The following is a 72089-nucleotide window of genomic DNA, read 5'->3' as shown; positions in this document are numbered from 1 at the left end:
CGTGCGATTGGGGTTGCAAAGGGCAGTTTAGATGGGGTTTAGTGGACTACGGGTGGACTATGATTCCTTTGTTGTTATTTCTTGGATTAATGGGTCTGTTAAAAATGTCATGTTAAATGCTATTATTAATGATGTTTCTCTTTTAGTGGCTGCGGCTGGTGGTGGTTCGTATTGTGCCATTCCACGTTCTACGAATGGTGTAGTTCATGCACTAGCTAAATTTATTACATATTCGTTAGGAGTGTCAGTTTAGACAGATATCTGTCCTCGTTTTATTAGTGTTCTGTAACAATTGATTTATTGATTTAATAAAATCTTTACTTTCAAACAAAATAAATAAATAAATAATATATGAACACGAAATTTACATTTTTTTAATCAAATTAAAGTAATATTTATTTAATTACTAAAATTATTATAATTATAAAACTATTAGAATTATAGGTTGGGTGTGAGATTTAGATGACTTGTGAGTTTAGACTCCTCCTAAGCCCGTGGTACAAAGAAAAAAAAAATTAATTAAAATTAAAATTGAAAAGCGGTTTTGAAAAGGATTAAAGGACTTCCTAAAAACCAGGAGCTAAAAGCCCGAAACCTCAGGTGACGTTTTTCCACGTCGTATTGTTGGGGGTTTCGACGTGACCCCACTCCAACTCTTCTGACCGTGTATGCCACGCGCTTTCCCACAAATTTACTATTTTGCCCCTCAACGACCTTCACTTCACCATTTCAATTCCATGTGTTTTCAGAATCTTTTCGTGGGCACTCTCTTGTCCTAACCCTTATATGGCAATGTCCCTACTAATTTTATAATTAATTTGTTTGTTTTTTAGGTAAAAATTAGACTAAAATTAATTTCTGATTAAGTAATCACACACCAAACCAAATAAACCAGAAGCTGATTAATTATAAAGTCCACATCTAACCGAAAAAGAAACCCTTTAAACCATTGGCGCTAAATTTTACAATTATATCCAATTTGAGTATGTTTAATTAGGAATTTTGGACCACATATTATAATAAGTCCAAATAGGCAACTTAAAGAATTAAGGCTAATTAAAGGAATAAAATAATCTTTGCTAGTTTCAGTGGAGAAGAACCTGCAGAGAATAAACAACGTCAAAGGATAACTAAAAATAATAATACAGACACGATTGCATGCAAAGTTGGAAAAAAATTATATTAATTATTTGATTATATATGATAAACTTAAACTATATAAGATGCAGAGAACTTGAGAAGAAACATTGACACTCCAAAATGAATTATTTTATATCTAAAAAATAATAAAACATTCATAAGGTAGGTCCATCAAATACCGGTTGTTTAGTTAAGTTAATTTTCTAATTTGGGCAGCTTTTTTCCCAGGGAATATGATCAATATTTTAGGGAATTTAGCTCTATATATATTGTAGCATCTATATGGCCTATATGATTATTAATTTATTATAATTTTATATATATATATATTGTATTTTGCATTTCTTATAGATAAGGATGCAAATTGAGAAGATATATTAAACTATATGTAATGTAATCCATGATAGTTGGGTTAAGAGACTTAATTAGAGAAGACTAGCTACCTAAGATTGAGGTAGCCCCACAGATTACCCAGAAACAACAGGTTCCAAGACCAAGACGTACACTACTAAACTATATATCAAATATTTTTGTTACAAAAAAAAACTATATAATATCAAATATTTAATTAAATATGACTTTACTTGAGGAATCAATCACATTATCCGAGCTAATTTCTTCCCAATTAATATTCCATGTATTTAATTATGTAAGTTTTTGCATGCATGACCTACAGATTATATATGGGCTCATTTCAATCCCAAAGGAATATTAGTTAATTAACACATTTTATATCATCTAATTAGTGTATAAAATATTATTATTATTTTTTTTATAAGAACCTGAAAAATATAATGAAAGAAAAAGAAATAATACAAAGTTCTCAGGTCAAAATAGAAAGTAAAGAATCATTCCTGTAAGTGTCATTATTTTGTGTAGCAAATTATGTAGATACTTTGTGCTTAGTTTATCTGACTTAGTATTTGTCATTTGTCATCTATGCTGTGATAATTTGCATTTGATCTCGTTAAATCTGTTGTGTTGCCATGTCAGCTTTTTGCTTTTTAGTTAGCTTGTGCCAGTTGTCCTGTGCTGGTCTGTTAGTTAGTCGTTTTACTTCTTTATCTTGAGAATATATATTTTGTTGTGTTTGTTGGCTAACTAACTCTCTTCTGTTAGAATCAGCTTCTTGATTCTTGCTCTGCTAGGGCAAAATAATCTTTTGTTCTGTGTTGTTATATGCAGATGGAAATTCTTGAAGTTTTCGAGAGGTTGAAGATGGAGATTGAATCTGCTTGATGATCTGAGGGGAGTTCAGAGTTTACTGCTAAAGGTTCTTCAGCTGTGTGAATGCAAGGTGTTCTTGTGTAATTAGATCTAAATATGTTTAGATCTCAAAACTTGAATGTGTTCAAGTGTTAGGTAACATTGTGTAAAAATTAATTCAGATTACAATGTTTGATTTGGATAATCATAACTGGTATTTGTAATTGAATTGATTTTATAGTGGATGTTACTTTACCCGGTTCAAGGGAACCCAAGCACTACTCGGTTGGAATGCGTTTCCAATGCAGAGGAAGCTTGTAAATCTTGTGTTATTTGATCTTAATTTCTAGTTTTATTCTTAGTACTAATCTGTTAAGTTCAACCAATTAGATGTTGTAGAAATTAGGACTTTCAAATACACTTATTGCTTAATCCTAATTCTTGCTTAATCCTAATTCTGTTTTAGTACAACTATGTGCGACCTTATTAAACTCTCTTCGAATATAAACAATAAGCAGATCAGGACTGAACAATAATGAGTTCTTAGTACAACTATTACTACAAAAATTTTTACTTTTAATTAGTCACAAAAAAATTTGTAGCTAAAAGTAAAAGGGATATTGGCGGCTAAATCACCTGAACTTTACGGTTTCTAACACTTAACTACAAAAACTGAATTTTTGGCAGCTAAACTACCTAAACTCTGGTTTCGTTTTGCTCTGCACACCTCCGTCCAAAAATCACAGTTAAGTGCCACGGTGGACTGTCCACGTGTACACACTTGTACACGTGGCAAATTTTTAGTGGTCCACGTAATATTAGTTTTAAAAAATAATTATAAATATTTAAAAAAAAAATTATAAAAACAGATTAAAAAAATTATTATTTTTTTTTCTCTTCGTCTCCTACCTCCAACATGCCATGGAACTTGCACCTCCAAGCCACCTAAACCCAACCCATATTTGGCTCGAGACCCAAACGACCCCTCCCATACCCCTAAATCTCTCCTAAACACAACCCCACACAACAACCGGAGAGATGACTGTGATGACGTCCCCGGTGCCAGAAAAATGTCTCCGTTCTTTCCCTTCTACAGCCCTAGCCCCGCCCACTATCTGAAGAAATCTTCTTCGGCGCCTGCCGGGAGCAAGAGTGCTAGTTCTACGTACCCCCAAGAGGTTCTTCCGACGACCGTTTCCTCCACCGTCTTCGGCGAAACACATACGGGTTGTTCTGGCTCGGAGACACGGGAAGAAGGCGTCGGCCACAGCAATTCCTGAGGAGGAAGGGGACGAGGATGAAAATGGGGTTGAACTGGATAAGAGGTTTGGGTTCTTGAAGGAGTTCACGAACAGGTTGGAGGTAGGAGACGAAGAGAAAAAGGAAAAAAAAGTAAAAAAAAAATTAATTTTTTTTAATTTGATTTTTAATTTTTTTAAAATATTTATAATTATTTTTTAAAACTAATATTACGTGGACCACTAAAAATTTGCCACGTGTACAAGTGTGTACACCGTACACGTGGATAGTCCACCGTGGCACTTAACTATGATTTTTAGACGGAGGTGTGCAGAGCAAAACGGAACCAGGATTTAGGTAGTTTAGCCACCAAAAATTCAGTTTTTGTAGTTAAGTATTACAAACCGTAAAGTTTAAGTGGTTTAGCCGCCAATATCCTACTCATGATTTCTATTTAAACGACTTTTTCTCTTTTGAAAGATAAGTATTTCAAGTTTAAGTCCATTATAGTAAATATGGATTAGTTTACTATCGTTATTTCACATTATCTTTTTCATTATATTGTGTGGTAATAGAGTTTTATTTTTTGCTGTTTTGTAGGTTATTTTGTGGAGGGCGCCTACAAGTACAGAGAATTTCTGATAATTCTAATTTTAAACTTAATTTGTTTGATATTGTTTTTCAACATTTTTATATTAGGGTGTTAGTTTGTTTCTACTAGCCAAAGGGTAATACCTTTGGCTAGTTAATCTTAGAAATTTTGTTGATTTTTTAGTTTTTTAGAATTTGTTGATAGCTAGAGTTATAAAGTGTGTGTTAATTTCTAAATTTATATATTATTTTATTTTGAAGATTGTCATTCTAATACTTTTTGTTTTGGTGTTGCAATTTTTCAGTTTCGCTTTGCTCTAAAGACTACTAGTTAATAATGGGAAGGTATTTTTTCAATGTGATGTGGTGTTGTTTGAAGACGCTATAGCTTTATTGTCTAAATTTTCGGGGGCAGTTTTGTCCCATGTGGCTCGGGATGAGAATTCTGTAGCACATGGTTTGACAAAGCATGCCCTTCGGTTAGACAATGAGCTATCCTGGTTCGAGGAGGTGCTGTCGCCGATTGTGGATTGCTGCTTTGATAATCTTGTGTGATTTTGATCACCGCGTCAAAAGAAAAAAAAAAAACGTAAGATCTTGAAAGATAAATATTTTGTAGGTTCATTTCTGAGAGCTTTATTTTCATTAAGGAATACTTAGAATTGATTTTACATCTATGAAACTATGGTAGAAGCTCATAAAATAAGATTGACTTTGACTCTCGCTCAAAATAAGACAATGTTGAATTCTTATTTTGATCGAATAAAAGGTTGCGAAAACAATGTCTATTTTAGATGAGCTGACTACTCTATTTAACTGGTGATATCTTTGTATCCTTCCCAATATAGGACATTGTATATTATTTAGTTAAAAAATTTGGAAAATATTTGAGATATGTTTATTTTGTATTTTTTTCCATATCTTCATTACTTGCTAAATGCTTACAAATTTTTGAAAATGTATGTGTGAATTTATATTGAAAAAGCATTGGTTTCTGTTATAAATTATGTAGTATCAATTTCGAATTCCAATATTGATCTAACTTAGTTGATTATTGTTTTTAATGAGACCATCTCCAAAGGATGGTTATCCGTTAAACAATCTAAAAGAGTTAGGGTGTGATTGGTTTAGGATTTGAAAATTGTTTTATGTTTTTGAAGATTAAAATCGTGGGGGTCCACCTAAGAATTCTTGATTGGTTGAGTGTTTTCAAAACAAAATTTGAATACTATTTTGAATACCATTTTTATGTTTTTTATGTTTTCAAATCATGGAATCCAAAAACTCTCCAATTATTCTCTTACTTTTTATTTTGAGATTCTCAACCAATCACATATTCAATTTTTTAAAACTCAAAAACATTAAATCATACTACAACCAATCACATATTTAGAAACAATTTTTCACTTACAAAATTAAAACTTTTATTTTCAAAATACATTTTTAAAAAACACAATTTTTGAATCACAAACCAATCAAACCCTTAGATCTCAAAAAATAGGTATTTTGTGAATATGAAATCTAGTTGACTCATCCCTAATAGATGACAACTTAGACTAGTATTTACAATACTAAAACAATGGAAAACTCATAAAATAAGAATAATTTTGGCTCTCACCTAAATGTGATATCGTTGGATTCTTATTTTAATAGAATTATGATTGAATCTCCTTCTTTACAAATGCTTATCAAGGTAACTTGAACTTAGAGTTAAATTAGTATTTTAATGACGGTCAAAGCTAGAATAATTACTCATTAAATATTTGGTATAAATTTATATCTTTGCTTTTAAATTTTAAATTAATTGCTAATAGAAATTTAAATCAATTTTTGAAATACATTAAACACAATGGTATAACTTTCAAAAGTTGTAAATTGTGTATTTCTTTCAAATATCTAAACTGCATGTTAAATGTATGTGTTGACCTCGCTTTTATTAGCCAACAATACTGATTCTTTAAAGCGATGATATTTGTAAAGGAATTAATGATGAAATAAAAATAGTAAACGACACACAATATTTATAGAGGTTCGACCCCTTATAACGGTAATGACCTACTCTTTTTTTTGTTGTTGTGTTACTTATGAGGAACTATCAAGATTACAAGGTCCGACCAGGTGAGTTTTACGATAATTCTCAAAAAGTGTACAAATATTTCTTCAAAGTAACTGTTATTTCTGAATGCAAAAAAAGGTCCATTGAATAGTGAGATGACTTCACTATTTATATAAAAATACAAATACATTATTTATGTTGACACAAAAATTTAGACACAGATATTTGGCCACAGATGCTCGTCAAATTGGCGAGAATGTATTAAGAGTTAAGTATAAATAAGAGAGAAACACTAATTTATAGTACTAGTTCACTCCCCGTATCGCGATAGTAATAGAACTACGTCTACTTCATGTTTTATTTCTCACGAGATGAATTAGAAAAAAATAGCTAAGTTTGGACGCTCTAATTTCTAGAGAGAGAAACTAGAGAGAAATGCACTGATCTTATGAGTACTTTTTTGAACTTAAAAAAATAAGCTTGTGGAGCTCTCCTTTTATAGGGAATAAGGTCCTATTAATATAATAATAAAGTATTTCATCAAAATATATAAAAAATATATATATATATATTTAGGCTATTTTTGATCGTTGATGATTATCTAATGGTGAAATTGACTCCAGAGGTCAGTCGTCAATTTTTGAAGCTTGAATCGCGTTCGTGGGACCCACTTTGGGTAACCTGTAATTTAAATTTATAACTCTCTTGAGAACAAAATTTAGAGTTGATAACTTCAGAATTTTGATTGGAGTGTTAGACATGACTTTATAGAACATTGAAATAGCTTCAATACTCAAGTTGAACCGTATCAATATGATCAATATTGAGTGAATTATGACTGTTTTACTAAAGGCTGGTCTGCTCCCACCGCCCAGGTTGACATCTAGCTCCTAGATTGACATCTAGCGCTAACCTGGCCAAGGAAAATAGTGTCTAGGATGTATAATTTGTTAGCCTAAGTGATATTTTGACAACACTTAGCTAGTTTTTGCATTTTGGTGAAGCTGGTCAGCAGTTCTCAGAGATGTTGCTGTTTCGTAGAAACAAAAGACTCGAAACTACCTGATTTTCGAATAAGTCACTTTGCCAGAAAAGTCAAAATATGAAGTTATCAATTTGACTCTTCTAACTTCATAGCTCCCAGTCACTATAAAAAAAACTAGCTGAACAGTAGAGACAGAACCAAAATGAGATAAGTAAAATTCAGCACACTAGTCCATATGAAAATTTGGGCGTTGGGTACTCTTTTCAGAGCTTCCAAGTTGTCATTTTGGTATTTCCAAAATTCTTGAAATTAAGGACAAGGTCTCAAACCCTTTTTTGACCATTTCAAAGAGAATGCTCGAAACAGAATTTACATTTGAGTGATCGAAATTAGTGCATCAAGTTAATTGTCAACTTAGGCGTTGGGCCTAATAGGAGGTCAACCTGGGCGATGGGCTCAATTTTGATGCCCGTAGAATTGTCGTTTTCTCCTTCAGTTTACTTGTATCTTCATTAATTCTGACGATGGAAAACATTCCAAGAACAAATTTTTGGAAAAGTGATTGGAAACAGCCTAGGCTGACAATATGTTAACCTGGACGCTGGGTCCAATTTCGGGCCTTTAGAAAGTTCCGTGGGCACCCCAAAAATACTTGAGTCTTAATGTTTGACGAAAAATGAAGAATATGCTTAGAAAATTTTCGGAAAACTCCTCGAAATTGGCCTAGGTTGACATAGGCGTTGGGCCAGCACCAGGCATTAACCTGGGTGCTAGTTCCTCATTTAGGCCTCTAGGTTGGTATGTTTCTTCCTTGAAAGCACTTGTTTCCCTTTTTTGTGAGAGCCAGAAAGCTGAGGAGGATCTGAAAAGAACTAAGGGGAGTTCTGGTGAATTGCTGCTCCAAATACCGAGAAGAATGAAGATATTTACCCTAATTTTTTCGTCCAGCAGTAGGACCACTTCTCGACGATCGATGATCTAAACCCTCTAACCCTAATGAATCCTTGAAGCTGTTTCTCACTTTCTTTTTTTTTTAATTATTTTTTTTTTCTGTACGACCCTAAGGGCCTTTTTGTTGGTACAATTTAGTCGACCAAGAGGCTTTGAAACTTGGTTTTATGGCCAGGTAGCTTGTAATCCCAGACTTTAACCTTTATGCATATGATAAAACCTTTTATTTTTTACACATACTTCATTCTTAGTTTTTTTGCTTAAGTATCTTCACGTGCCTTCTTGCCTATGTTGTACGGGTGTAGGTGCCCCAAGTGATCAAGTAGATTTTTGAGCCTTGGTCAGTTGTAAATTAACCAGAGTACGCCACTATAGCCCGTTCGGACCTCATTCCTAACCAGATCTATTTGTACACATGTTAGGCAATTCTATGACTTTAAAATAAATCACAAAGTTTTTACAAGCAGTCATATATAATATTAACACAATTTGAATGATAATGAATCGTTGTATTCATTTATTGGTCAGAATGTGTCATTACTTCAAATACATACATTTATTTGAGAATGAAAAACTCTTACATGGTGAAACAGACCATAAGTAAATAAACTTTAAAACTTTTGAACGGGACATTACTTAAAAGTAATGTTTTATTACGTAGAAAAATGCTTTAAATGTACAATCAGCGAACCTTAGCACTAAAAATTTATGAACTATTGAACGAAAACTCCATCCCAAATCCATCATTTAAGAATGATGTTTTTATCAAGAAGAAATTACGTGGTCTCTAGACCTTTTCATTCACTAGTAGTAGTTTTTCAAGTTATCTCCATTCTAGTATATTGAGGCACAAAAGTTTCATTTTATCATTGTACACCAACCCAAATTGTAGGCTCCTAACCTTGTGACTTCAGTGACTTGATATGACCCTTCTCAATTTGGTCCGAGCACACCTATCGCACATCCTTTTGTGTTCAAGAAAACCATTCTCAGTACCAATTTCTCACAAAGATATTTCTTTCCTTTACTTATTTATTGAATTGTGTAGCCACTTTCTGCTAATAAGCTTGAAGCTCAAGTTGGCTAGATTCATTCTTTTTTCAAGTTCATCTTAGGGCTCTGCTAGGAGGGTGTACTTAACATCTTGGTCGTATGATATTCTTCTATGGGACAGAGGTTCTACTTTAATTAACAGTTAACATAATCTCATAGACAATATGGCCAGAATGAAATAATAATAATTTTTTATCCTTATTTTAATATTGTTGAGAAAGATTCTCTTAAGAGATTGATTACTATTGCATGGGCAATAAGGTTGGAATGACATAAGATAACACACAGAATACAACAAAGATATCCTAATCAAATAATTAGCTAGATTTCGAGTTTTCGTAACTCTGTTGATTTAACAAATGAATTAGTAAAGAAGACTTTGACTACGAAGTAAGGAGAGTGAGGTTATTTCTAGCTTTTCTTCTATTCAAATGGAACGATTCACGAACATCGATTCTACATTGATGGTACATGCAACTATTTTAAATGAATCTAGGGTAATTAGATTGGGGGCCATTATTATGTCAGCAAATCAAGCATTGTTGACAACGTTAAGTAAACTTTTACGAGGTAAGTGGTGTAAATAAGCTTTTTCAAGGTTTGAGTTTATGTAATTGTGTGATAAAATTGTAATTCCTACAAGTTTTTCTAGTTTTTTAAGGAGAATAACATAAAATTGTAGTTACTAACCAAAGGGTTTTCCTTTGGTTAGTATTGTTTATTTTTGTGAAAATTGCATTGTATAACCACTTTATTTTATTTATTTTAATTTTTACTTTCATTTCTATATTCTTTAAGATATACACACTTTTATAGATGATATCTCTATTATACCAATTAGATCAATATAAATCATGTGCTACACTGCAGAAGTATATTAGGCAACCCACTCATAAAAGTAGGTAGATTTTGATGAAATATAATATCAGGGTAAACTTATCCCTTTATTTTTAGTCTCTTTTGTTTATTTTCTTTTCTAATGTTGACGGGATATGTTATTGTCTTAACTTCTAAGGGTTTTTCTTTTGGGTGGAGGGTTAGATAAGGTTAATCAAGGTTTAAGTGTTATTGTTTTTTTGAATAAGTATTTTTTTGAAGGGTCCGTTTGGTACGCAGGACTGGATTTGATTAGACAGGCTAATTTGTCCAATCCAGTGTTTGGGCATGTTAGAAGTCTGGATAACTAATCCAGTTAACCTCATCTGTCTGGGATTATTTATCCCATCCAGCAGGGTGGGATAAATAATCCCATGCAGGTGAGATTTTTTTTTTTTATCATTTTTTTTTAATTTTAATTTTATGAATATATTTTAAGTTTAACTATTATTTAAAGGAAATAATTACCACACATTTATTTATACATTTTTTTTTATCAAAAATTTATTCATTAAAATTAGTGAAAATGTATAATTTTGAATTATTATACATAAGTTTTTAAAATTTAGAATATTATTAATTAAATAATAGTTACTTAAATTGATTCTAAGAAAAAAATATGACAATAAAATTATATATTATTTTTAAATTACTAAAAAATTTATATAAATATTTTAAAAAATTAATATTTATATTAAATTAGTGATTAAATTAGTGTTTAAGATAAACAACTTTATATTATTCAAGTATTTTTATTTTTCTAAAAGAAAATAAATAAAATAGTCCAGTCCATTCTTAAACTAAACACAAGATTACTTTCAACATAATCCAATCTTGTCCCGTCCAGTTCAATCTAGTCCAATCCTGCGTATCTAACGGGCCCGAAAGATTTTTGTTTTATAGGAGTTTAATATTAATTTGGTAGTCACTAACTAATGGCGTTACCTTTGGTTAGTATGGTCTATTTTGTCAGTTCCTTTTTTTAATAGTATAATAGGAAATTTTCTTTATTTTAATTTAAGGGTTACTCAAGTGGGTGGAAGATTTTTTTTTTTTCTTCTAGTTTTCTAATTTAGTGCTTAGTAAATCCTTTAACATGTTTTAATGTTGTTCTGATTTTATGGTGTTTGATCTTGTTAGATGGTAATTCTGTTTTTCAAGCTAAAGTATTTGCTCTATGGGTAGGATTAAATTGGGCTCATTTGTTCATACTTTCTATAAAAGTTGTTAATTCTGACTCTCTTTTTAGTATTGTCTATCAACAAGATGAAGGTGTTTGTATGTGAGCTGAGTGTCTAAATGTGCTGTTAAACTATAAACAATGAAGTTATTGAAAAAAAGTTTAAGAGAGTATCATTTTAATTTTCTTTTCGCTCAAAATCTACCAAACGCAAGTTTAGTGTGGTTGATTTCCCGTTTTGTAAGCTGTATTTAATAATAGAAAAAGCAGTATTTTTGCAAAGGAATGGAGTTCCCAAAAACCAGGAGCGAAAACAAAAAAAAAAAAAACGGTAGCGTTTCGTGCGGGCTATGTGGCAGTTGCACAAAATGCTGACACATCTGAGAGTGTGCCACGTGTACTGCTCACAATTTGCATGACTTTTGGAGCCTTCTGCATGTCATTTCAACTACTTTTTCTAATTCTCTGCCACTTGTCCTCGTTTTCTCAGAACCATCACAACTTTCTCACATTAAATAAAAGGAAGTTAACTTATCAAAAAATAAAAAAATAAAAGGAAGTTAATTAAGAAAAAAAATTTATATAAGTTAGGAACTGGAAGGAAACAACAGTACTGTCTCTCTATATATTTTTGACTGATTACTCAATTTGATTAGGTATAATTTATCTTGGCAAGAAATCATAATTACTATTTTTTTTTTTGAGAAAATAAATTATAATTATTATTGACTTGCGAGATTTCGTATTTATTTATTATTGGGGACATTATATTTAGTGTTATTATTAAAAAAATAATATGTATAGTGTATTGTATTATTTTAAAACAACTCAACAGCGTTAACAAAAGAGTGAAATTTAATATTTTATTTCAATATAAGTATGTATCTATCATTTTTTTTTTAAAGATGGACATATTTTCATTTATTATAATTATGTAAATCTAAATAAATTAAGTACGTAAATGTAAATACAAAAAAAAAAGTGTTGAATGTATAAATTTGTTATTATGATAAAAAAATTTATAACAAGTCCTATTAAAAGAAATACATTGATATATCTTTATATAATTTAGTATTTAAAATAATTATTTATTTAATTTTTTTTATAATAATTATGTAAATTATAATTATTTAAAATATTTTATAATATTTTTAAAAAATTTAAAAATATTTAACATGCTAAAAATTGTGTTCAAATGGTATTACACGTAATTAACTAATTTATTAATAAACTGGTTAAATATTATATTTTATAATACAAATTATTACGAATTTCTCACCAAAATTTAAAAAATTTGTAAATGTTCCAAAATAACTAAAACTTATAAGTTGAAAAGACTAAGATAAAAAGCTCTACTAAATTAAAGTAGTGGTTAAAAGTTCCTATACAGTAAGTTCAAGAATCAAAGTTCAGTTCAGTTCAGTTATTAAGTTACACACGTGTGAGGGTATCGGACCATTTTAGTTTCTACCCCTGAGTAGGAAATAGGAATAGCTCTATAACAATAATTAACAATATAATAATAAAAATATAACATAAAAATATATAAAAAATTATATTTTATGAAAATAAAATTTAAAAACCGTAAAAATATTAAAAAATTTCTATACATTGTATTTTTATAATTTTTATATTTTCTTAAAATTATAAAATTGAACAATCATAGTTGCCAATCAAAATTTTAAAGATCTTCTTATTTTAGTGGTAATAAATTTAAATATGGTGAAGCTAAACAAAATGTATTTGGTTCAAATTCAAATTTACATCAAATTTATTCTTATAAATATAGTATTATTACAATTTTTTTTTTTTTTACAGATGAAAAAGAAGTTAAAAGTGATGTAAATGGGAGTGTTCGAGAGTAGAAGAATTAAACCAAGGTGATAATCCTATTTTACTGGATAAGCATGAGCGACACAGAAAAAGCATGCTTGCGCGTGCGTGCGCGTGACAGAGTCAGAGATAAGAGAAAAACAAAAAAAAAAAAAAAAATTAAAATTCAGAAAAAAAATAATTCTCTTAAAACCGTTGGCTAATAGGTCTTGTAGTGCGCCCACAGTTCCGTACTAAATCCGGAAACCAGTCATTGTTTTAAGACTAGGTGGTTTTTCTTTAAACTAGTACGACTTCCCGAAAACCAGGAGCTCTTATGAAACCATAATTTTTTTTATTTTTTATTTTTCTTCTTCCACTTAATATTAATTTGGATTTATTTATGATTAAAATTTTTATGCACCGCCAGCAACCCCAGTGGGACCCACATCCACGATATGTGGCGATTCGACCGCACTCTGACACCTCACCGTGGCTGCCACGCGCCGCTCACTTCCCGTCTCAATTTTTGTACCCTCTTGCATGTCCTCTCCCAACCCCATCCCACCCATCACGCCCAGTTGTCAACTGGACCCCACTTAGCCCCCAACTTGCATTTCCTCCGCCATTCGCAATTTCCAGTTTTACCCTTATGTTCTTAGTATGAATTCACTGGGCAAAATTAAGGGCAGTTTCGTAACTTGACTAAAAATACGAGAGAAGGTACCAGGGCGAATCTAATGTATCCGTTTCTTTGAAAACGGGTCTTCTCCTGTTTTAAATAGCTTTCGGATTTTGCTTAAATCCGTAAATTATATGATACGCCCCAATAAGATTGAGTAGGGAGTCCCAAACGATTGGGTGTGGGTACCACGCGCATTAGTTGGAGAGTGTTTTATAAAGAGTACGACTTTTATATTTTATAAATCAAATAATAAGAAAACTCAAAGCTAAATAAAATAGGAAATGAGAAAAAAAGAGGGTACAAATACCCTTAGCCTCCTTGAATGTGGAAACCGGTGTCTTGGAGACAAAATAATTTAAAAAAAGGAAAAAAATGAAAAAAACAGCAGCGGCTTCCTAACCCAGCGGCTCCATGCCTCTATAGGTTGTTCTTCCCTCTAAATATATATATAAATGTTTTACCAATCAACCTGAAAAATACTCCTAAATCTTTTCCTATCTCTATTCTCTCCTTCGAAAAAAAGAATACAAATAAAACTTCCCTCTTTTCAAAAATCCTTTTGTTTTCCAAAAATGCGGATGAGTTGTAATGGTTGTCGAATATTAAGAAAAGGGTGTAGCGAAAATTGTAGTATTAGGCCTTGTCTTCAGTGGATCAAGAGTCCTGAGTCTCAAGCCAACGCCACTGTTTTCCTAGCCAAGTTTTATGGCCGCGCTGGACTTATGAACCTCATCAACGCCGGTCCCGAACACCATCGTCCTGGTAAGTTTCATTATTAATAAAGAAAGGTATAAACTTAGGGAATGTTTGAATGTCACTCATGGCTAATAATGGTGGCTTCGCTTTTTAATTTTCTTTTTCAGCGATTTTTCGGTCATTATTGTACGAAGCATGTGGCCGGATTGTAAACCCGATATATGGTTCGGTTGGGTTGCTATGGTCCGGGAGTTGGCATCTCTGTCAAGCCGCCGTGGAAGCCGTTCTTAAGGGCTCTCCGATTACGCCGATCACTTCTGAAGCCGCCGTCAGTAGCCACGGACCTCCTCTGAAGGCATACGATATTCGCCACGTGTCGAAAGATGAGAACTCCGCTGCCTCGAACGATCCCACCAACCAACAACGATCGACGAAGACGCGTTGCCGGTTTAAGAGAAACGTTGTTAAGCCAAAGGCAAGGAAGGCGACCGAGTTCGAAGTCGAGGGAACTCGCTGCGACACGACTCAATCCAAGTGGGCGACTTACTGCGCAGATGATCAGGTAAATCGTTCCACGAGTCATGACTCGTCGGTGAGTCACCAGTCTGACCCCGCACCCAACGTCGACGGTGACAGTAAAGAGACCGAGACAAGCATGGTTTCAGTCGAGACAGCCGAGGTTTCTCTGTTGTTCAGAGCTGACACTGAGTCAGCTACCAAGCCCGGTAATGACGCAACGCGGGATAATGAGCCGGCGCTTGAGCTGACACTGGGCTTTGAGCCGGCTTCGCATGCACGGCGCCATGTGGTTCCTGTGAAGAAGAGAAGAATCGAGACCACCGGTAGTGACGGATGTACCACCTCTGATGACGGCGCGTGTAAGATAGAGTTAGGGTTGGAATATCCGGCTTGAGTGGAGCCCAAGTAAAATATATTTGAAGAAAAGAAAACTCACAGTCCAATTTTGACGGCTCCGATCGGCTTTCTTTTGTTTAGAAGAGATCTTGACCCTTTCTTTTTATTTAGTTTTTTTTCTCCTACTGTACTTTTTTTTTTCCTTCTTTTTTTACCCTTTTGTCGATAAGTGAACTCTGTACAAATGTGCTTGAAAAATTTGCATATAAAGGAGTGGTAAATTTAACTGAGGGGCAAAAAAATATTTCCGTAATGTTTGCGAATTATGGCGTAGGTACATTCAAAGTAAAAAATGTATTTAGTACTAGGAGGAGTCTAGGATTGAGTGGGGTCTCTTTTATTGCCGACCTACCTACCTACTTGAATAAATAATATATATTTTTAACAAATTCTTAAGTTTCTATGAGAAAAATGGATAACGATCATCAAATTTGTTGTATTCTTTGTTCTTTTTTCACAGTCGATATTCAATTTAATTTTGATTTTCTTACTGTTATTTTGCCATGACTGCTTTGTGTGTCTTTTTAATTGTAATTAGATTTACAATTAAGTTGTTTTTGGTATAATTGCAAAAATAAATGTGGTATTAAATTTAGTTTAGGTTAAAAGTACATTAAGCTGAAGTAAGACCAGGCATGCATCTTTGGTATGCTAGTTCTACTAATATTAACTAGGAGCGTCTCCAAATTTGCGTGACAATTACAATTAAGCTGTAAAAAAAAAATTTAAAGCTGTAACACTATTTACTCTTGCTCTCGATATGCTACTGCATTTAAAGCAGTGTTCATCATCCCTTTCCAAAACCTGATGATCACCACAAATCAATAGCAACTTTTATCCAGCACCACCCCAAATTTGAATAACTTGTCTTTGATCGAGTTTGGAGGCTTCTCCAAACAGCCAGCCACGGTATGAATCTATGCCGAGGCACACGCAACCTGTTCCAAATATGATTATGCCATCTGTCACTATTACCCGGGAGGCATAAGCTTGGAGCTCACAGTTTTAATGCTAAACTTTCATCGTAGTCAATCCAGAGTATATATAGCTGTATATTACTCTTTTAATCTATCTTTCACTACCACAACTTTCTTCCAATGCTAACTTGTATTACTTGAGCGTTAGTTCCATCAATCTTCATTCTTTAATTATCTACTTAACCTGAATGTAATCTTTTTTAGAAGCCATTGCCTTTATCAATAGCCTCGTGAGATTCCACTCTTTTATGCTCTTGAAACCCAGCCCCGGCCCATTTTTATAGTCTTGCAGATGTGATTCCAATAGCTAAATAGTCTGTGTTAGATTTTTATTTGGGTTTATATTAATTTTTATTGGTTTTATTAAAATTTGGATTGATTAGATAGTTCTTTGTTGTGTTAGGCCATATTGTTAGTGATCAATAGTTAATGGGCTTAGCATTTTTATGTGTAAAGTTTAGTTGAAGTAGAAGTGTGAGCTTTTCTAGTTAACTGAAACCTTTGATGATCAGGTCCAGTCGAATTAGGGTTTTGTAGCTAAGTCTCATTTCTAACTCTATTAATACATATTGTCTTATCATAATTGTATACTTTTGATAATCAGATAAATAAAATTGCTTCTTATTTAGAGATCTAAGGAGGAAGACTTAATTGATAGTATTACACTATCAAACTATTGTAATTGTTATAAATCAATCAAGTATATATAGATACTTAATTATTATCTAATTATTATTGTGTTCTATATTATATACAAATTAGTATAAGAAAGGGTTGATCGTTCAATTAAACATGAAAGTCTTCATCCTCTTAATGCTTCTAGTTGGGATACTTGTGCTGATTATGCTTGTGGAAAATTGACTAAAACAAGAAAGAAGGTTGTCAATCGTAGTCAATTTTTATTAAAAAATATCCACACTAAAATTAGTAGACCTTATTCCACTACGTTGTGCAGAAATAAATATTTTATAACTTTCATCGATAATTTTTTCGTTATGGCTTCACCTCCTTGATAAAAGAAAAATATGATGCTCTTAATAATCTCAAAATCTTTTAAATTAATGAGGTTGAGAAATCATCAAAGTTGTTCATTCGGATCGTGGACGAGAATATTATGGTCATTATATAAAATTTGGACAACACATGAGGCCTTTTGCTGAATATTTACAAGAAAATGGTATAGTTGCTTAATACACTATGCATGGTTCACATGAGCAAAATGGCGTTGCTGAAAGAGAGATCACACTCTAATGGGCACGATTAACAACATGATAAGCAGATTAAATCTGCCAGAGCTCTTATGGGGAGAAGCACTCATGACTGCTACGTATATCTTAAATTGTGTTCCAAGTAAATTTGTTCCCAAAGCCCCTTTTGAGTTATGGGCTGGGAGAAAGCCTAGTTTAAATCACCTTCGTGTATGGGTTGTTCTGCTGAAGTAAGTGTATCGGGTTGTTCTGTTGAACTAAGAATTTATGATTCTAGTTTGAAAAAGTTAGATTCAAGAACAATTCGTTGTTATATCATTGGTTATCCAATGCACTTAATAAAAAACTATCGCTTTTATTGTCCTACTTGTGATACGCAAATTGTTGAATCTCAGATTACTAAACTTCTAAAAGTTAATGTTGCTGAAAATATTCCTTTAACATCTTTTGAAACAAAGGAGTCATCTAAGGGAATTTTTATTCCTATATCTTTTTCAAGAGATAATAATAATAACAGACTTATTTCTACTCTAGTTGATAATGCTCCCATTGCTGATGAATATATTGCTTCAGATATCAAAAATGATAATGTTCCTATTACCGATGAAGGACCTATATTATTGACGAGGGGCTTATTATTGAACAAGCATCTGTTGTTGATGAGGGTCCTGTTATCAGAGAAATTTTAGTAGTGGAAGATGTCATTCAAAATAGGCTAATTAACTTTAACATGTACCAAATCATGTCACCTGAAATTTTCTGGCAGTTATAATACCTCCTGAACTATTGAGATTATTAGATTTAAGTACTTTTGTCTAATTTCATTCAATTTTACTATTTTAGTGATTGTTTATGTACTAAATCATACTCCTCAGACTTTGATATCTACCAAATCATGCATCTCAAACTTTTACATGTACTAAATCATGCTCCTTGAATTTTCATCTATGTTAGACGTTTTTTTACTAAAATTGGACAAAAGTCCTTAAATCCAACAATCTCAATAGTTCAGGGGACATTTTTAACGACCTTAAAAGTTCAGGGGGCATGATTTGGTACATGTCAAAGTTCGAGAGGTAAAAATCCTAATTAGCCTTCAAAATAATGATAAAAAATAGAAGATATTCTAGAAGCACCTTCTATAAGAAGATCTCAAGGACAAAAGAAGTCAACAAGGTATGATGATAATTTTGTTAACCTTGGAGAAGAAGAATATGATATTGGTCATTTTCTAGATCCTCTCACTAATTGTGAAGTACTTAATAGTCTACATTCTTCAAAATTGATAGAAGCTACGGATAATGAGATTGAGTCCATGGAGAAAAATGATATATGAGAGTTAGTTTGATTACTTGATGGTTTTAAACCAATAGGTTGGAAGTAGATTTTAAGAGCTAAAAAGGATAATAATGGACAAACTGAAAGGTATAAATCAAGTTTAATGGCAAAATTCTTCACTCAAAGAGAATGTATTGATTATACGAACACTTTCTTGACTGTTTCTGCTAAAGAATCATTTAGAATTATTATGGCTTTAGTTGTGCACATTGATTTAGAGTTGCATCAAATGGATGTTAAAACTACTTTTAAGAATGAAAAATTGTATGAGCAAGTCTCTATGTCTCAGCCTGAAAGCTTTAAGGAAAATAGAAATGACAAATTGGTTTGTAAATTGAAACGATCCATTTATAGTCTCAAACAAGCATCTTTCCAATGGTACTTGAAGTTTGATAAAGTTGTGACATTATTTGGTATCATCAAACGATCCTTTATGTGGACGATAATTTACTTGGCAGCAATAATTTTTCCATACTAAATGAGACCAATTTTTTTACCAACTTTGTAGATGATTTAAAATCAACTTATTCTGGCTATATTTTCATTTTGGTTGATATTGCTTTACCTTGAAAAAGTGTTAAATAGACTTTAGTCACATCATCTACTATGTATGTTGAGTTTGTCGCATGTTATGGGGTATCCTTGCAAGCTTTAAGGTTACAGAATTTGATTTTAGAGATACAACTACTTGATTTTATTTCATTTCCTATACTAATCTATTGTGATAATAATACTACTGATGATATTAACAGTGCTTCCAAACATACAAAAATAAAGTATTTCACTGTTAGAGACTTGGTAAAAAAAAGAGACATTCTGATAGAATATTGCAAGACCAAATCGATGTTAGCAGATCCTCTAACTAAAAGATTAAATGTCGTGTTGTTTAATAAACAAGTTATTGATATGGATATTTTATAATCTTTTGTTTTTTTGGGCTGGTGGGAGTTTCTTATTCTATTATTTGAGATTACATTTATATGTAATTTTCTTATTGATGTTATGAACTACTTGATTTGTTTTGTGGGCCAATAATTTTTGATTATTGGATATTCATACTTTCAATTATGCATATTTTGTTATATTCGCAAGAACGATTGAATTAAAAGCATGTAATTCATATTTTATTGTGATTATTGTCTTTTAAGTTTAATGGCTTAGCAACAATAATATTTTGTTGGCGACGGTGACTTTTTCAGCCACAGTAATTTTTTCGATGACACTAACTTTTCTGGTGACTTTTCTGGCACCAGCGATCGACTTTTTCGACGAAACTTATTATTACAAGTTTTATTAAATTCACTATTATTTTTTTTCTCATATTTTAAACTTAAATTACTTTTTAAGCCCATATTTTTTTGCATTATTTATTTATGTCATAAAAAAATAAACTACATCTTCAATTCTCATATTTATGAAAATTTTCCTATGTAAGTCTAGTTGAAGTAGAAGTATGAGTTTTTCTAGTCAACTAAAATCTTTGATGAGTCCAATTTAACTAGGATTATGTAGCTAAGTTCTCTTTCTAACTATATATAAATATTGTCTCATTACAATTGTACACCCGCTTCTGATTTAGAGATTTGGGAAGAAGACTTAATTGATAGGGTTACACTATTAAATTATTGTAATTACTATAAATTAATCAGACAAATCTAATTATTATTTAATTATTATTATATTTTATATTATATGCAAATTCATTGAGTTTTTTATTTTTTAATAGCTTGGACTTTGATAGTCATTAATCAAACGAAACTTCCATAGGTAAGTCTTACACTTTTTTTTTGGGTAATTATTATTTTGGAACCTGCTGTATTTTACAAAAGTTACTAATTAGACCATCTGTTTTGTCAAATGACAAAATGGATCCTGTATTTTCTAAAATTGTACAAATAAGACTCTGAACTGATTTTTTGTCAAAATAAAACTTAATAATAATATGATCTATAGATGTTTTGACAAAACTGATTTTTCCGTATTTATTTGTGTTAGAAATTGTCTTAAAGTTGGTTATATTAAAAAATAAACTTGTTAAAAATTGAGCTTAGAGTCATATTCTTACCATTTTGAAAAATATAAGGTCTATTTTGTTATTTAATAAAATAAAAGATCTAATTAATAATTTTTGTAAAACACAGAATCTAAAATAATATTTACTTTTTTTTTATCACCAAGATATTGTTTGTTTGGGAGAACCATATTAGCCAAATAGGCATGGATGGTTAAAAGCACCGAATCGATCAAGCGTATGAGAGATTCTGAGTGCTCCAAATTCTGATTCTCTTAGTCATTTGATCGACTAAGTAATCACACTCCACAACTATAATAACATATAGAAACACCAAGATATATAAAGAAAAGGAAGTTCATCACTTTTTACAAATCTTGATGCATTTCTTCCTCTGGCATCCCACATTGGCTTGAAGGCCCAAGAACCTTGTGAACCCACCAAAGCATTAAGTATACTGATTTGTAATCCCCATTACAAAACAATATGACGTTAATTTTAGAAAAGCATAAGAGGTGTCATTTTGAATAACCTTACCTATGAAAGGAAAAATTGCATGCAAGGAATCATTTTGACCATTAAAAGAAGTCTGAGAGTTTTGATACAAGTCATGACTAGATGAATAAACCTTTTGAGGTACTTTAAGAACATCACTTGATCAATGAAATTCCTGTCTCATAAGCTTTCGTCAAGGCCATTTTCACTATACATACTGGCTTTGCATTCTTCCATTTGTAATGCCCAACATCTTTGACAATTGTACGATCTTTGACAATTGCGTATTAGAGCATTGTACTAAAATTAATGCAAATATAATATAAAGTAAATTTTTGTGTCAAATATATTACTTATTATATAAAATCGTGATATATAGCATTGATTATCAAAATTATAAAATCAATAGTAAGGTAATCATTCTCTTACATTTGTTTACTTGTATTATTAAATTTAGGAAATGGAGAAGTTGATTAAATAAGGGAGAAAAAAAAGGGAGAACTTCCCCCACCAATTTTATAAGGAATGCCATTAAGGGTAATGAATTTTTATTATTTTTATTTTATTTTTTAATATTAAATATATAATGACAATTTTGTCCTTTAAAATATGTCTTGCAAAATAACTACCATATAATATAGTTTAACTCAAAAGGGCAATTTAGTCAATTTAAGCATTCCGATTACGTTTCCTAATAAAGTAAACAAGATAAATCACAACTATTCAATTTCTAAAAAATTTTAGTAAACAACATATTACAAATATTGATTCCGATTATTTTTCATTTATTCCGTTACATTTCTCCATTAATTTATTCCGATTCTGATTACTGTATAGTAAACGTGCCATAAGATGGTTGAAAAAAAAATAATAATTAACATTTTTGATCACAAAACTTTGACATGTACCGCGTTTAAACTTTTTAGGCTATTAATTTTTTTTTTTTTCGAACTATTGTTATTGTAATTGTTAGATTTAATGATTTCTGTTTAATTTCATTCAATTTACTAAATTGTCTATATACTAACTTGTACCTTCGAACTTTGATATGTATTAAATTAATCGTGTCACCTGAATTTTAACATCTACCAAATCGTATTCCAAACTTTGGCACATACTAAATTGTGCTCCTAAACTTTCATCCACATCACGCGTCCATTAGTAAAATTAAACGAAAGTCCTTAAATATATGAATGTCAATAATTTAAATAAAAATTTTAACAATTTTAAATATTCTGGATCAACATCTAATAAATTTCAAAAGTTAAAAATTTTAATTAGTCTAAAAAAAACATCTAGCCAGACTGACTGCTTAGAATTTTGGGCATTTTACATAAATGTATATATTTTTTTAAATAATAACAAAAAATGTGCAAAAAAACACAATTTTAAAAATGCACATATTTGAAAACATATTTACAAAATTTCATACAAATTCTTAATTAAATTATAATAGATATATTAATGATTCAACTTTCTATATTTAGATTTGTATAACTATTTGTATAACTATTTTCTTATTATATTTTGTTGTGTAAAGTATTGTAATATTTTTTAATATTGCTTATATGTTTTTAGTGTTTTTTTTTTTTGTAAAAAATTTATATATGTTTTTGTTAAACTTGATGGGTTGTTTTTGTTTATTTTTTTAATGTATTTTTTTGGTGGAAGAATTATTCATGCTCCATCTATAAAGGTCCTTTTTTTTTGGTATTTTTATCTTTGTTAGTTGTTTTTTTTTTTTTGGTGTTTCTTATTATGTTTTGTTGTGTATCGCATTGTAATATTTTTTTAATATTGTTTATTTATTTTTAGTATTTTTTTAAAAAAAATTATATATGTTTTTGTTAATTTTGATGGGTTGTTTTTGTTTATTTTTTTAATGTATTTTTTTGGTGGAAGAATTATTCATGCTCTATCTATAAATGTCCTTTCTTTGGTATTTTTATCTTTGTTAGTTGTTTTTTTTTTCTTTTGTTATTTTGTGGTTTTTTTATTATGTTTTGTTGTGTATCGTGTTGTAATATTTTTTTAATATTGTTTATTTATTTTTAGTATTTTTTTTTTTAATTTATATATGTTTTTGTTAAACTTGATGGGTTGTTTTTGTTTATTTTTTTAATGTATTTTTTTTCACTTTTTATTATTAATTTAAAACTGTTTATTATTTTTAATCGTTAATTATTTTTTTATCTTATATTTAAAATATTACATCTGTATATTTTAAATATTATTGTTTATAATTAGAATCTTATTATGTTTTTTAATTATTAATATATAAATTTTGTTAATTAGTAGGCTTACTCATTAATACCATATCAATTAGTCATAAAAAATAGTCATACAAATCTAAATATAGAAAGTTGAATCATTAATATATCTATTATAATTTAATTAAAAATATGTATGAATTTTTGTAAATATATTTTCAAATGTGTACATTTATAAAATTGTGTTTTTTTGCACATTTTTTGTAATATAATTGTTTTTGTTGTACACTAATGAAAAAACCCCTAGAATTTTTGCCATGCCTAAGTAAAATTATAATTTCTAATTACATCTAATCAATTCCATTGATGGCACCTTGAGATGTAATGGAGTACTATATAAAAGCTGAGCCAAACTCTGACCAAGTTTCTATATTTTCATTGTAATTGGGACTGGACCAGTTTCTTGAAGTTCAACCAAACTAAGTGTATGATGATGTTAGGATTTTGGTGGGGTTTCTGTTTATGGGGTCGTAATAAAATTAGTTGGATATGAGAAAATGGGTTTGTCTTCCTTATTAAGTGATTGGGTGGGTGAGCGATTTTAAGGGTACATCATAACTCTAACCAAACTATATGGTACTTTTCTTTCTGCTGAACCAAAACTATTGGTACTTAAGTACTATTAGCCAGATTTTGAAAGGGAAATATTTTGACATAATAATTTGTTTTTTTTTTATCATGTTAGGAACCGTACGTGCATTAATTCTCTAGGGATGAATATTGTATTTCTTTTTTTTTTTTTTTTAGAGAAAATAGATCATTTCATTAAAATAAATCAATTGTCATAGAGAATTTAAAATTTTTAGATAAATATCCGTCTAAATACAATCCCTCGTATTAGTAATAGAAGTAACTAGTGTATGAACAACATCATTCGCAGACTACAAAATGACATTATAAGAACCACCTTTAACAACAACTATTAAAGAATTAATATCCAAAATAATAAAATTTAAACTAACATTTAAATGAGAATTATTCAGACAGGCCATAACCACATTTGAATTACAATTAATACTAACAAGATTAAATTTAAAATTAATGGTATGCCAACATTAGCCCCATCCTGATAACAAGAAGCCCCACCACATTAACACTAAAGTCTCCCAAGAGTCTCACTGCCCACGCCAACCAAACAACACCATCATCACCCCAGATCACCCCTAACCTGATAAACCCCTTACCAGGAATCACCGATGCATCTGTGGCCAACGAGAAACATCCAGCAGGCAGAGATGACCACAGCACAGTTTGACCAAACGTCGACGCTAAAGAGGAACAATCCATCAAGAATCCACGCCGAAGGTGCTCATGAAATTCCAACAATTGGTTTTCGACAAGCTCCGAGACAACATCAATTCTTGATTGAGCGCCACAAAATAATATTGAGTTTCTATCATACCACAGCCACCACATCACCATCAATATCAACTCAAAGCTCTCCCGGGAAAACTCTTCAAAGAGGAAAATAAACACCTCCTATAGCTAGACCATGGCCACATCGGTGTAGAAATGGCCAAATCCCCAAGCAAAAATCTATGTAGGATGCAGAATAGAGCAAAATAGCATCGCATGTTCCAGAGTTTCAGAAACTTCTTCACATCTCAAGCACAAAGTCAGAACTTAAACCTTTTAAAAGATTAGTGTATTGCTATTGGTATGGCTGAGTAAAACATTCACCATAGATAGACCTTAACTATGATACTCAGAGCCCCGTGACCCGAAGGGGAAAGACTAGGATTTGTAGAATCTCATATCGCTTGGGGATGGTCAAGTGTGATGATTCTGAGACTGTCTAGGTATGAGACTACCTAGTTGAAGATGATTTAAATAGATTGAATGGTACTGCCTATATAAACAAGGTGCATCTTATTTTCTGGTAGTCCATTACGAAAGAACTTCACAGTTAATCATGCTTCACCTAGTGTGATTTTGGGATGGGTGACCTCCTAGAAAATTTTCCCAAGAAGTGTGCGAGTAAGGACAAAGCATGCTAGAAACACTTGTGTTGGTTTATAGGGTCAGTCGTCATTCCAAAAAGTAGCCAGAGTAATGTACTCGTGTATAAGAGCCATCATTCTGTGGGTGCAAGGGCCCAATGGCGGCTTGAAACGAGGACGTTATCAAAGGTATCAGAGCCTTGACCTAATCGAAAGTGTGGTCGACAAGGACGTCAGACTGCCAAAGGGGGTGATTGTCATAATTAGAGCCCCATGATCCGAAGAGGAAAGACCCATATTTGTGCAATCCCACATTACATGTGGATGATCAAGTGTGATGATTCTGAGATTGTGTAGAGACGGCTTAAATAGATTGATTAGTACTACCTAATATCTCTAAGTTTACCCAGATTAAACACATTAAGTCCCCACTTTTCTATGCAAACGAGTTATACCCCAAATTCCAAAATAGGATTATTCGAAAACATGCAAGTAAAATGCAAAAAATAAAGGAAACTTACTTGTAATAGGAAGTGGGGATAGATGAACGTCATGACATCTAACACAATAAGGGAATGACTAGTTAAGGATCCTGTTGATGTTCGCTTGAAGCAGATCCTGGTCGATATGATGTCCGCTTGCCCAAAACTCACTAGGGTTCATCTACAAAAGGTAGGACACAAGATGAGCATTTGGTCGGGATAATGAACGAAAGCAGGTTGGGTATACCGACCAGGTCCGATCAAGGGATCAAAAACAAAAATTTTGCATGATAATGAGATTAGCAATCCAGAATTTCAAAATTTCGAATTAAGGGTTGATTTTTTCTAAGCCCCGAATGGGTAAGTGAAAGTGAGTATCGTGGAATCAAAATTAAAATGCAGATATGATCAAGCAATGTGATTAAGCATAGTCAAGAGTTTACATTCTTAAACCTAAATTTTCTATGGTTCTCCTATAACAAGTTCAAGAACTATCAAGTTTTACAGCAAGAACCCAGAAAATTAAACATTCAAACATATAAGAGAAAAGAAATGAAGAATTTACTCACTATTCGAAGCTTTAGATTTGCTCGGATGATGCTTGTCGGTGTTTCCTGAGGATTCTTCAAAGGATTTGAAGGAAAATAGATTTCTTGCTCTGATTCTTCAAAAGCAAAAATGGCTAAAAGTGGTTGATTAAGGTTTTCAGCCCTATTTATCAGCAGATTAGTGAGGCAAAGTAATCATTTCAAATTTTAAATACCTTGAGTTCCCCCTAAAAGTGTACGTTGTGCACTCAATTATCTGAAGGCTAACTGTCAAAACGTGCTAATCCTAAGGCGTGGTTTGAGGTACATGTCAGTCGGCATTAATGAGCCGAAAATTGAAGAGGTCCTTGGTCAGAGTCACATCGAGTCATCAACTGACACTTCGAACACGTGCCACCCATTCAGATAAGGATCCAGACCGAGTGAAGTCCACGTGCGACCACGAAGGTCTCGCACAGACTTGGCGGGAAAATATTATCTCATTTTTTGCATAATGACGTGGCAGAATACACAAGTGACACATGTCTTGTATTCCTCGAACCTGTGCGGAGATAAATGTCCCGAATAGACTTCATATTATACATCTGCATGCATAACTTCTTATTACCCGAGCAGGGAGAGGTCAGACTATTCGAGCAGGAGCAAGTTTGGCTTTCTGAGCTACTTATTAGGATTTAACTACTTCAGAATACTCTCGTGAGGTCCAAGCACGAAAGACAATCCCTACAATCGTGGGATTGGGTAAGAGGAATATGGCAACATGTTCCAATTTCCTATTTTGTGTATCAATTATGTAATTAATATTCTTTCCTAGTTTACACATTGTAAGTAAAAGGGAAACCCTCCCTCATGCATTAAAGTCCTATAAATAGTGACTTAGTCTCATTGTAAAAGGGATCGAAAGAATTGCTTTAGAGAGAGATCTAAGAGGATTGCTAAGAGATTTCATTGTAAGAGCTTTGAGAGAGAAAAACACTTTGTTCTTTGTCTCAAGCTAATACAATCTAAGGGGAGTAGGCTATCACCACACTTACAGGGCCGAACCTCTTTAAATCTGGTGTTCTTTATTACTTATTGGTTTTTGCTCTATTTTTATTATATTATTAATCGCTTATTAATTGACTCACTGTCGTTGGCTAAAAGTGAGGTCAACAATTTCTTTAGAAATATGACCCAATCTTTTGTGCCATAATGATAAGGATGTTACCTTAATATAAAATCTCTTACCCGCATCATTCACAACATTGAAAGATGAAGCTAAGGAACTCTATGACAATTTGAAAAGACCATCAGAGCGAAAATTGTTTGCAATAATCTTTGTTTTTGCCCCAGATATGCAAAATGATGTGAAATTTTTCTTCATCCCTGACTTCTTGAAGCTTCGTTTCGACCCATTTTTTTACTTGATTCCACAAATCCAACCCGCCTGGAAAATGCAGCTCCAATGGTCGTTTCTTACGTGGATTTTAGGGTTTTCACTCCATTTTTCATGCTCTATTGATTTCCAAAACCCATTTTGGCCAAGAAACTCCCCAAACCCAAAGCAGGCTTACCCATTTTCGATCATTCATGAGTTTATCAAAACCGAAAAAAATCACGTCTTTGAATAACATACCCAAACACTTGTACTAAAACCATTTCAATAGCCCAAGAACGTCCAAATTTTAAATTTCATATAAAAATAGAAAGTTCAAATTTTTTTTAATATAGTTTTGCATAAAACCAACCGCCAATATTGAACAATATATAGGTGAAAAATATAAAAGTTAAACAAATAATTTGAGCGTTAAAATCAAATAACCAAGTCCTGATATCAATTGTTAAAATTAATAAGGATTAACAACACTAATCAAAAATTATAAATGACAATTATACTCAATAATCATCAAAAATGCCATCTTATATAAGGCATCAAAACATTAGTCAATAAAATATATTGCCTTAGTAAATAATAGTTGTCGTCAGACATTATCTTTTTTAATCCTTTAATCATGAAATCTACACTCAAAAGAGAAAGAGATGCAAGGGCTTTTATAAATACAACTTTTTTCTATCTTAGCCACACACATTTCACATTAATTACCAATAAAAGGGCACATTCTTTTTATGAGAAATTATGGGTCAATGGACCCACATGCCCTGTGAGAGTATTAACTGTTATGGCCCATTGTGCTGACCAAATATATTTTAAAGCGTGTTCATAAGCTCCAAACGTGTTAGTATATTATGTCCATTTTATTATAGCCCGATGATAATACTATACATTATCGATTATATAATTATTATTATATACTAATAAAGACTCAGCGAGCAACATTTATTTATGTTATTCTACATACAACTCATCTATATATATATTAATATAAATATATGTTCAAATATTCAAAAACATGTCATTATATATAGGGCTTTTTTTATAAATGTACAACAAAAACAAATAATTATAAAAAATGTGCAAAAAAAAATTATTTGAAAAATTTATACATTTTGAAAACTTATTACATAAAATCATACATTTTAATCATTAAATAATATAAATCATTAATAATTAAACTAATTACCATAAATAGATTAATAAATGTTTGTAATATTATTTTATAATATCTTATACTTATGTTTATTATATTAATATTTTAAAAATTATTAATAATAAAATATGTTTATTAAAGTTTAAAATAAATAATTCCGAAAAATTAATTGAATAAATAATAAATAGTTTTATAAAAATAAACAAATTAAATATTTATTTTATTAAAGAATAAATATTTTTATCTATTTTAGTATGAATTATTATAATTTAATAAGTTTTTTTTCTCAATAAAATACAATATAAAAATTATAAACATTAATGTATATAAATATAAATCAATGTTTAAAATTACTAAAATAAACATGACACACATAGAGTAATATAATAAACATATGTGAATATTATTATTTTGTTTATTAAATTAGTATATTTAATAAATAGAAAACAAAATAAACATATATATATACAAAATATTTTATATTATTAGTATGTTTCTTTTTTTTGAGAGAAATATTATTAGTATGTTTATTATAATTATAAATATAAAAATAGACATAACCAATTTATACTATACTAAAATATAAATATATTTTTTTTCTATTGTTTCTATATATTCATTATTATCTAATGAGTTAGTGAACGAATTTTCTATTGAAATACAATTCTTACATCAAAAAATAAATAAACAAACATAACTTTATAAACTCCAAATATTATTTAATTAGAAAAAATAAACAGGACACAAAAAACAAAATAATTTTTTTTTTATGTATATTATTTATTTTCTAAAAAATTACTAAAAAATAAACATGACACACATAGAGTGATATAATAAACCTATGTGAATATTATTATTTTGTTTATTAAATTAATATGTTTAATTAATATAAAATAAAATAAACACATATATACATACAAAATATTTTATATTATTGGTATGTTTATTATAATTGTAAATATAAAAATAGACATAGCTAATATCTATACTATACTAAAATAAATATATATATTTTTTATTGTTTCTATATGTTGATTATTTTCTAATGAGTTAGTGAACGAATTTATCTATTAAAAAACAATTCTCACATCAAAAAACAAATAAACAAACATAACTTTATAAACTTCAAACATTATTTAATTAGAAAAAATAAAATATAAATTGTAGATAAGTATATATGCATATAATTTACCTAATGAACACAAAATTATTTATGGAAAAAATCAATATTGAGAATCATATATTTTACAATAAATAAAAATGTGATAATATATCAACAAAATATAAACAAAAAAATTTGCATACATTTATAACACAAATAATAAAAAAAAAATACAAATCAAAAGAAAACACTTGTAAATAAATAAATAAAAAAAAACTAATCTTCTTTTTATAATCTTTATAAACATAAATGTTTAAAGTTTAAGTATATTGTATTTGGATATAGTATGTATTTGAATAATTGTTTTGTAGGGAAGAATTAAATAGTGATTTAATACAAACTTTCAATATTTGTAATAATGGTTGATTTTTAAAATTATATAAAAATATAAAATAATTATTAATATATCATCATTCAATAACTATAATAATGAGTGATAATAAATCAAATAATCAAATACTTACCATTTATATATTGTATAATAAATTGAAAATAATTTTCTTCATAATAGATAAAATGTATGATTATATGAAAATAAATTATTTTGTACATATATTGTAATAAAATTATATAATGTATACATTAGTGTAAATTGCCCTTATATATATGTATGTACACAATTATGAGATACAATGAATGAATGTTATAAACTCAAAACATAAACTAGCTTATCAGTATTAAATATCCCTCAAAAGAAAAGATAATGGGAGAAAAAAATGCTGCATCCATGTTTGTAATTCAGAGGTCAATGGCAGCTCCTCTCTTTCTTGAGAGCCATGAATCTGGCGGCTATATCATCATAGTCTGGCAGCATTGGATGAACATGCTTGGGAGTTTGAATAGGGAAAGTCTTACACCTTTGAAAGTCTTCATTGGGAATATCCTTAGGCTTTTCTTGTGGCATTGTCACAGTTCTGATATATGGTGGAACTAAATCTTTTCCTTGACTGCCTCTTGGACCAAACCTCTTTACCACGTTGTTCTGGCTTTGAATTTGGTGATCTGAGTATGTGAAAACATCGTAATCCATAGAAGCACTGTTGTCATAACTTCTTCTCCTTGGTTTCTGAGGTACAGTGATACTTTCCACTTCTTCATTCAGTTCTTCTTCTCCATTCCAGTACATATGTTCTCTGCTATAATGACTCCTGGACAAATTGTTTGGCTTCCTGAATGATGGAGCTTCATAAATATCGTTGTCAATATCTTCTTCTGCAACAAAATAGCATGGACTTTCCAAGCCGCTGCAGCTATGTCTGGTTTTGTGGTTGCAACAGCAGCAGCAGCAGCAGCATTCAGGTCTTTTGGGATAACATCTACGGTTTCTTGACAAAGATGTAAATCCCATATCTGAGTTGTAAAATTGGTTTGGTCTATTATCAGATTCATAATCAACTGAAGTTTTTCTATGTTGCTTTATTTGCTGGTGAACATGATTAGATCTTTGCTTATTTGATGAGTCTTGACCATAGTAACTAAGGCATTGATTATCTTCTATGGTTTGATTTTCATGAAACACCAGTCTCCTCCTTGTTCTTCTCTTACTAGAGACACTGCTACTTCTCTCAAAATCTCTTAAGCTTGAATTAACGTTTTTGTTCCCCAATTGATCAGAGTCTTTAAGAGAACTCTCCTTGAATTTGAACAGCCTTTGGTCCTGAGAATCTTCATCTTTTGGAGTTGAGGACTGAAACTCTTCAATGTCATCCATATAAACTAACATTTCATCATCAACTTTTGGCAAGCTTTCTGAAGAAGATGCTGTAACACTTCTTCTCTCCTTTTTCGTCTCCGAAAGATTTCCTTTCCCTTGTTGAGAATCTCCTTCACCAGAAGTATCTTCTTTCTCTGCCTGAGACTCTGAAATGGCTGGAACCACCTTCTGTTCTGAAGTAACAGCAGAAGCATATTTACTGAGATCTTGCCAAGGCTTTGAATGAATTGGTAAATCAACAAATTCCACTTTTTCAAGCATTGAACTATTCAATTCTGATCTTTCCTCAGATATGCCATGATAAGAAGTTGGAACATCTGCCATCAATGCTTGGTCTTCACTACTTTTTATCTTCATCTATTGATTTAAGGAGCAAAAGACATGAAATTTTAGTTTAGTAGAGAGAGAGAGAGAGAGAGAATTTCACATTGTATTTTATATGAAGCAGAAAAATTTAAGGTACCTGCTGTTCTTCCCAATCAGAATAGTAATCAAGTGCTAAAATATCTGGTTTGAGGCAATACTCCTTAACAATTTCATTTACCAATTTTTGCTTCATGTCCTCAGAAATTGACAGTGTGGAAAGTTTTTCCTTAACCTGTGATATTAACAACTATGTTAATTACTATTACATTTTCTTAACTAGTCCTTTTCTTTTTAAATAAATAAATAAACATTGTTATGTGAAATAAGACAAATGACAACCTGAAGGTTAACATGATTCCCAGGAAACAATTCAAGAGCAACTGTTGCAAAATTCTGACCATATCGGTCTGTAAAGAACCTTCGAATCTGCAGAAGCTCAGGTAGATCACCACACCTTGGAGAGGCAAATATGAGACTAGAAATTGCTTCATTAATTTCATTTGGACAATCTCTGAATGAACCAAAGAAAACAAGAACCTTTAATATTTAGAAGAATATATATAAATATATATATATATATATATATATATATATATATATACCCCAGCAAAATTGAAAGACAGTATCCACCATATTTGATGGTACTTACTTTGTTTTCCGAATGTATGAGAAATGGACGAGAATGAATTCACAAAAACTTTCCAGCAATTCATAGGCTGCATTTACTGCTTCATCTTTGATCAACTGCTCAGCCTAATTAAGAGAAAGTTGTTCAAATCATTAATGTGTGCAGTGGAAACTTAATCTCAAATCTGAAAAGATATTTAGCAAATGTTTCACTGAGATCACATAAATGAATTCTTATTCCTAATAACAGAGTTCTTAGCTAGATAAAGATTTGTTTCAAAAAATTTACATGTTTGGATTTATTACTTTTCGTTAATAATTGAATACATCTAATTCGAAATGAATGAAATTGTGTAGCCAAATTTGTATTGAAACAGAGGATATTACTTTCAGTTTAACTAATCCAATTAGATCAAATATTATTAAGTGGTATGAAATTTGTATTCGAAAAGTAAGTACAGAGTAAACTAATCTTAATGAAATAACTGCTTAATTTCAGTTTAATAGAACATTAACAAAATGAACCATGAGAAATCTCAATCAAATTAAGAGTGGTTTTACGCTTTTATATATAGGAAAAACAGAAGAAGAAGAAGAAGAATATATGCATATATACACATGCATGCATACCCGAATAAAGGCAGTATTTTGATGGCCAATCTTAATAAGTTGAGCCAAGTCATTACGTAATTGTCTAACAATGGCATATCTCTTGTTCTTAACCAACTTAAGCCGGCACTGTAACCGTTTGATCAGTCTCTTACTGTCAAAAAAAAGAACAAGTCTAGTCAAGAACAATCTCGAATTGAATCTCCACGAGTAAAATAAATTTTAACAGTTTTTATGTTCTTACCACTTTGAAGCTTTACGCCACCCCATAAAGAAGTAAAACATGGCTGATATGGGGTTTGTTCAGCTGACAAAAGCTTATTCCTGGGATACTACATGAAAAAATAAAGAGAAGCAATCAAACACAAAACGCCTACAAACTGTAGATAGTTTAGTTGGGTTTATTTATTTATTTATGTATTGTATTATTTATTAACGATGTCATTACTTTTAGAAAGTGGGTTTGAAAAAATAGGTCGTGGGGGAGTGAGGCACGTGAGGCAGTTGGTCCTTTGTTTGGAATGAAACTACCACTACGCACTGTAGGTTGCTCTCTCTTAAAAACTCTAGCTAGAAATTTCTTACTCAGGAATAATGAGAAGGAAATTGTAAATCTTTTATTGAATGATATATTTATAGGTTATGAAAATGATGACTCTTAATTATATTCTAATTAGGAAATCAACAAATTAAAAATTTAAACTAATATATATTTTTGAAATATAATGGGAAATATTGGGCGCAAAGAAAGAACAAAGATAATGAGAAATCTAGTTCTAGCCTAATGCAGAAAGATGTTTAAATTTATTTATCTAATATATTTATGATAATATCTAAAAGATTTTACGAAATAAAATTATTTCTAACAGATTTTATCTAATTTGTTTATAATAATTTCCATTACATGAAATTATAAATAAGATATTACAAAATATTTTAAAAGATTTTATGTTTTTTTTATTAACAATTAAAAGGTTGGGATATTTGTGCCATTTGCTCGTGTGTTTTGTCCCACATTAGTAATTTGTGATAGCTGTGGAGTCGGAGCGTTTGGTATGAGGTGTTCAAAATAATTTGATTATAGGGAATATTATTAAAGAGAATATGATTATAGAGAAATGTGTAAACTGTGTTTGCCTGTGTAGGATAATATGTAATCATATTCCTGTTAATTGAATTATACTGTTTGGTTGAGTACATGAATCTTATATATTATTTTAAGAAATTAAAATTAAAATATTTTTTTAATACTAATGTTAATTATACATAAAAATAAAATAATTATTCATTAAAGAAATATATTTATTAATTAGAAAATATTAAATTTTATTGTATTTTTTATTAATTAAAATGAATATTTTTATTTATCACTATGTTATTTATTTTTGTTCGCTATGTCATTTATGTACATCATTCTCATAAAATTTATATATAATACATATATATGTTATTGCTAATATCATAATAAAAATAAATCATTTATAAAAAAACCAATCTTACAGACTAAATATATATATATTATAATATTTTGTTTATAATAAATTATAATATTAATGGTATTTAAATTTATTTATTAATTTAAAAATATTATTCAAATTAATATAATGGAAGAGAATAATAAATCCCACCATTTTTTAATGTATCAACACTACCCTTTTCAAAGGTATTTATATTACCAAGGGAATGACATTTCAAGATTAAACCCTCCAAACAAACAAGGTAATGTTTAACATTACCATTCCCTTGCTAACATTAACCCATTCCAAACATCCCCTTAATTCCGTAATAAGATTTTAGTAATTGAAACAATACTATATGAATTTAATTAAAATCTATCCAAAAAAATTAGTATTTGCACCATAAATATCTTATATTTTTAGTTTTATAATATATTTTTTTTAATAGATTAAATATTATATATTACGTTTTTGTTGCAACTCTTACTGCAAATTTCGTCAAGTGTTAACTTAGATTAGTAAAATGTCATGAGTCAATATATTAGTGGTCTAACTCATTTTATTTTTAGAAAATTACTAAATAATTTTAAAATAAATAACAATAAAAATTGAAATATGAAGGAAAAAAATTAATAGAAATATGTTTTGATTTATTTATTTAATTTACAATTAATAAGTTTTTTTTCTCAATTTTAAAATTTTTTAATAAAATTTTTATTGAAAGTGAACAATAATCAACATATGCCTGTTGGTTTAGTCATATATATTGAATAAGCCTTAATGAAACTGAAATTAAAAACTACAATAAAAAGGTAACATATAATTTTTAATTCGTCGAAAAAAATACATGTGATATATAAATGTATGACATTGAAAAAATAAAATATTTAAGGAGCAAATATATATCCCAAAAAATTTGATTTTAATTTAATATCTCTATCGAAATTTTAGGTTATAGAGAAAATTATAGACCATTGTTTTTATTTTTCCTTGAAAGTATCTTTACATATAAAATGTAGATATTTAACTGTTTTTGTTAGTTTAACGGAATATATTAAGAATATAAGAGTATTTTGTTAAATTTAACAATGTTAGTAGGGTTAGTTTTATAAATATATATAAATATTAATATTTTTTAGATTAATTAATTGAATTTACTATTTTAAATTAATTTAAATATACATAAATATTAATATATTATTTGTAACATTATTATTTTTAATATTAGAAAGTATGTTCAATTTTAATATTTTTAAATTTAAAATATTTTTTTATATAAAAAACAAAATTAAAAAATTAATTTATTTCTTTTAATTTGTAAAATTTTAAAAATATACATAAAAATAAAAACAAAAAATATTACTAGTAGGCCACATAAGTGTATATACACGTTTATAATGTAAAAAAAAAAAAAAGAAGAAGAATTTGATAACTTCTGCTTAAAAAAATAAATTAATAAACAAATATGGTAGCTTATATATGTGGGTTTAATTAAACAATTTAATGATCATCATATAAGAACATTGGTAATATAGTGTTTAAATATAGCTCAAATTGGAAGAAACTTGATCCAATAGTGTGCTGCCAAAAACTTCAAATTTGATACATTTCCCAACATATGATCTAAAAGTACTTTTGTTGAAAACTTGAAATGCCTAAGCATAATAATTAGTCAAGAAAAAAGCCAATACACAAAAACATAAGCTCTTTGAGTGATCATCTATACATAAAAGAGAGTGATCATCATTATGATCACCATTCAACTGAAATCTTAAAACACACGCAGTAAACCGACTTTTTATTATTTAACTTATTTATTAAAAAACAAAAGGCTTCCAAGTTCCAACTCCAACTCATTATCTCTCCCATAAATATATATAGAGCATTGCTATTGGGTACCAGTGACGCCTAGCACTCTTAAAGTGTGTCGCCTTGTGATTAGCTAGCGATACTCTTTAAAAATTATTATATATTAAACTATATGGGACCCGATACTTAATTAGACCAATAGCGATATTGACACCTAGAAAGATGCTTAACACTACTAGTACCTTTTAGCATTTCTCATATGTATATATATAAAAATATATTTATATATATTTATATATATATATAAAAATATATTTATATATATATATATATCTCATGTCTTGTCGGATAGTGTATATAAATAATTAATCATCAATAATATAGATATATAACAATGTAAATAAAATGTGTTTTTAGGATAAGAAATTGGTTGCGTGGTTGTTAGTAATGGTATTTTTTTATACTTAGTCAAAGTTATAGGTAATCAAATCCACATTTTTAATAATTTTGGGTTTATAAAAGTAATAATAGTAATTGGGCTGGTGACCCACGCAGGGCTAAGCATGCAAAGTGTTACACACAGTAGGCATGGAGAAATAATAGCAGGTAAAGCTACTGAAAAAGTTCTAACAATTATATATCATTATTGAGTATGATAATAATTAATTGAAAATGTTACTCTCTCTATATATAAAAATAGTACATGAATGTAATTAATAAAACTTTTTTCCTAATAACTTCTTCTTGACAATGTGTGAAATCATTAGTCCACACCACTCCATTCTGGTGCCAAACTTATAAAATTATTATCTCTTTTTCTGTTTGTTTCATGCGAATATAATAGTATATATAAGGCTCGTTTGTAATGTTGTATTGTATGGTATTGTATTGTGTTGGATTGTGTTGTATTGTATTGTATTGAATCTTTTTAATACAATACTGTTTGGTATTAACTTTTTTTTAATAAGTTGTGTAAAGTTATAATATATTTTCAATACACTCGACCCCAACACCAACTACGGGTCCAGGTCCGGGGACTAGGTTTGGGTTCCGGGTCCGGGTCCCAAGTCTGGGTCCCGGGTCAACGTCCGGGGCCCAGGTTTAGGTCCGGGTTCGGGTCCCGGGTCTCATGTTGGGGTCCCGAATCTAGGTCTCAGTCTGGGTCCGGGTCCCGAGTCCAGGTCCGGGTTCGGGTCTCGGGTCTCAGGTCAGGGTCCGGGTCTGGGTCCCGGGTTTGGGTCCGAGTTCGAGTTCCGGTCCCGGTCCCGGGTCCGGGTGTGGGTCTCGAGTCTGGGTTTGGGTCCGGGTCCGGGTCCCGGTCCTAGGTCCCGATCTGGTCCCGGGTTCGAGTCCAGGTTTGGGGTCCAGGTTTGAGTCCGGGTTTGGGGTCCAGGTTTGAGTCTGGGTCCAAGTCTGGGTCCCGGGTCCCGAGTCAGGGTCCGGGTTTGAGTTCGAATCTGGGTCTGGGTTTGGGTCCGGGTCCCAGTCTTGGTCCGGGTCCCGAGTTTGGGTTCGGGTTCGGGTTTAGGTCCCGAGTCCGGGTTCGGGTCGAAGACTGGTGTTGACCCCGAATCCTTTGTAAATATTATAATACAAGCTAATACGGACAATTTGTTATGTATTAAATAATACAACATACATTGTATTAAAAATTTTAGTTGTAATAATTAATACAATACATTACTTTATCTAAACATAGTGTTATCTATTATTTAATACAATACAACCCTTATACGGCGTACCAATTAAACGAGCCCATAAAGCATCTCTAGGTACAACCATTCCTATTAGTATTAGTACCTTTAGGTGCTTAACATTATATTAATGTGGCGCGTTATAAGTAGGATTTCATATATTATTTATTTATTTAAAATGTGTGGAATACAACATTAATAATTGTATCAACACTACAGCAAAAAGAGCTTTTTATTCTGGTTTTTAGGGGTATTTTATCCCAATTTTTGTTAAAATAAAAACCAGGATATATGCCAGTGAGACAAAAGGTCTTATAGAAACCGGGATAAAAAGATATTTTTTTTATCTCGATTTTTATGTAAAAATTGGGATTAAATGTCAAAAAATAAAATAAAAAAAATATAACAAAAAATAATCAGACCTAAAAGCTTATTATCAATCCATTATTTACATTATTTATTCATATGTTTTTTAGATAAAAGAAAATTATTACTTTACAATTTTTTTTTTCCGTTTATAACATATACAAATTAATACAGTAAAATTCAAAATAATCATGACTACGTACAATAAAAACCACAAACACTCAACAACCACGAACCACCGTCGACGCCACAATAAGTAAAACAATATCAACCCCTCAATATATTTTTGTATCGTGAGTTTAGATACAACTTGATTTATCTTTTTGTAGTGTTACATTATTTTTTTTTATATAGAATTTGTTGTTACAACTTTATTCTTTTAATTTTTTCTCTTTTTCTTTTTGAGTTAGTGATAGTTAAAATGATAATTTATTTTTTAAAAGTTAAATAAATAATTATATTAATAATAGAAATAATAAAATCTTATGATTTTAAAATGGGATATATAATATAATGCGTAATATATAATTAATATATCAATATGCACATGCGTAATATATGTATCTATATCTATAAAGCTACACACATACAATAAAAAAAATTATCAGAAATAAACTAAAAATTATACACATGAATAAAAAAATAACTGAAAAATAATTGTTCAACAAAATTTTTTATAGAAACCACTTAAAAAACAACTAAAAACAACATAAAAATAGCAAAACCAAATGCATATACATACAACGAAAATATTGTCTGGAATAAACTTAAAATATACACGATAAGAAATGTACATAAACTAAACAACTATACAAAAAAAATACAGAAAAATATCAGAAAAACAACTATAAACAACTATAAAATACCTAAACAAGAACATAAAAATAACTATAAAACAACTATTTAATAACAAAAAGACATTATCAAAAAAAAAAAAAAAAAGACAGTGATAAATCAACAGAAAAATAACAATACATCATCAAAATATAAAATCATTCATAAATTAACTCTAAATAAACTACAAAACATATTAAAAAAAAAAAACTACTTTTTACTAATCATGTAAAAGATAAAAAAATATAAAAAGAGTGCTCTTAATAATTTTATTTTATTTTTGTAAGAGAGAGAAAAAGTGTTAAAAAGACATGAGAAAAATAAAAGAATTATAACATTCCATTGCATCTCTTTTCATTTTAGATGAATTCAAATCTAGTAACAACTTAAGAATTATGTTGAACTTTAATCTAGAATGTTATAATTGATTAAAATGTTTCTTTGTAGTCTAATGTAAAGTAATCAATGTGTAATTTGGTGTAGGACCTACTGAATTGGAACATTTACACTCCCATCTCACATTGTTGATGCAGCTGTGATTATGTAACTACTGTGATCTTGAGAAGTTATCACGCCAAGTTTTGTTTTTTTTTTCTTTACTGATTGAAGAGAAAGCTTCAAATAGTGGATGTTTGGGTCTTTTGGAGATTGATGAGTTAGTTTTGTGAGATACATGTGTTGTCTCAATTTCTATACTGGCCCATACTGTCATTCACAAATATTTTATGTTTTCATAAACTACTTTGGTACATCTATTAGTTTGAATAAAAAGTTTATCTTTTTTTGTGTAAATATGTTTCCATATGTATCATAACTAATTTTCAGAATAAAATTATACAAAAAAGTGTATGATAATAATATATCCAATAATGAAAATTAAAATAATAATAATATTTTAAGCTTATGAAAATAATAGAATAATACTCCATAATAGTATTATTGTAGATTATTTAATAATACTTTTAGTATAGGTGACAAAATGTATTATAGATATTAATAAAAATAATACTCATTTAAACATACCAATGTATTAAAATAATACATAAAAAGTATTATAAAAGAGTTTTCAATAATATTTTGACATAAGCCATAGAATACATTATGAAAAGTTCATGATTTTTAACAATATAGCTTTCCTTATTAATGTTTCAAAAAGTATTATGGTAAGACTTTTATAATACTTTTTTGGTAATATGGAAATAAAAAAAAATAATTTGAAAGAGTTAGAGTGAGAATAGTAAAAAAATAAAAAAGATAGAAAAAGAAATATATAGAATAAGTCTTTATATTTTATCTTTTTTGTTTAAAAAAAAAATAATAAAATAAACTTTGTGAGAGAGTGCAAAAGTTTTAAAAAATGAGATATAAAAATAAACAGAAAAAAAAAGGAAAGAGAATTAGAAAAAAAAAATAAAAAATGAGAAATAAAGAGAGAAGAAAAATAATAATAATAATAATAATAAAATCAGCAACTAATTTAAAAAAAAAGTCAGCCAATGAAAAAATATCTTTTTTTTTTTGAAACTTTAATAAATAAAAAAAAAAGTGAAAAAATTAAGCAGGAGAAATAGTAATATAAAAAATCTTTTATCAAACTATAAATATAAAATTTTAAAAAATTAATATTTAATATAAATATCCTTTTAAATTAACAAATTTAAACTACTCCCAAAAAAAATGTTAAAAAAAAGAAAAGAAAAGAAAAACTACTCGGAAAAAATGAAGTTCGGATTTTGGAGACCGTCACTACTACAAAATTGGCTTTTCCCAACGGTTTATAACTGTCTTTTATATTATTTCCCAACGGTTCCTAAAACCGTTGGCTATGTGGGCGTCATAAAAATGCAGAACTTTAAATGACAGTTTATAACTGTGGCAAAAAGTTACTTTAAATGACGGTTAAGAAATGTCAGAAAAAGTCACTTTAAATGACGGTTTATAACCGTCGGGAAAGACTTCCATCGGGTAATAACTGATGGAAAACATCTCTTTAAATGACGATTTATAACTGTGGCAAAAAGTTACTTTAAATGACGGTTAAGAAATGTTGGGAAAAATTTTAGTCAGACTAATAAAATACACTACTTAAAATGACGGTTATAAACCGACAGACAATATAAATTAAAGTGTACAATGGAAATGTTAATGCGATTCTCCTCTTGTATTTTTATTATTTAGATTTCCAATATACAATGATAAAAAAACATAATAACAATAATAATATTTTTATAAAAAAAATTCATACATTTAACACTCTTCAAAAGGATTAAAGCTTCATGAAATCCATAAGAACAAATATCCAATTAAGTTTTTACATTTTGCAATCTTTTGTAGAATATCTTCAGAACATCTAAAAATAGGTAGTCACTTGGGACTTTAATCAAATAGCTGGAGATCACTTCCTAAAAACCAAAAAAGCAAGACAATAGTAACTGTGATCGATGTCAAACCTATCAACCGTCTTCTTGGATCACATGGGGATCGTCCATGAGCGATCATTGGTCATCATACTCTATGTTATTAGTCATTTGCCTCCTGCCATCATCTGCATGACATACTTTGCCCATTCGTCACGTATTTCATTGATTTCTTTGTTAGTGTAAGAGAATGATATGCTCCTTTTAAACTGCAACAAACGAGACAAATCATTAATTTATGATTTAATTTAATAGGTCATAATAAAAGTACATAAAAACTTTAATATTTGTGGAAATAATATTTAATAGGTCATGTGTTTGTGGCTAGGTGGCCACTGGCCATTGCTAAATATGCAGACAAGTTATATAAAGCTTCAGTTTATGTCAAAAAGCTACCTAAATAACAAAGACATGTCAAAAGATAAGAGAGCCAAGTAAAGGTTTATTGCTCCTTTTGTACAACATGAGTAGTTTTAGGGAACCAAGACACAAAGAATGCTTCCATATTAGAGTATAATGTCTCATATATATATATGTCTATATATATATATTATCTTGGCAAAAAATTAAGACAGAATAATTTGACAATATTATTTAGAAATCTCTCCTAATAAAGCAAATCAAGTAACATTATCATTAATTTGATTCATAGACAACACACAACATAATATGGTGCATAAGCCTAATCTTTTTATCGTTGTGTAATTAGATTAACAACAGAACTAAGAAACAATCTTGTCATACTTAGAAATGGGGTCAAATGTTATTGGTTTGCTGATAAAAGTTTAAAGTAAGTCAATCATTTATTCCCCCATTTCACCGTCCACCAATAGATCGATAGTGTAAGAAGCTTGTTCCCCCTGAATGATAACCTCCCTTCTAAGTCAAGCCAAACATAACACAACACAAGCATTCCCATATCAAATCTACCCTGAATTTTGTGTCTTATATTATATTAATTAAATTATAAATTTATATTTTATATGTTGATTTATTTACTGGGACAGTGTCACAGTGTTGCAAAATATGATTAACAAATAAGAATGAAAGAAATATAATTAGCAGGTTATTATCCAGATGGGAGGTATAATCTTCTCATTCTCATTATATCTCTCTTTAACTCAGTCAGACAAATAGCATATATGTAATCCTTTGATTAGATTTAGAAGTGAAATATACATATTCTTTTACTGTTACAATACTTCTCAATTATTTATTATTGATATGCTAATATTTGTTAGTTTGATAATTCAACACAAAGAAAATAAAAACACATTTTAGCCTAAGACTAACAGATATACTCCTTTTCTTTTTTAAAAGCAATTATACAGATATACTTCACTCATAATATTTTACATTTCATATTCAACCTAAAACGGGTCATCGCAATACAAAGCCATCTTAATTAGAACAATGAGGTTTCTAAAACTCATGTCTTCCTGATATTTTATACATATTATATTTAATCACATAACAATAATAAAAACAACAAATAGAAGTTGTCTCAACATGTGAAGACTAAAATCTGTTATAATTTCTTTCTTTGAATCATTTTATCAAACACTTACAGAGCATTGACCAATAGTTCAAAAGTTCCATGGACCACAATTATCTAACGCATCCCGGAAAACTAACCAAGAAATATTCCAGACAAAACATCCCAAAGTTGCAAGAAAAAAAATCAGAGAAACAAACATCAATGTATATAAAAAGGAAAGTGAGATAAAAGCAAGAAAACTCACCTCTGGAACCGGACAGAGCAAAGGTGAAGTCCGGTGGAATTTCTTGGCATAACTCTAAATTTACATAACACATATCAGTTAGGCAACTCATCAAAAAAGAAGAGGACATTGTCAAACCAAAATTCTAGAAATGAAAATAGCAAAAGTAAATACCAATTGAAGAAATGAGGGAGAAGCGGAGAGACTTGTGAATCGTTTCCCAAGCTCGTGGTGAGGAGCTGCCGTCAGAATAGTCGAACAAAATCGTGGTGAGGTCTGAAAATTAGGGTTATTGTCGAGAGAGATGAGATTTGGATATTGGTCTGAAATTTTCGAACCTGTCCCAATAGTTTCAGCCCAGATTTTTTTTTTTGAATAAATTATTAATTAAATATAAAATGCATCTTTTTCCAACAGTTAATAAGTGTTGGGTATACTAACTATTCTCCACAGTTATACACTGTTGGGTATACTTACTATTCCCAACAGTTAAAAACCGTCAGAATAAATTATATTTTTTTAGAAAAAAAATCTATTTAGTATTGCCAACGGTTATTCACCGTCAGCAATAACTATCCCAACAGTTTTTTTGCTACAGTGCTAAGCCGATGGAAAAAACTTCCACTTACCTTTTCCAACGGTTCCAATAATTGACCCTCTTTTAAACCGTTGGGAATAGCCTATTTTGTAGTAGTGCGTCCAAAAATTATTACAAAGATAAGTGACTCAAAACTAGGGCTGTACATCGGTCGGTTTAGTCGGTTTATACTATATATTTTCCAACCCGACATAAAGATCGGGTTATAAAATTCTGCATGCAAACTGCCCAATTTAAAAAAAAAAAAATTCTGGACCCGACCGACGGGTTGGGCGGGTTGGGCGGGTTAACCCGCCCAAACCGAATTAGGATTTTTTTTTTTTTTTTTTTTTTTTTTTCAGATTCAACTAAAATAAAAATTAATAACATTAAATACATAATATTCCAAATCTAAATTCAATTTAGGGATTGGGTTTTTTTTAATATATATTATATATTATATAATATAATATATAATATATATATATATAAAAAAAAAAAAAAACTCTTAATCGGGTTAAATCGGTTTGGGCGGGTTCATTGGGCGGTTTGGGTCAAAATTCAACCCGCCCAATTTACAGATTGGGCGGTTTAGAATTTTGTCAAGTTATGTCGGTTTGTATTTTTTTTCGGTTTTGTCGGTTTGGTTTAGTCGGGTTATTCGGGTTGGGCGGTTTACGAAAATTTCTGTACAGCCCTACTCAAAACTTCATATAAATTAACTTGCCATCGGCTTTCAATATTTACTTTGAAACGTTCAACACTCATTCAATTATAACTCTACTCACAATAATTATTCTAATTATAACGCTACTCATTTAATTCAACTAAATTAATTGAGATAAAATGATTCTTATATTATTGTCCCCATCGGACCCATGGTCCGACCATCGGACCTGAGACCATTTTTTTTTTTTTGCGATTTCAGAAAGAGAGGAAGAGAGAGTGGGTTTCGGGGTGCGATTTTTGGGCGGTCCGAGAGAGTGGGGCTGGGTCGGGGTGTTGGTGCGGGTGGTCGGAGGTGGCGGTGAGGGTCGGAGGTCGGAGGTGGTGGTGAGGGTGGGCGGTTGGGATGTGAGATAGAGAGAGAGATGATGCAGAGAGAGAGAATTGTGAGGGGGGTATTTTTGGGGTTTTAAAAAAAAAAGTATAGTTTTTTTATGGTTTAAATTTTTGGTATAATAATAAATTTTTTTAATTATTTAAGCATATAAAATCAAAATTCCCTATTACTAATTATACATTCGAAAGAGAATTTTATTATGGTGTTAAATATGCTACTATAATTTGATACCAAACAACAACGTTCAATTATTAATCAAAATTTTGATCTTTAAAGCCTAAATATTATTTTAGACTTTCTATTTTATAAAAATTATTAATTAAATTAAATAACAAAATAAATTTTGTATTTTTTAAAATTATACAAGTAAGATCCTAAACTAATATTTTGTCAAAATAAAACTTAATAATAATCTGATTTAGAGATATTATAACAAAAATTGTTACATTTTCTGTATCTGTTCGTGTTAGAAATTGTTTTAAAATTGGTTATATTAAAAAGAGTAAATACCATTTTGGATCCTGTGTTTTGCAAAAGTTACAGATTGTGTTTTGTTAAATAACAAAATAGACCCTATATTTTCTAAAATAGTAAAAATAGGACCATGAGCTTAATTTTTAATAACTTTTTTGTAATACAACCAACTTGAAGACAATGCTTAATACGAACAGATACAAAAAATGTAAACACTTTTGTCATATAGCACTTTTAGATCGGATTATAATTAAACTTTATTTTGACAAAAAAAAAAAAATTCAGGATCCTATTTGTACTATTTTAGAAAATGCAGGGTCCATTTTGTCATTTAACAAAATACAGGGTCCAATTGGTAACTTTTGTAAAACAGAAGGTCCAAAATAGTATTTACCCTATTAAAAAATAAAATTATTAAAAATTGAACTCAGAGTTTTATTTTTCCTATTTTAGGAACATAGGATCTTATTTTTTCTATTTTGAAAAATATGAAATCCATTTTGTCATTTAACAAAATAAAAGATCCAATTAATAATTTTTTGTAAAACACGAGATCTAAAATAGTATTTACCATATTTATATTCCTCTCTATAATATTTCTTCATGAGAATTTTAGTTAATTTACCGAATTATAATTATATACTACTTTTTCAGCTTACAATATATGTAAATTTATAATTTATCATACACTCAACATTTTTTCCTACAACTTTTCTTTCTTAACTTCACCAAACTGGTTCAAAGTAGTGAGGAAGGGAGAAGAGATTTTACATTTTCAATTCTTTTGTATTACCATGCATGGCATTTTCAATATCTCTTAAAACTTGATTCTTAAGGGAGATTGCTTGAGCTTGCTACACTGGTATTTTAGTTACAGAGTCTATTTTGACCTGAACCAATATAAATCTATGGCCTTATTTCTTCATATATCTGCTGTTAATTTGATTGTTGGTTGCTTTACTGCATCTAGTTGTAGTTTTCTAGTTTGTACATATTATCTCGTTGAAATATATGCAAATATATCTAATGATTATTTTGTGCCTTATTAGTATTAATGTGTTGTGTCATGCGTACGAACATAAAATAATATTACATTTATATATAATATAAAGATAATTAAATATATCATGTGTTTGGAAATATTTTAGATAATTAGCTTATATTTATAATATATTTATTTATATTTATGAGTACTACTCTTGAAGAGGATCAACTTGTATTTCATGGGCAAGTTGTTTGGTAAGCATATCAGCTCGATCATCTTGTCCTCCTGCAAAGCTATACACACGAAATGCAAATTGAAAAGCCTTCCAAAGCATTTTTGTATGTGCTTTTCCTTGTTCTTGCTCACTCTTACTACTACACTTTCCATTCTCAATACTTTCTTTGGCTTTTCCCTTTCTTTTTTCCTGTATCAAATTCACAATCATTCTCAACACTTTCTTATTGCTTTTCCTAATTAGTTACATTATTAGCCAGGAATATATATAGTAAATGAATATGACATTTAATACCATAAGTAATGATTACCTCAAGTGCTAATTCCATGCAGCTTGAAGAAACGTCTACCATGCATTCTTTAATTCGTATCAAAATATTGAAATCAAATGTGATATTATGACTTTGGAACTTCTTAGCTTCTTCATCTTTACTCCTTTCCAATGCATCTATTTCCCCTTTGATCTGGTTTTAGAAATTCATTGATGAAAAGTGCTCAAGTGGATATTTTCATGTTCACAATTTTTCATTTATATGTATCGATTTTACCTTAGTGAAGAATGACTCAACCTTATCAAGTAGCTGGCCTAAAGGAGGAGCCACTTTCCATTTTTCCAGCTTATTGACAATATCTTCTAGTTTCAAATACAGGGCTGCTGCACTTCTTAATGACTCCAGCTTCTTCGATGGAAAACCTTCAAACCTTGCCAGCACCTGCATGCATGTAATATACACATCAATATTCTAAACCAAATAGAGATAATATATAGTAACAAACTATATAGCTATAAGCAAAAATTGAACACTAATTGTAATAATATATATATGTTCTGACCTGAGTTTCATCAGTCAGTTTCTCTAGATGTTGTTCAACTTGCTTATGGAACTTGATAAGTTCAGACATGTCCTTTGATTGGAAGGAGTTGATAGCAGCTTTAACCTCCATGATTGATTTCGAATGCTTTTGAACATCTTCTTCAATCTGTTGGAAATAAGCTGATCTATACATATATAGGCCACCAAAAAAAATCAATCATGTATTACAATTTACTTTTAAATAGCACATGGAAGCAATACATTGACTACTAAACTTAAGGAAATGAACAAGAGAGAAGGGAAAAGCTGACCTTTTTGTCATCTCTGCCAGAGCATCAGCCATGCCCTGCTTTCCACCAGTAGACCCTCCTCCTCCTATCTTAGATTTTTTGCCTTGCTGTTTATTAGCACTTAAGCTTGAGCCTTCCACTTTCCCTTTGAGAGTTCTATACAAGCTTCCCATGTGGGATGATCTCTTCAACTTGGTAGCTGCTTTCTTTGGACGAAGGGCTTTAGAAGCACCCAAAGGAGGAGGAGGTGGCGGCATGCCTCCTAATTTTGTTGGAGCCATTGGAGGGGGCGGTAATGGCGGCGCATTTATTGATCCTATAGGCGGCGGAACAGGTGGCGGACTAGGCCTTCCTGCAACCACGCCTAAAAGTGGGCCACATGAAAGTGGAATTGGTGGAAGTTCTTGTGGTGGTGGAGGAGGAGGAGGCGGCGACGGTGGGGTAAGAGTTGATGGTGTCAACACTATTGGCTGATCAGGTATTGAATTTGAGGTGCTATTTCTCATCTCTTCATGTTGAGCTTCTTGTTTGTTGTTTATTGTATTTTCTTTTGAGTAATCATTGGAATCTTGAGTGAGTGAAGAAGGAGGAGAAATGTCAAATGAAAAGAGGTGCTTCATTCCCACAGGCTTCAACATTTCCAGTGCCTTGAGTCTAAAAGGCAAGAGAAGTGACCTAGCAGAGTTATTAGAAGCATCATGATCATGATGACTACCCAATTGGCTGAGCTCCATACCAAAAGAACTAAGCTCGGGAGATGGTGAAGTTGGGGTATTTGGTGAAGGACAACTCAAGAGTTTTTTGTCTGAATAACATTCAATCAATACTTCTCCAATGGTGGAGCTCTTAACTCTGTCCTCATTGTTGCTTTTATCATCTTCATCCATCGCATCAAACATTTCTTTAGCAATATCTGTCATGTATCTAAGCTCGGCTAGCACTTTTCCCCCTATGGAAGAAAACAACATTTCATTACCAGCTAATTAGTTAATTTCAGTTTTCAACCAAGTAATAAAATTTAACATGCTAATGCTACCTCGTATTGTTGGAATGAAATAAAGATTCAATTAATTATTAATTACCAAGTTGCTCCAAACTGATCATGTTTTCCAAACAATCTCCTGCATTATGTCCCCAATTGTTTATCCACTTGTGATTCTTAGCCCATGAATCTCCAATTGCTTTTAATGCCCTGTATAAAAGAGCTAATCCCTACATATTATTTGACTTAATGTTAATTTTACATCATCTTAAAGGAGATAGTAAAAAACAATTGATTAATACTTTACTGACTATATATTTACATACATGATCTATTGAAATATTTTCAATTTCTGAAGCATGGAAATTGTAGGGGACAACATTGGGATACAGCTTGTGGAGATCTTCAACTGTTCCCTTGACCAGCTGTAATAGAATAAGTAACTCAATCAAGAATATGTTTATATATATATATGAACAAAATTGTTGCTCTACGCTTGTAGTTCATAATAGTAAATTAATTGCTAGATATCTCAACTAAAAATCACATTACTATTTTTCATAATTATTTTGTACCTCGTTGATGGGACTTGAACCGTCACAAGGAGGAAGATCAATAATATCTCGAAATGTTAGGATCTTCTTTCGAAGCTCAACCATGAAGATCAAATTTCCAGTCCATCCACATGAATTGCCAGAAATAGTAATACCTGAGTTTTTTCCCTACAAGAAAAAGACTATATTATGTCAAATTTGATCTATAAGACAAGCATAATGTGAAAATTAATTTGTTTTTCCTACTAACTTGGCATCTACTAATAACTTGGTTCTAATATATAATACAAGGAAGACTCAAAGTATATAATAGTGATCATGAAACGAAAGCTGAAATATGGTTGAGTCCATAAAACATATGTTATTTTATTATTTCAATTAATTTACATAATTATCAAAAGTTAATTCTGCTAGTTTCCAAATAATTGAAAACTTGGTCTTGTTTTACCAATTTGCTCACACATTACAGCTACCAACTAAATGTTCTTGCCATATTTCACCCAACAACTCAATAAACTAGCTCCAAGTGGCCTTGTACATATTTCAGTGCCTAGTTAATTTTCACACCTTTGCATACATATTTTCTCATAAAAACACAAATTTATTATTAAATCTACCAAACGAAAATCTCCAACTCACATCAAATAACACAAATCTATTCCAAGAATTTTATTATATAATCCACATATATGTCACGCAACATACCTCAAATCTACTCAATAATGGTGACGCAGTGTATAATCCAGTCGCCATATCTGATAAACCAAAAGAACGTACGCTATGTATATATGTTTATGTATATACAAAAACGTGTATGTATATATATATATAATAAACCCCAGAAAGCAAAGCAAGAAAACGAACAAAAGTGGTTGAGAAAAATGCTGAAATATGATGAATTAATAATCAAAAATGAACAATGCCCACAGCTAGAAACAACAGTCCAAAAGGGAACCGATCGAGATCAATCACGCTATCTATCGTCGAACTAGTGGCGGTGGTGGGTGGTTGTACAAAAGGGTTGTAACCACGTTGGCGTACCGGTTACCCGGGCAACCTTGTCGTTGTTGCATTTTGGGCTCTATAATGGCCAATCAATTCATCAACCTCCTCCCATATCGGACCATGCTAGGGTCCCTGCTATGCCACTTGTTCTTTTTTGGTGCTGCTTGAGTTATATACTTATATAATATGTGTTGCATTGCATTATCATATATTCATGTATTTATTTGCACTAACTACTATAACAATCGATTAAGTTACGCTTAACCCATTTTCGTTACGGTTGAATGGCCAAAGTTTTGTGTTTTCTGTTTATACCTAATCATAAGGATTCATACATGATATATTAATATTATTATTTATAATAAGCTCCATAAGAAAAATATACATATATATAGATAATATATATAATAAGCTGTTAGGAGACAATTAAATGATTGGGGAAGTTGAGCATATAAATGTATGATTACATTTTACTTACGAGATATTAGGACTTATTACCAGCCATCGATATATGTTTACTCAGTGGCGGAACCAGCCGACGAAATAAGGAGAAATAAAATATATTTTTACTTAATTTTTTTAGTATGTAATATTTTATAAATCAATATAAAAAATTAATTACCTTTATACAATGTATATAAAATAATAAAAAATAATAAAGAGCACCTTATAGTGCCAAGTACTAAAAAACACTACAAATACTGTTACTTTTAATGACAACCTTTTAGTCACAACATAAATTTGTTGAAGTTACTTGTGACTACAACATAGTATTTAGTTACAAGTTGTCACCAATTTAGTTTTAATCACAACAAATATTGTGACTAAAAACATATTTAGTCACAACAAATTGTAATTTTTGTGACTAATACTTTTAGCCATGGACCTTTCAGTCACAACACAATAATGATAATTTATAATTAGCCACAACTTTTTATCTTTAGTCACAAATTTTATTGTGACTAAAAATAAGATTTTTGGTAGTGAAAAGTGACCTATCGTTATTGGTGTAAAATAATATCGAGTCCTAAATATTTTAATTTAATAAATAATATAAGAAACTGCTAACTACTTGTAAAGTAGTGCCATATTAATATGGTATTTGATACCATAAAAATACGTATATTAAGACACATATAAATACATATCATACAAAAGTAGTTTTAAAAAAATAAATTATATTAATCATTTTTTTTTGTTACTTTTTACCATAAAATAGATAACTAATTTAAATAGGCTATTGGGTTTGGGCTTATTTTTCAATTTCAACTTCACAATTTTTTATTAGGCTTAATAATAAGAGAAATATCACATTTTTCTAATAAGTAAAATCTAATTATCCTAATTTTATTTATACATTATGTTTATTTTTTTTCTTTTTCTAAAAAGTTAGGGGGGGGGGCATGGCCACTCCATAGATGTATGTAGTTCTGCCAGTTTACTCTATTGTATGATGACATGTGGGACGTGGCACGGGATTAGAAGAGAATGAACCCATGAAGAAGATGTAGTAAGATCACCTTTGTATGAGGAACAACTATCAAATATAATGAAGGGGCAAAAGGTGCCACCCCTATAGACCAAGGGTGATTCCCTTGGGATGAAAGATCCTCAAAAATGGATTAGGCCACAATCACTCCTTTAGGGATTGGCCCAAGCCGAGTACCCTCTTAGGTGTAGGCCTAAGCCGAGTACCCCCCTAGGCAGGCAGTGACGGAGTCAGAAATTCGATTCAGTGAGAGCTTGAATAGAGTGTTACATATATGCTTAGAAAAAAAAATTGTTGATTGTTTTTTTTTTTTTTTAATTTAGTGTTAAATTTTAGTGGTATTACCTTTAAATTGGGTAGGAACAAATTGAGTGGGGACTTAATACACATTTATAGTAAACAAAAATTTAAATACATATATGTAACATAAAAGTTTTTTATATATTATAAAATTGAGTGAGGGCTTAAGCCTACACAATGGCTTAAGTACCTCCGTCCCTGCCCCTAGGGCACGACCCAAACCAAGTATGGGTTGGCCTAGATCGAGTCTTCTCTCAACAAGAGGGAGTTGGCTCTCGTTCTCGTACAACTTTAATACAATGCTTTGTCTCCACTTGGACATGGGTGATGGCTAATTTTTTAGGGTTTTAAGGTTCGTCTTGCATATTCAAAATTCGTTCGTGTTGATGGGTCAATCTCCATACAATAACTACAAGTTGAGAAGTACACACGTGACCAAAACTATGAAGTCCCAAATGATATCAATATAAGAAGCACAAGTGTTTGTCCCGTAAATATTACACCAGACCAAGTGTCCCATTAGGGGTCAGCCCAGGCCGAGTAGGCCGAGTCCCATGTGGATGATTGCCAAACAAACTATTTTACACAATGATATAAATGTAAGTTTATGATATCTTTTACATTGTTAACATCGGTCCAGTCTGATGTATAGCTAATACATTCGATACAAGTTTACTTTACTATAATGTCCTGAAAATAACATTCTACTTGTCCAAGTATAAGTAAACTACGTCGTTGATTATCATGTCAGCGTAAATCAAATGCACTAATAAATCATGAGACTAAATAATTTGAAACATATAATTATGATTATTTTTTACTATGTAGACAACGCTATAATTACGAGTAACTATATGTTTGAGATATAATAGAATTTATATGTTAAATATATAATCATGAAAGTATTCATGTGAACCAAGCATTATAAAATAATTTTTGATCATTTATTAATTAGTAAATAAGATTATATTGAAATAGATTTTATTTAAGGCATATAATCCTAACATCCATCACCTTGCACCACACCTTCATGAGGCTTGCTTCTCACCAACATAAACAAAGGATTAGGCCACTCACCCCCTACAAAAAATCCTAAATACTTAACATACGACTCTCGTCACTCAAAAAAATCTACCAAAAGAAGAAGACTCGAGACCAAAAACGTGAAGGAGGCCTTCTCATGACATAAGCACAAAAGGAGCTTTGATCCTCCTTAATATGCAAAGCATAAGGAAGGCTAGCTAAGGGAAGGATGAAGGCCAGAGAAACACGATCGCAACACCTGCAAAAGCTGAAACAAAGTAGTGGACTTACAAGTTATCCCAAGTGTAAGTAAAATCTGGCATCCGACCACCACTATCCTGATCCTTGTCCCCTAGACTTTGTAGCCTACTACATGGTCCCCTTAGGGGAGCACTTAAGAGTACCCCAGTTTGTAATGAAGGGCCATTAGAGCCCCTTATAAATAACTCACACTTTCATTTGAGAAGGGCCTTATAACTTGGAGAGACCATTTTCTAAATACAAAGCATTTCATATTTTCTCTCTTAGTCACTCTCTCTTACATTTTTACATTAACATCACTTTACTATTTCATCAATCATTACTTAAGATTTCTAGCCACAATGTAGTTGATGAAATCTTATTGTCAACAATAGTGAAGAAGCCTCCGATGGCAGCGTCAAAAGATGAAGTCGACACTGTCTAAGGAATCAAAGCAATGGGAACTAGAGCAACAGAAACAACAATAGTAACGATCAAACGAGCCAAAAATTACATGATCTTGAACAATAAGAGAAACTTGAGGAGTGGCAAGCTGAGCAGTTCGTCGATTCATGAGAGCAGTGGGAGTCGCCACTGGTCTTACCCGAGGAGGAAGACCACTTCGAGTTCGAGCCATGGAGATCGACGACGGAATAAAAAAATAGTTGAAGGTTCACAGAGAGAAAAAAATTGATACCATAGTAGATCTGTGAACAATAAAATTAAAGTTCTCTTTTTTTTAAAAAAAAACAAAATATTAATAAAAACAACTAATTACCTACTTTCTCAAATACTAAAGTGACGTTTGGTAACACTTTTTTAATCAATTTTCTGTTTTTAAATTTGGAAAAGTAAAAATATTTTTCAAAAACATGTTCTATAAAACTGTTTTCACTTTTCAATTTTTTAATTGAGAATCAAAATTTTAAAAACAAAAAGAAAAAATTACTCTCAATATTTTTATAATTTTTTTTTTTTCTTAATCAATATTTTAGACTCCGACGAGATCCAGAGCCAAATCCCCCTCCACGGCCTTATCGTTGAGCCCGACCTCTAACTTGAACCCGAATCCTATATACACCTGACTTAAATAAAATTAAAAAATAAAAATAAAAGTGGTTACAGAATGTATTTTTGTTTTTCAAAAATAAAAATTTTACTTTCATTTTATGATTAAAAAATTAAAAAATAAAAATATTACCAAACAACACCTTAATATAACGCTACAGCTTCTTTATTCGCTCGAACACACCCCTCACATGGGGTAATTTTCCACACTCTTATTAGAGAAAATTCCAATATATAAAATATATATTCATATATAATAAATATGTATCTAAATATTATATATAATTATTAATAATTTACCCCTTAAATTAATTTTTTTTCATTACACTCATTATACATAGTTTCTTTATCTGTCACTAAATTAACCACTGTAGAATATATCCCCTATTTGGGTTAACAATCTTGCATTAGGGAGCTCTGCGATCTACGAATCTCTCTTTTTTTTTTTCGATCGAACAATTTAGGAGAGTTATAAATTTATAAAGTAAGTTAATAGTACACCTTCTCTTCTCTAAAAAGGTGTTTCCGTAGATCAGTTTAGGCTGTTGAGAATCATGGGGTTCCATCTCAAAACCAATTGGCAATGAGTGGAGTAGCCCATGTTCTTATATATGGCTCAATTCTCTACCATTTATTGCATGTGGGACATTGTCCACAATATTCCCCCTCAAGATGATGGCTATTTTTTGCTCATCAATCTTGAACCGTATCAGAGTGGACATGGTCACTATCTGTATAGGTGCGGATCGGATATGATCACTTGCCCGCAAGGGATATGGCTCTGATACCATGTTGAGAATCATGGGGTTCCATCTCAAAACCAATTGGCAATGAGTGGAGTAGCCCATGTTCTTATATATGGCTCAATTCTCTACCATTTATTGCATGTGGGACATTGTCCACAATATTCCCCCTCAAGATGATGGCTATTTTTTGCTCATCAATCTTGAACCGTATCAGAGTGGACATGATCACTATCTGTATAGGTGCGGATCGGATATGATCACTTGCCTGAGTGATATGGCTCTGATACCATGTTGAGAATCATGGGGTTCCATCTCAAAACCAATTGGCAATGAGTGGAGTAGCCCATGTTCTTATATATGGCTCAATTCTCTACCATTTATTGCATGTGGGACATTGTCCACAATATAGGCATCTTCTTATGTTGTCTTGTATGTTTAGATAGCTCTTGTTTTATTATGTATTGACAAAATTTATATATAAAAAGAAAAAAAAGGTAGAAACTTGTAAATTACGTACAATTAATAATTTGTTTAGAATTAGAATACTCACAACTTTCATCAAAAAAAAAAATCTCCATGTATTTGCTTCTTTTTTTTTTCTCCTTCTTTTCTTTAATTGCAATATATAACAAAAGAATAGATTTGCATGCATCAATCACAAAAACTAACCTAAATTTATATATTTTCTTTCCCCTAATCAAAATCTTCATCATCACCATCATTACCAAATAATATTCAAAACTCGACATTGTAACTGTATTTACTGGACAAAATCCTTGCTTTCTTGTTGGGTTGCAAGTTATCAACCACCAAAGAACAGTTGACAAAAACCACAACCTGTCTCAACGGAAGACTCCCCAACACCACACTCACAGGCACCTTAACCTTCACAAACAGAGGAATCTTCCCGGTGTGTCGGTTATCCATGAGCACCTCCTGCATCCCCGACCCGAACTCGCTCTTCCCTTTCAACACCACACTCATCAGAGTCGTGTTCTTCACCGGCTGGTGAAACGCCGGCAGCTTCCCCGAGCAGAGTTCCGAATTCGAATACGTTACAATAACGTAGCTTTCCTTGCCGTAGATGAAACCGATATGCTCGTTCGGGTTGTCGGCTTTCACGACGACCACGAACTCGGCTTCGAGGCTGAAGTCCTTCATGACATTGAAGGTGTTGACGGAAAAGTTGTTGACGCCGTAGTTTGGGACCTGAGGCCTGTACATTGTGTAGAGGTAGAAAGTGAGGATGGCAGAGAGAAAAACCAGGAGAAATAGGCAGCAATAGAAGCAGCCTATGCACCGAAAACAACAGCTTGAGCTAGATTTCTTGCTGTTGTTGTAAGACTGGTACCGAGGGATGTTCCGGCGGTACGGCGGCGGCTTAAGGCCACCTTCATTTTCAGAGAACATACTGTAGTTTTTGGGGTAACCGGAAGCCATTGTTGTTGGAAATAACAATATGGGGATTTGGATTAACAAGCCCTTTTGCGGGCATAGTAAGAAGTAAAATAAAAAAAAAAATGAAACAGAGGATTTTGTTTTGGGAATTTTGTGATTTTGTTTTTAGGTCTAGATTTTTGAATTGAGGCGAATAAGTTGGCAGGGAAAATGGAAAAGAAGAGGTTGAATGAGTTGGTTATGTATATGTTTATTTTATTAGATTTTTTTCCAGGTATTAAGGGCCTTGTTACATGTGTATGGATGTAGAGGAACAGAGGATTTTGTCCTTGAATTGTCAATGCCGAGTCTTTTGGGTTTCAATTTGGTAGATAGTAAGATTTGTTTTATGAATTGTAGTGTAATAATGTAATGTGTTGTTATTTATCCAGAAGTCTAATTCTATATTTAGACTATGTTTGATGTATAAAAACTAGTCAGACAAAGTTCTTATAATTTTATGGAAAAATATCAAATGAATTGGAGATAATCCAACGCCACTTCTTCTTTCATTCAATTTGGTAATACGGTGAGTTTGAGTATTTGTTAAAGTGAAATTTGATATCCAGATGGTTTGAATAGATTTACTTAAATTAAAAACATGTAATTTCGAACTTATACTATTAGTTACCAAATACAAAGTTGTGTAAGTTTTATTATAAATATAAGCAAACAAGGATCATTTTTTCCCCTTTCGCTTTGTAGGATATAAAATATGTAATTCATATTATATAAGATTAATGAAGGACAATTTGAGACTTGAGATTTATTGACCAATTCACTCTTTCCAAAAATACAACCACTAATCTAGCTATTTGTATTCAGCTTCACATAAAAAAATTAAAACAGCCAACCAATATATTGAATCGTTTCATTTTAAATAAGGACGCGTTTGGCTGAGGAATTATTTGTAGCAGTGGTTGAACGACAATTACAAGATCCGAACGGAGAAGAGCCAAAGCGAATAAACGACAAAGCCGAAACCAGAGCTTTCTTAACCTTAGTAGCCAAGTCCTCAACTTTCCGAGTCTCCACCGGCGTCAACGTGTAACTTTTCAGAAATATTTGCCTGTGCTTGGCTCTCTTGTTCCTGTAGCTTCGACTATTATTATTATTTTTACTCAATCGATTTCCCTCCAATATTTTCTTGTCACTTCGTTTAGACTTAGACAAGCCTATCCTCTTCATAACCTGGCTTCTATCGTCCCTAGTGATCAGGCTCCGTTGATCTTGATGATCCAACGGCTCGTATCCGTCGAATCTTCGGCTGAGAGTAGACGTTGTGCTCCGGACCAGGGTATTCATAGCTCTCTTCTTGTTCTTCTATACCAAAACCAGATTTGCCCTCTTATGGCAAACACTAGCTAGGGCGAGGCGGCTACCTGCGTACTGATCTAATATAAATGGATTTTTTATTTATATGATAAATAAATATTAAGTAGCGGTTGACCGTTTGGTCTTTTTCTTTTTTGGTGGGCTTAAAGTTTTGATTACAGAATGTCCAACAACAACCCAGGCCGAGAAATGTTAAATGGAATATTACTATTCCCAAGTATTTTATTTTAATAAATATTATAAAAAAAATCATAACTAACCAATTATAACACTACTCTTTATAAAAAGATTATCTAATATTATTATTGACCGATGACTTCTAAGATATATATTGAAATTTTAAGTCAAGAATTTTTTGATGTGGTCCTCCTTTTAAAAGTTTAAGAAACTCAAACTTATCTCTGAAGTCTATTAGGCGACTGGCGAGTTCAAATTATCCATAATTTTTTGTTGGTTAATTACTTTTTAATTATTGAAAATGAGTATTGTTATGAAATATTTATGCTGCTTAGTATCACGATAAAATATTATTTTATAATTAATTAATAATTTTTATAATATTTATTAAATAAAATAAATGAGATGATATTAAATTATACTAATAGCAAGAGGACATATAAATGGTGGGGTCCGCAAGCTAATATTTAGTTAGGAGACAACCTTAACTAACTATTGAAATAGGAAATCTTCTTCAAGCTAATATTTACCTATTCTTTAGGGATATTAATAATTTTTTTTTTGTAATTTAAATATAAGATAGAAAAGTTATTTTTCTTATTTTGAGGATTTACCCATTTTGAATACACCCTGGATTATATAAAAGGCACTAGGTAAGGCAAAAAAGGACTTGAACTCTAAGGGGCTCTTTGGAATATGTTAATCCTAGTAAGGGAATGGTAATGTGAAACATTACCTTGTTTGTTTGGAGGGTTTAGTCTTGCAATGTTATTCCCCTAGTAATATAACTAACCTTGAGGAGGGTAATGTTCATACCTTAAAAAAGGGTAGGATTGAACTATTACCTTCCATCATATTAATTTGAATAGCATTTTTAAATTAATAAATAAATTTAAATATTAATAATATTATCATTTATTATAAATAAAATATTATGATATATAAATTTAGTCTGTGAGATCAATTTTTTTTAACTGAGTTATTTTAAATTATTAGCAATCACATATACATATTTATTATACAAAAAATTTATGCGGATGATGTACATAAATAACATATCGAACAAAAATAAATAACATAGTGATAAAATATATAGAAATGATCATTTTAATTAATAGAAAATACAATAAATTTAATGTTTACTAATTAATAAATATATTTCTTTAATAAATAACTATTTTATTTTTATATGTAATTAACATTAAATAGATATAATAAAAAAATATTTTTATTTTAATTTTTCAAAATAATATATATAAGATTCCTGTACTCAACCAAACAGTGTAATTTAATTAACAGTAATATGATTACATATTACCCTACACAGCCAAACACAATTTACACATTTTCCTATAATCATATTCTCCTTCATAATATTCCCTATAATCAGATTATTTTAAACACCTCATACCAAACGCCCCCTAAGTCTTTCAATTAGCCCCACGCCCTGAGCTTCTCTCCCTCACGCCTTCTCGCTTCTTTATTAGACACTTAGTCTATGGTCCTTTAAATCTCACTTGTTTTGAATTTGTAATGCTCAGTTCTCACTACTATACTATTCAAGAGAGCTATAGTTAAAAATTACAAGGTTTAAGCCTATAATCTGCGTGATATTATCTCCATAATTAATACAACAAAAAAGAACGTAAGTCATTACCTGCTAAACAAGGGGTCAAATCTCTATAAATTGTTGTGTCACTTTTATTATTGACTATTACAATTTATACGTGGTGATTATCAGTAACAAAGAAAGTAACAAAGAAGACTTCACTATTAGTTGATCAAATTCAATGTCAACAATTTCTTTTTTTACGATAAAAAAATAAGAATGTTATTTATTCTTATAATAATAAATAGTTATTAACAATTACAAATTTATTAAAAATAATTTTATTTTTTATATTAAAATAATTTTATATGATACTAAATAGTAAAAAAAAATATAAAATTAAACAAAAATTCAAAAAAAAAATATTAAAAATTATTTATGTAAAATTATGACCTTTTACCAGCGCAGTTCGCAAGATGCGTTAATAAAAGTGACTTTTGCTAGCACATTATACATTTGCGGTGGCAAAAATTATTTTTACCAATACACTTTTGCGTTAGTAAAAAGTATCAAGAGGAGAATGTTTACAAGGCTTGTTATGCCAACGTAAATATAAGTTGCGCTGGTAAAAATAGATTTTGCCAACACAATTATGTGTTGGTAAAACTTTGATATTTTTATCAATACAATTTGCGAAATGCACAATAATTTTTAGTAGGGAATTATGTTGACAAAAATAACATTTGGTATAGTGCAGTCCTTTCTTTTTCCTTTTGCCAAAGAAATAATTTCGCCTATCCCTAAATCTCTTTTTCTTCGGCCCTTCTCCTTCCACTACCAAACATAGTGTTAGCATTTTGAATATAAGTCCTCAAATATATTTATTTAATAATATTTTTTTAAAAAAAAAATGTCACCTCATCCTATAGCCTTGGACACTAGTCAATAGTCATGCCTATTGCCTAATAACATGCTGATATTTTCATGGTTTCTATTTGTTTGCATGATACCAAATTGTACCACACTCTAGTACTCCATTTTTTTCCTCTGAAAGGAACTGTATGAGTACAGTTTAACCCAGCTTTTTACTCAATAAAATTGATGAAACCAGAAATATATTAATGGCAGTCACATAAATGAGGACCAGGTCCTCAGACCTCGATAACAAATTTATTATCTCATTCAATTAATTCTCCGAACAACACCAAAAATTTAAAAACCCAATTGGCATTTATACTTAGTATCATCAATGCAGAGAGAGAGAGGAGAGCCAAGCCATTAAGGGTCAGAGCTTCACGTTAAAGAAAACACTTTTTAATACTGTAAAATTATATTCCAACTTCGGCCAATTCGTCTACCAATAGCACCTTAAATTTCTCTCATGAAACCACAATATCAAACTCTATTAGTCCTGTGACTTCTCAGAGTTTTTCTTTCCCCAAACCCTCTCTTTCATGTGATCTCTTCTTCTCTCACACCCTTCTCCATCATCACATACTCTTGCCTGTGATTCTGTTAATAATATATATTGATTACATACTGTACCTCATGTATATTTGAGTGTATCAGTATACGTGGCACTCTTCTCCCCTTTATATATATTCTCCTACTTTCTCCAACTTTATCACAAACGATCTCGCCGTACAAATAAATATTCTTTCGTTGGCTTACACTGGGATTTCTTTAATTTGTACAATAAGTCAATAACAAAGAGAAAGAAGGGTTTATAGATTATATTATAAGCCATGAAGGGCAACATTATTTGTGTGGCTGTAGTTTTCATATTTGTGCTCTCAGTCCCGGCCTCCATGTCCATTAGGAACATAGCAGGTATGCCGATATATATACACTTTTTTTTCGTTTTCCATTTACATTCATATATATATATATATATATATATAAATTACTAATTGATTTTTGGGGTTTTGTAATAAATTAATTAGGTGGAGGAGAGGATTATAAAAATGAAGAGGTAGTAGTACTAATGAAGCGAGTAATACCAGAGACAGAGATTAAAGTAGCAGGTTCGAGATTGCCAGATTGTTCTCATGCGTGTGGATCATGCTCCCCATGTAGATTGGTAATGGTCAGCTTCGTTTGTGCTTCTCTCGCTGAGGCCGAGACTTGTCCTATGGCCTACAAATGCATGTGTAAAAACAAGTCATACCCAGTTCCTTAATTTTAAAACTCTCTCACACACTACGTACCTACTGTTTACTTTTTTCAATCCTCCCCCTAACATCTAATATGTAAAGTAGCTAGCATTAGTTTTAGTAGTTAGTATTTCGATCTCCATTATGATAGTGAATTAATTTTGTTTTGTTTCTTTAGAAGGAAGTTGTTATGGCATTAATTTGTAATCACAGAGTTTATATTGTTATCACAGTTTTTGGAGGGTTTTTATTATTATCGCAGTTTATTATTGCTATATCTGAGATTTGTATCAGGAAATTACAACACTTGTTATCGATCTTCACTTTTATTTTCAAAATGGAATAAAATAAATTATAACAAGAGAAAATGTTTTATCCTGATGATATATCATTTTATTAAACTTTATTTTCTTGAAAGAAAAAAAAAAATATATTAAAAATAATAAAACTGGAAAACAAACAAATGACAAATGACGAACATACTGGCCCATAAAGGAGAAAGAAATAATTACACGACCATTGTCCGTCTTCAACGGCGGTGTCATTATTGACCAATTAGAGCATCACTAACCACACACTAAATTTGTTGTTTCAGGTATCTCCAACGTTAATTAAATATCAAATTTGGTATTAAATCAACCCAAAAATAATAAAATTTTAACAATGTATTTTTTTCTATTTCAATCACAACACTAAAAATTATACTAATAAAATTATATTTTTTATTATTATATTATTTTATTATATTATAAGTAAACACAAATATTATATATACAAAATCTTTACTTATAAATATATTATTTAAATATTAAAAAATAATAAAAATATATTTGGTGTAGTCTAGTGTCACACTAATATTAGTGAGACACTATAGACAATGTTATATATAGGATAAGTTTTAGAGTATGGTTGGAATGAATTTAGTCTAAAACTTTAACAAATTTAGCATTTTAGTGTTCCATTGGAGTTGGCCTCAGTACCATCAAATTTAGCATCAAAAAGTATTTCTATTGTAATTACAACACAAAAAATTACATTAAAAAATATTTCTTATTATTATATTAATTTTTTAATAAAATAAAAAAAAAACTATCATATTAATTAACAAAAATTACCACAATTATTATATTTAACTAATAATTTAAATAAACTTACTAATTAAATTAAAAATAATAATACTATAAAATCAGCAAAACCCGATAAATTAAAATATCATATTGCAATAACATAAATATTACATTACTAAAGAGGAAACATTACATTCATAACGAAAGAAATTACATTAAATTAAACCTAAAATACATACTTGAAAGTAATTAAATTATATTAATTTTGTGAGTTACTATATTTGTCCCACCACAAGTGTTCGATTAATGTATTTTGAAGCTCAATGTGAGATTTCTTATCCTTAATTATTTTATGTCTGGCTAGATATTCTTGAAACTGAGCATTATCATATTCTACCATCTCAACTTCTACACTTGACACTTCTACTAGCTCTTCAAGTAGTGTATTTAGATCATGTTCATCTTCTATTATCATATTATGCATAATAACACTTGAAGTCATTATACACTACAACAATTGTTCTTGTTAGGGGCGGACCTATTACCGGTGGGGAAGGTCCGCCCCTAATAATGAGGTTATTACCGGCAGATTTAGGGGGCTCGCCGGTATTAGTTTTTTTTTAAAAAAAAAATTAAAAATATATTTTAAAAAGAACAATATCGAAGGAAAACTCATTATTAGGGGCGGACCCCACCGCTGGTATTAAGGGAGCCTATTAATGCGGGAAAACTCCCGCTTATTTATTCAAATTGGTATTAGCAGTGGATCTATACCAGCGGGGATCCGCTGCTAATAGTAATTTAATATTAGTATTTATTGTATTACTGGCGAGACCCCTTATTACCGGCGGACCCCCACTGATTGTTTCTCTATTTAAATCCTCACACCCCCTGTACCACTATTTTTTCCCTTTCATTTTTTTTTCTAATTTTTGTTTTCCCATTTCTTTCCTCTCTGAAAAATTCGAAGGAGAGGTTCCGTCTACCCCACTGCGCCAGTGACGCGTCTCTGCCTTCGCCTGTGTCTTTGCCTCCAACTGTGTCTTCGCCTCCACCTCCGGTCCCTCACTAAAAATGTATGTGTTTTATGTGTTTATATATACAAATATATATACTATAATATAATTTTTTGAAATGTTTAGAAATTTTAGAAATATTTTTGTTCTGTTTTTAATGTAATTACAAATTTTTATTTGTGTAAAGTATGTTTTTTTTTAGTTCTGTATAAATTGTAGTTAATATTTTGATTAATATTTATTATAATTGTGATATAAATCTGAAAAATTTGAGTAAAATATTGTTCGTTTATAAATCTGAAATGTATTATATATAAATATATATGTTTATATATAATATAAATATAATTTATCTTGTTAAATATTTCTAATAGTTGGATTATTGTTTGAAATTAATTGTTATTGTATTTTTATTTTAGTTATTTAGTATAATGTTACGTTGTTTTAGTTATGATTATTTGTCTGATTAAAATAACTTCAATTTTGTATTTAGTAAGATTTTAGTAAAAAAAAAATTAAAAAGTTTAGTTTAAAATTTTTAATTATAAATAAATAAAATTAAATGAATATTTAGTATAATTATTCTTAATTAACAGGTAAAATTTTTTAATAAAGTAATATAATTATAAAATTAATATAATTTATTAAAATAAGAGTTTTTGAAAAGAAAAATTTTGCATTTAAATATTTTAAGAATTTCGGGTTATTTTGTTATTATTTTTAAAATGTGTGATTATTTATAAAAAGAAAAAGTAAATTTTTTTAAAAAAATTATGTAAATCATAAATTAATATAATTTATATAAATAATTATTATTTAATTAATAAAATAATTAACAAATTTTAGAATGGTTAGAAAAAACCTTTTTATTAAAGAAAAAAAATATTTTTAACAAACTTAAATTTAATTATTTATATTAAGTTAATTATATCTTTTAATTTTTTTTTTAAATAATATGTTAATTAAACTATTTTTGTAAATATATTTATGTAATTATTAAATTGATATATTTATTTAAAAATAAATTGAATACTTGTATAATTAATTATTATAATAAATTTATTTTAGAGAAATAAAATGAGTTTATTTAATAGTATTGTATATTAATTGTTCATAAATAAATTATAAATATAAATTCATAAATAAATAAATTTATGAATAATATTTCATAAAATAGCATAATATTTTAGTGTACAAAATTCATATATTTTTTTTGGTCAATTTCAGCAACAATCATTGAATTTTTCGCCACAGCAACAATCTCCAAATGTTTCGCAACAACAATAATCTCCGAATTTACCACAACAATCACAAACTCGACAATTTGTGGAGATTTTATCTTCCCAGCAACCATATTACCCTTCACCGCTAGTATCGCAAGCTCAGGACAATGCGCAAACAATTCATCGAAACTTGAACACCACTGGTTCAGATTTTTTAGATAATGTGCTTGATGAAGACAATAATAATTAGTTTAAATTAATTTTAGTTATGTGTGAATTTATTTAAGTTTTTAATTATGTTTGGATTTATTTAAATTTTTAATTATGTGTGGATGATAATTATTTAAAATAATGAAATTGTAATGAAAGCGACTCTGCACCACTTTTTTTTTTCCTATTTGAGTCATATGTGTAACAATTTAAAATAATTTAGAGGTTTTGCCCCATACGTCCTTATTTTGAAATCAAAAGTCAATATAATTTGTTTTTTAAAAAAAAAAAAAAACAAAGAAAGTCCATTTAATTGTTACAATTGTTATGGAATTTTATTTGCTGACACCTTATTTTAATGAATTTTATTTGTTATAAAATATATACTTTTTATTTATACAATTATTTTTGAGAATTATCTCATATATTATTTTTTAATTTTTTAAGAATTTATAATCTGAGTTATTTCGGTAGTTTATCTGGTGGTTTCTATGTGGGTTGCTATATATATTTTGGTTGCGATTTAGGTTGTATGGAATTCTGTAAAAATGTAAAAAAAAAAAAAAACTATTTTAATTATTGAGATAATAAAATTAAAATAAAAAATTATATGAAATTATATTAAAAAATAAAAAAAATATATATAAATGTTGTAAAAAAAAGTATGAAAATAAAATTTAAATAATTATTGATATTAATAAAAATAATTAAAAAAAATAAAAAAAAAGAAAGAAAATAGAAAAAAATTAAAAGTGATGTTTTTAAAATTTTTTTTTTTTATTATTATTGGGGTACTAGCAAATATTAAGAGTGATGTTTTAAAATAGATTAACCACACATTAATCTATTTTTGGCTGGGAAAAAGATTACAGAAAGAAGGGGAGAGCTAGGACATAGGCTTGTTTATAGGAATGTGAGAGGTTTGAGTAAGATAGGCTCAGAGAGAGACAAGACCAGCCTCATAAACCACTTTCTCTACATCCCCAAAAACGGCGTGTTGCTTGTGATGTGTTCCTATGCAAAAATCTTTCTTCACTTCCCCCTAAACACAATGTCATTCTTTTTCTTTTTCTTCTCCTTCTTCTTCTTCTTCCACCTTTTTCTCGAGATCCGTACCAATCCTGGTCCCACTTCAGTACTACTTTCTCCAAGAGGGCCCCACCCTGACATCATCTTCACGGTGAAAACCACCGCCACCACCTCTACCATGTCTCCTCAGATGCCATAGCTGGTACTTTTATGTTTTGCTCTTTTTATTGTTTATGTCTGGTTGGTTCATCACTTTGTTACATTTGGCTTATGTATCATTGTCATGCTCTAACATGTTTTGCCTTTTTCCCTTTACGAGTGTTTGACTATTGGTTATTTCTACAGTATATACATATACATATAATCTTATCTATCTCATTTAAAAGTTTCCACCATAATGGCTTGTGGGCATATCTGGGTTTTCACCATTACTCAATTATAGTACGTGGTGGTGAGAAAAGTTAAGAGACTTTGAATGATGTAAGCTTGAACAATTGGGCAAAGCATGAAGATGGGTGCAATCATTTGTGACCCATGTCATCAAAATACTTTTTGTCTTATACCTTTCTTTACTTTCGGTTAAAAAGAGTGAAATATTCTCAGTTTTTTATTTTTATGAGTTTGGTCCCTTTTCACCCCATGAGATTAAGAAGGCGGAGGCAATGCTTTCCTTCTTGCTCTTCCCATCACAGAGTAAACTCCAAATACATTTTTCTTTTCTTTTCTCCCTCTCTTCTTATATAATGCTACTGATTACATGTTAGAACTTCTCAAAGTTGCTCTTGCCTCATTCCTTTTCTTGTGACACGACTGTTATTCTAAAGAATCCACATTTTTATATTTTCTTGTTCAGAGTTTTCACTATTAGTGCTGTTTTTGTTTTTTCTTTTTTCCATATTAGTGTATTGTGATTACTTGGTTTTAATTGAGGAAATATGTTTATATTAATCTTTGTATTGTTTTCCCTGTTTACCCTGCAATTCATAAGGAGTGATCTAGGCCATGATTGAGGATAAATGACACTTATTTTTGAAATTTTATTGTAGGTTGACGAGGATGAAACTTACTGGAGACAAAAGAAGGGAGATGAGGAGTTGGAGTGGTCACATGATTCCACTCACGTAATAGCGCAATTAGCTCAATGTTTTAGTGAGTAAAACATCTGTGTTTATTTTTGCTCCCACACTTTTAGGCTAAACTAATTAATATTACACTTCTTTATGCCATGTTTCATAAAGGCACCATAGATGTTTGACTTTTACTTTAGATTAATATTACATGAATTAGTTGCGGTTGTTAATACTCATAAGTCAATTGTAATCATTCAACTCCATATTTTAACAAAGCTTTTACTTCTTGGTAACTTAATTTTCACCTAGCATCACTTGTATAAGTTTGTGCTCTTATGGTTACATGTTTTGGGGTTGAATATTCAACCATGCTTATGGGATCTTGTCATCATCAACAGTTTGTTTACAAAAATGTTGTGCTGATGTGAACTGTGTAGAATGCATATTATATTGCTACTTTTCTAGTTCATTATCTGGAGTGTTAGGTTTTTAGAAGGGAGATTAAGTTCAGTAGATTATTTTGTAATAATATATAATGGACAGGCAAACTATGGTCTGTTTCTATTTTCATTTGTTTCGTTTTCCATTTTCCCTGATGATGTTTGTGTGTTTGATCTCACTTTTTTTCTTTCTTTCTTTTTCTCTTCATGAAATTTGATTTCGAAAGGAAAATGGACCTTCTGCTCCTACAGCTGTCCTATGTCTTGGTCTATACAGGTTGAAGCAAATTAGGATCATAATGAGAAGTTTTCTGTTTGTATCTCATGCAAGTAATGCTGCACTGACCATGTTCCTTCTATACTACCTGGCTTTGAAATATATTTGTAAATTCTTTTATTTCACTGATCTTTGTTTACTTTTTTGCAGCAAATGTTATGGGCGGACCGAGGTCATGGATTGGAGGACTATTTAGCCGGTCAGGCAATAAGCGTGAGAAGTACCTCGACTACAGGTTGAGCCCTCTTCAGGTAGTAAAAAAACAAACACCTTCAAGTTGGCTATTACTTTTGCTTCTGTTGTTGGATGGCCTTTTTTTTCTTTTAAATTTTTTCAAAGGGCACTGCTTAAACTTTTGTTTACTATTGAGTGTCGTCATACTACAAGAAAGTGCATAGCCTGACCTATATTCTTCTTACTAGGAACAAAGACTTCAAAGGCTTCAAGAGCGATTACAAGTTCCATTTGACGAGACTCGTCCTGATCATCAAGTATGTCTTCACTAGTGTGTGCTCTTTTTCTTTTAATAAGTAATTATGTTTTAAGCATTGGTTTAAGTTTGATAATTTAATGTTTTGGATATTACTTTCAGGCATTATCACTATACAAATTGTTTTTTACTATTTTCTTGTAAATTCTGTATATCTTCATTGAAGGTGACATGGATGTGAATTTCTACATATTTGTCTTGTATATTTACAATGATTTGTTTCTCCTTGGTGTTAAAAATAAAAATAATTATTTGTTTATAAAATTTCTTTGTCTGATCAAAGATCTTGTTCTATATGTACCCAGGAAGCTTTAAGAACACTGTGGCTTGCTGCCTTTCCTGATATTACTCTGAAGGGTTTGATCTCGGAGCAATGGAAAGAGATGGGGTGGCAAGGTCCTAATCCATCCACTGACTTTAGGTACAATTCTTTCCCACACATGGAATGCTTGTTTGTGAAAGGTTGAGCCTTATGCTTTTTTGCATACATTGTCTTCAGAATCAGTGTGTATGTGTAGTTTGTGCTAGCATGTATGCATAGGGTGAAGGATGAAGATATGCATTCATCACATTACACATGTTCCTTTTCTATTTTAACTTCAATACATTTTTCTTATCATGTTGAAGACTTTGGTTTTACGAGTTTTTGTATTGACATACCTAAAGATCTAGTATTGACTTCATTCAAGAGGAAGAGATGAATATGTTCTGAAAAAAAGAAGAAAAAGATTCTATTGTTCTTTTTTAGTTTGAGCACTGTTTCATTTTTAAATTTATACTTGATTTTCATTTGAGAGGTATCTTTTTCTCACAGTGAATTGGTCTACGTAGGGGTTGCGGATATATTTCCCTTGAGAATCTGCTATTTTTCGCCAGGACTTATCCGGTAATTAGCCCAAATCATTTTCAAAGTGAAGTTTAGTAAAAATCATAGGTGTTTAAGCTCCTCAGTATATGATATTTTTCTTTCTAGTTACTCAATTAGTAAAAAGAATGAATTATTACTGATTGTGTAAAATTCAAAATCAAGGCATCTTTTCGTAGGTTATTATTAAAGCAAGATGGGAAGCGAGCAACATGGGAGTATCCATTCGCTGTTGCGGGAATAAATGTATCATTTATGTTGATTCAGATGCTGGATTTATACTCAGGTACAATGTGGTACCAAGAAAGTGTTAGTCAACATGATCATTTAGTTCATATTACCAATTCATTTCTCCATTTGCTCTATTTTTTCTCCAAAAGAATAATGAGTGTTTGTTGCTCTGAAACTTCACTCTTTTCCTGTCTGTTTTACAGCAAAGCCAAAATGCATTCCAGGAATCAATTTCATGAAATTATTAGGAGGTAAAAAAAAGCAAAAACAAAGAAAAAACCCCATTGTGCTCTAGTCTAGAACGTTTGAATTCCTGTCGCTAAAAAGTTTGTGCTCTTAATCAACAATTGCAGAAGATGAGGAAGCATTTGATGTGCTATATTGTTTAGCATTTGAAATGATGGACGCTCAGTGGCTGGCTATGCATGCTTCCTACATGGAGTTCAATGTAATCTTCATCTCTATCTCTCCTTTCCCATATGAACACAGAAAATTGAGTTGAATTTATCATTACATATTTGGCTTAATTCTGTTCTTTGTTTTCAAATACTTTCAGGAGGTTCTACAAGTCACGCGAACGCAATTGGAAAGAGAGCTTTCTTTAGAAGATGTACACAGAGTACAAGACTTACCGGCTTACAATCTGTTGTACCAGTAAGTAAGTACGTAGCTTTTGGAGTGACTGACCTCTTTGGAAGCCATAAAAGATGATGATTTTGAGAATTAGTAATTTCAATGACATGAAGACATAGAGATGAGAGATTGTATAGAAATGGATTATGGATTTGAATGTCTAGGTCACCCCTTGAATAATTGTGAGGAGATCTAGTTGTGATATATGAATCAGCCAAGGATTGAATTAGATTCTACTATTTGATGTATCACCGAACTTGTATTATAGAAGTTGAGCAAATTTTCTAGGTTGGTATAGTTGAAGGAACAACATGATATGGGAATATCTCTTGTTTTGGTTTGTATTATATTCTCTAGTCTCTGCAAAACATGCTACTTCCCCTAAATTTTAAAAGTACTAGCAATATCCATAGGACATAATTATTAACTATGTATGCTTGGGAAAAAAAAGGGAAAAAAACTCGAAGCAACTTAGGCCATCAGTGAGGAGCTCTTTGATGTCATCCATTGCTTGTAAATATTTGACTTTAGTTATTTAAATATTTCTCTCTTTCGAAAAATATTAATCAAATATTTCTAAAGTCACTTTCACAAAATTATCAGTCTAATGGAAATTTAGATTTTTTTCAAATATGGTAAGTCAAGATATTTCCTAAATCTATTATATTTCTTAAATCTATTCCTAAGCGTTGGCATCCATTTTTATATGAAAAAGTTCGAGGACACTTCTTCCTCTTGTCAATTCTCTGTCTTTTCTCACCTAATTAATTAAAGGACAGTTTTTTCTATTTGACACTGATGGAGAAATCCATTAACATTCAAGAATTGGACTAAACAAGAACTTGAATTGGTTGGTAGTTGATTTTAAAAAATGGACTGAAGCTGAACCATTAGCCACTATAACTTCTAAGAAGGTCTTAGATTTGTTGTTAAAAACATTATTTATCGATACAATCTCCCATAAAAAATTATATCAGACAATAGTAAGCAATTTGATAGCGATATGTTCACTGACTTTTATAATCGACATGATATTATTAAAAGCTTCTCCGCAGTTGCTCACCCACAAGAAAATAGGCAAGTG

General features: G+C 30.4%; 6 protein-coding genes and 1 long non-coding RNA gene across 8 annotated transcripts; 3 read left to right on the top strand and 4 right to left on the bottom strand.

Moving 5' to 3' along the window:
- The first annotated feature begins 13902 nt into the window (after window positions 1–13902).
- Window positions 13903–15774, top strand: LOC115699573 (LOB domain-containing protein 40). The gene is made up of 2 exons (XM_030627051.2): window positions 13903–14536; window positions 14638–15774. The coding sequence occupies exons 1-2, from the start codon at window positions 14347–14349 to the stop codon at window positions 15381–15383; spliced, it is 936 nt and encodes a 311-aa protein (XP_030482911.1). The 5' UTR covers window positions 13903–14346; the 3' UTR covers window positions 15384–15774.
- A 15078-nt stretch (window positions 15775–30852) lies between these two features.
- On the bottom strand, window positions 30853–34254 carry LOC115699009 (uncharacterized). The gene is made up of 6 exons (XM_030626220.2): window positions 33905–34254; window positions 33682–33814; window positions 33074–33177; window positions 32764–32935; window positions 32522–32656; window positions 30853–32415 (listed from the first exon to the last, which is right to left on the bottom strand). The coding sequence occupies exons 1-6, from the start codon at window positions 33943–33945 to the stop codon at window positions 31090–31092; spliced, it is 1911 nt and encodes a 636-aa protein (XP_030482080.2). The 5' UTR covers window positions 33946–34254; the 3' UTR covers window positions 30853–31089.
- A 7789-nt stretch (window positions 34255–42043) lies between these two features.
- On the bottom strand, window positions 42044–44398 carry LOC115704954 (uncharacterized). Its single transcript, XR_004009362.2, has 3 exons — window positions 44133–44398; window positions 43980–44033; window positions 42044–42446 (listed from the first exon to the last, which is right to left on the bottom strand). It is a non-coding gene; the product is annotated as an uncharacterized LOC115704954 (long non-coding RNA).
- A 2799-nt stretch (window positions 44399–47197) lies between these two features.
- On the bottom strand, window positions 47198–51240 carry LOC115698817 (uncharacterized protein At4g04980). The gene is made up of 9 exons (XM_030626004.2): window positions 50638–51240; window positions 49954–50100; window positions 49705–49803; window positions 49479–49608; window positions 48418–49345; window positions 48126–48291; window positions 47840–48004; window positions 47603–47755; window positions 47198–47481 (listed from the first exon to the last, which is right to left on the bottom strand). Exons 1-9 carry the CDS (start codon window positions 50683–50685, stop codon window positions 47266–47268), a joined length of 2052 nt encoding a protein of 683 aa, XP_030481864.2. The 5' UTR covers window positions 50686–51240; the 3' UTR covers window positions 47198–47265.
- Window positions 51241–56363: 5123 nt separating this feature from the next.
- Window positions 56364–57482, bottom strand: LOC115700283 (NDR1/HIN1-like protein 13). The gene has a single exon (XM_030627852.2). The coding sequence runs from the start codon at window positions 57241–57243 to the stop codon at window positions 56539–56541; it is 705 nt and encodes a 234-aa protein (XP_030483712.1). The 5' UTR covers window positions 57244–57482; the 3' UTR covers window positions 56364–56538.
- A 4047-nt stretch (window positions 57483–61529) lies between these two features.
- LOC115701023 (protein EPIDERMAL PATTERNING FACTOR 1) lies at window positions 61530–62731 on the top strand. The gene is made up of 2 exons (XM_030628707.2): window positions 61530–62131; window positions 62245–62731. Exons 1-2 carry the CDS (start codon window positions 62047–62049, stop codon window positions 62478–62480), a joined length of 321 nt encoding a protein of 106 aa, XP_030484567.2. The 5' UTR covers window positions 61530–62046; the 3' UTR covers window positions 62481–62731.
- A 4507-nt stretch (window positions 62732–67238) lies between these two features.
- On the top strand, window positions 67239–71391 carry LOC115698622 (uncharacterized). Of its 2 annotated transcripts, none has more exons than XM_030625739.2 (10): window positions 67239–67692; window positions 68046–68148; window positions 68937–69037; window positions 69209–69277; window positions 69582–69697; window positions 70091–70162; window positions 70321–70427; window positions 70576–70623; window positions 70726–70820; window positions 70929–71391. In XM_030625739.2, exons 1-10 carry the CDS (start codon window positions 67534–67536, stop codon window positions 71028–71030), a joined length of 972 nt encoding a protein of 323 aa, XP_030481599.2. In that variant the 5' UTR covers window positions 67239–67533; the 3' UTR covers window positions 71031–71391. The 2 variants fall into 2 exon arrangements, with proteins under 2 accessions (XP_030481599.2, XP_030481600.2); XM_030625740.2 differs by having other exon boundaries at window positions 67242–67692; window positions 70108–70162; window positions 70307–70427.
- Window positions 71392–72089: the final 698 nt, after the last annotated feature.

The sequence above is a fragment of the Cannabis sativa genome, chromosome 8 (assembly GCF_029168945.1).
Source record: "Cannabis sativa cultivar Pink pepper isolate KNU-18-1 chromosome 8, ASM2916894v1, whole genome shotgun sequence".
In the NCBI taxonomy this organism is placed as follows: domain Eukaryota; kingdom Viridiplantae; phylum Streptophyta; class Magnoliopsida; order Rosales; family Cannabaceae; genus Cannabis; species Cannabis sativa.
This window is presented reverse-complemented; position numbering and strand designations above follow the sequence as displayed.

What these genes read in the sequence shown, in the direction of transcription:
- LOC115699573 (XM_030627051.2), top strand. Translation starts at nt 14,347, where the DNA reads ATGCGGATGAGTTGTAATGGTTGTCGAATATTAAGAAAAGGGTGTAGC. An exon ending in TCCCGAACACCATCGTCCTG is followed by an intron (nt 14,537 to 14,637) that starts GTAAGTTTCATT and finishes TTTCTTTTTCAG; the next exon opens with CGATTTTTCGGTCATTATTG.
- LOC115699009 (XM_030626220.2), bottom strand. Translation starts at nt 33,945, where the DNA reads ATGTTTTACTTCTTTATGGGGTGGCGTAAAGCTTCAAAGTG. An exon ending in AAAATACTGCCTTTATTCGG is followed by an intron (nt 33,178 to 33,681) that starts GTATGCATGCAT and finishes TCTCTTAATTAG; the next exon opens with GCTGAGCAGTTGATCAAAGA. An exon ending in TCATACATTCGGAAAACAAA is followed by an intron (nt 32,936 to 33,073) that starts GTAAGTACCATC and finishes TGGTTCATTCAG; the next exon opens with AGATTGTCCAAATGAAATTA.
- LOC115698817 (XM_030626004.2), bottom strand. Translation starts at nt 50,685, where the DNA reads ATGGCGACTGGATTATACACTGCGTCACCATTATTGAGTAGATTTGAG. An exon ending in GTTCAAGTCCCATCAACGAG is followed by an intron (nt 49,804 to 49,953) that starts GTACAAAATAAT and finishes ATTCTATTACAG; the next exon opens with CTGGTCAAGGGAACAGTTGA. An exon ending in GCATGGAATTAGCACTTGAG is followed by an intron (nt 47,482 to 47,602) that starts GTAATCATTACT and finishes AATTTGATACAG; the next exon opens with GAAAAAAGAAAGGGAAAAGC.
- LOC115700283 (XM_030627852.2), bottom strand. Translation starts at nt 57,243, where the DNA reads ATGGCTTCCGGTTACCCCAAAAACTACAGTATGTTCTCTGAAAATGAA.
- LOC115701023 (XM_030628707.2), top strand. Translation starts at nt 62,047, where the DNA reads ATGAAGGGCAACATTATTTGTGTGGCTGTAGTTTTCATATTTGTGCTC. An exon ending in GTCCATTAGGAACATAGCAG is followed by an intron (nt 62,132 to 62,244) that starts GTATGCCGATAT and finishes TAAATTAATTAG; the next exon opens with GTGGAGGAGAGGATTATAAA.
- LOC115698622 (XM_030625739.2), top strand. Translation starts at nt 67,534, where the DNA reads ATGTCATCAAAATACTTTTTGTCTTATACCTTTCTTTACTTTCGGTTA. An exon ending in GCAATTAGCTCAATGTTTTA is followed by an intron (nt 68,149 to 68,936) that starts GTGAGTAAAACA and finishes ACTTTTTTGCAG; the next exon opens with CAAATGTTATGGGCGGACCG. An exon ending in CTTCCTACATGGAGTTCAAT is followed by an intron (nt 70,821 to 70,928) that starts GTAATCTTCATC and finishes AAATACTTTCAG; the next exon opens with GAGGTTCTACAAGTCACGCG.